Source organism: Anomaloglossus baeobatrachus, chromosome 4 (assembly GCF_048569485.1).
Source record: "Anomaloglossus baeobatrachus isolate aAnoBae1 chromosome 4, aAnoBae1.hap1, whole genome shotgun sequence".
NCBI lineage: Eukaryota > Metazoa > Chordata > Amphibia > Anura > Aromobatidae > Anomaloglossus > Anomaloglossus baeobatrachus.
In genome coordinates, this window is record NC_134356.1 from 704,091,505 (window position 1) to 704,163,593 (window position 72,089).

Below are 72,089 nucleotides of genomic sequence, written 5' to 3' on the forward strand. Positions count from 1 at the left end.
TGTATTGTTCTGTATATATACACTGCACATTACCACTTCTCCTGTCCTGTATACTGGGTGTAATCCTCAGTATCTGTATTATTCTGTATATATACACTGCACAGTGCCACTTCTCCTGTCCTGTATACTGGGTGTAATCCTCAGTATCTGTATTATTCTGTATATATACACTGCACAGTACCACTCCTCCTGTCCTGTATACTGGGTGTAATCCTCAGTATCTGTATTATTCTGTATATATACACTGCACAGTAGCCACTTCTCCTGTCCTGTATACGGGTGTAATCCTCAGTATCTGTATTATTCTGTATATATACACTGCACAGTACCACTCCTCCTGTCCTGTATACTGGGTGTAGTCCTCGGTATCTGTATATATACGCTGCACAGTACCGCTTGTGCGGTGTAGTAACGGTTTCTCCTGTGACAGTTGCCCCATATGATTGCTGTTACACTTTGTTTTCCTTCTTGGTATTTCCACACACACGTAATTTCCTGTTGCGTTGCACAGTGCCCTCAGGAGCAGCACAGGAAGGGTCGGAATAGAAGTGTCTGGTAGTGATAGTGCAGTGTTGTCTGTGTGTCGTGCTTCGGCTGTTGGCACTGTGATATGTGAAGCTGACGTTTGTCTCTGATCTCAGATTATTATGGCCGGAGTCGCTGTTTTTCCTCCCGGACTGCAGGATCTGATCCTGGTGAGTGTGTGAAGAGATTGGGATAAAGACGGTGTAAGAGGTGAAGACGATGATGATGGTACTATCTGCGTTACACGTGTGAGAGGGGGTCATGGGTGTAGTGTGGAGGATACAGGTGTAGGAGGTGGTCATGGTTGTAGTGTGGGGGGATACAGGTGTAGGAGGAGGTGATGGTTGTAGTGTGGGGGATACAGGTGTAGGAGGTGGTCATGGGTGTAGTGTGGAGGATACAGGTGTAGGTGGAGGTCATGGTTGTAGTGTGGGGAATACAGGTGTAGGAGGAGGTCATGGTTGTAGTGTTGGGGATACAGGTGTAGGAGGTGGTCATGGGTGTAGTGTGGGGATACAGGTGTAGGAGGGAGGTGATGGTTGTAGTGTGGGGGATACAGGTGTAGGTGGAGGTCATGGGTGTAGTGTGGAGGATACAGGTGTAGGAGGAGGTCATGGTTGTAGTGTGGGGGATACAGGTGTAGGAGGAGGTCATGGTTGTAGTGTGGGGGATACAGATGTAGGAGGAGGTCATGGTTGTAGTGTGTGGGATACAGGTGTAGGAGGAGGTGATGGGTGTAGTGTGGGGGATACAGGTGTAGGAGGAGGTCATGGTTGTAGTGTGGGGGATACAGGTGTAGGAGGAGGTCATGGTTGTAGTGTTGGGAATACAGGTGTAGGAGGAGGTCATGGGTGTAGTGTGGAGGATACAGGTGTAGGAGGAGGTCATGGTTGTAGTGTGGAGGATACAGGTGTAGGTGGAGGTCATGGTTGTAGTGTGGAGGATACAGGTGTAGGAGGAGGTCATGGTTGTAGTGTGGAGGATACAGGTGTAGGTGGAGGTCATGGGTGTAGTGTGGGGGGATACAGGTGTAGGAGGAGGTCATGGGTGTAGTGTGGGGGATACAGGTGTAGGTGGAGGTCACGGTTGTAGTGTGGGGAATACAGGTGTAGGAGGAGGTCATGGGTGTAGTGTGGAGGATACAGGTGTAGGAGGAGGTCATGGTTGTAGTGTGGGGGATACAGGTGTAGGAGGAGGTCATGGTTGTAGTGTGGGGGATACAGGTGTAGGTGGAGGTCATAGTTGTAGTGTGGAGGATACAGGTATAGGAGGAGGTGATGGGTGTAGTGTGGGGGATACAGGTGTAGGTGGAGGTCATGGTTGTAGTGTGTGGGATACAGGTGTAGGAGGAGGTGATGGGTGTAGTGTGGGGGATACAGGTGTAGGTGGAGGTCATGGTTGTAGTGTGTGGGATACAGGTGTAGGAGGAGGTGATGGGTGTAGTGTGGGGGATACAGGTGTAGGAGGAGGTCATGGTTGTAGTGTGGGGGATACCGGTGTAGGAGGAGGTGATGGTTGTAGTGTGGGGGATACAGGTGTAGGAGGTGGTCATGGGTGTAGTGTGGGGATACAGGTGTAGGAGGAGGTGATGGTTGTAGTGTGGGGGATACAGGTGTAGGAGGAGGTCATGGTTGTAGTGTGTGGGATACAGGTGTAGGAGGAGGTGATGGGTGTAGTGTGGGGGATACAGGTGTAGGAGGAGGTCATGGTTGTAGTGTGGGGGATACAGGTGTAGGAGGAGGTCATGGTTGTAGTGTTGGGAATACAGGTGTAGGAGGAGGTCATGGGTGTAGTGTGGAGGATACAGGTGTAGGAGGAGGTCATGGTTGTAGTGTGGGGGATACAGGTGTAGGAGGAGGTCATGGTTGTAGTGTGGAGGATACAGGTGTAGGTGGAGGTCATGGTTGTAGTGTGGAGGATACAGGTGTAGGAGGAGGTCATGGTTGTAGTGTGGAGGATACAGGTGTAGGTGGAGGTCATGGGTGTAGTGTGGGGGATACAGGTGTAGGAGGAGGTCATGGGTGTAGTGTGGGGGATACAGGTGTAGGTGGAGGTCATGGTTGTAGTGTGGGGAATACAGGTGTAGGAGGAGGTCATGGGTGTAGTGTGGGGGATACAAGTGTAGGTGGAGGTCATGGTTGTAGTGTGGGGAATACAGGTGTAGGAGGAGGTCATGGGTGTAGTGTGGAGGATACAGGTGTAGGAGGAGGTCATGGTTGTAGTGTGGGGGATACAGGTGTAGGAGGAGGTCATGGTTGTAGTGTGGGGGATACAGGTGTAGGTGGAGGTCATAGTTGTAGTGTGGAGGATACAGGTATAGGAGGAGGTGATGGGTGTAGTGTGGGGGATACAGGTGTAGGTGGAGGTCATGGTTGTAGTGTGTGGGATACAGGTGTAGGAGGAGGTGATGGGTGTAGTGTGGGGGATACAGGTGTAGGAGGAGGTCATGGTTGTATTGTGGGGGATACCGGTGTAGGAGGAGGTCATGGTTGTAGTGTGGGGAATACAGGTGTAGGATGAGGTCATGGGTGTAGTGTGGAGGATACAGGTGTAGGAGGAGGTCATGGTTGTAGTGTGGGGGATACAGGTGTAGGAGGAGGCCATGGTTGTAGTGTGGGGGATACAGGTGTAGGAGGAGGTCATGGTTGTAGTGTGGAGGATATAGGTGTAGGAGGTGGTCATTGTTGTAGTGTGGAGGATACAGGTGTAGGAGAAGGTGATGGTTGTAGTGTGGGGGATACAGGTGTAGGAGGTGGTCATGGTTGTAGTGTGGAGGATACAGATGTAGGAGAAGGTGATGGTTGTAGTGTTGGGGATACAGGTGTGGGAGGAGGTCATGGTTGTAGTGTGGGGGATACAGGTGTGGGAGGAGGTCATGGTTGTAGTGTGGGGGATACAGGTGTAGGAGGAGGTCATGGTTATAGTGTGGGGGATACAGGTGTAGGAGGTGGTCATGGTTGTAGTGTGGGGGATACAGGTGTAGGAGGAAGTCATGGTTGTAGTGTGGAGGATACAGGTGTAGGAGGTGGTCATGGTTGTAGTGTGGAGGATACAGGTGTAGGAGAAGGTGATGGTTGTAGTGTTGGGGATACAGGTGTAGGAGGAGGTCATGGTTGTAGTGTGGGGGATACAGGTGTAGGAGGTGGTCATGGTTGTAGTGTGGAGGATACAGGTGTAGGAGGAGGTCATGGTTATAGTGTGGGGGATACAGGTGTAGGAGGAGGTCATGGTTGTAGTGTGGAGGATACAGGTATAGGAGGAGGTCATGGTTGTAGTGGGGGGGATACAGGTGTCGGAGGTCATTGTTGTACTGTAGGGGATACAGGTGTAGGAGGTGGTTATGGGTGTAGTGTGGGGGATACAGGTGTAGGAGGAGGTGATGGTTGTAGTTTGGGGGATACAGGTGTAGGAGAAGGTGATGGTTGTAGTGTGGGGGATACAGGTGTAGGAGGTTGTAGTGTGGGGGATACAGGTGTAGGAGGAGGTCATGGTTGTAGTGTGGAGGATACAGGTGTAGGAGGTGGTCATGGTTGTAGTGTGGGGGATACAGGTGTAGGAGGAGGTCATGGTTGTAGTGTGGGGGATACAGGTGTAGGTGGAGGTCATAGTTGTAGTGTGGAGGATACAGGTATAGGAGGAGGTGATGGGTGTAGTGTGGGGGATACAGGTGTAGGTGGAGGTCATGGTTGTAGTGTGTGGGATACAGGTGTAGGAGGAGGTGATGGGTGTAGTGTGGGGGATACAGGTGTAGGTGGAGGTCATGGTTGTAGTGTGTGGGATACAGGTGTAGGAGGAGGTGATGGGTGTAGTGTGGGGGATACAGGTGTAGGAGGAGGTCATGGTTGTAGTGTGGGGGATACCGGTGTAGGAGGAGGTGATGGTTGTAGTGTGGGGGATACAGGTGTAGGAGGTGGTCATGGGTGTAGTGTGGGGATACAGGTGTAGGAGGAGGTGATGGTTGTAGTGTGGGGGATACAGGTGTAGGAGGAGGTCATGGTTGTAGTGTGTGGGATACAGGTGTAGGAGGAGGTGATGGGTGTAGTGTGGGGGATACAGGTGTAGGAGGAGGTCATGGTTGTAGTGTGGGGGATACAGGTGTAGGAGGAGGTCATGGTTGTAGTGTTGGGAATACAGGTGTAGGAGGAGGTCATGGGTGTAGTGTGGAGGATACAGGTGTAGGAGGAGGTCATGGTTGTAGTGTGGGGGATACAGGTGTAGGAGGAGGTCATGGTTGTAGTGTGGAGGATACAGGTGTAGGTGGAGGTCATGGTTGTAGTGTGGAGGATACAGGTGTAGGAGGAGGTCATGGTTGTAGTGTGGAGGATACAGGTATAGGAGGAGGTGATGGGTGTAGTGTGGGGGATACAGGTGTAGGTGGAGGTCATGGTTGTAGTGTGGGGGATACAAGTGTAGGTGGAGGTCATGGTTGTAGTGTGGGGAATACAGGTGTAGGAGGAGGTCATGGGTGTAGTGTGGAGGATACAGGTGTAGGAGGAGGTCATGGTTGTAGTGTGGGGGATACAGGTGTAGGAGGAGGTCATGGTTGTAGTGTGGGGGATACAGGTGTAGGTGGAGGTCATAGTTGTAGTGTGGAGGATACAGGTATAGGAGGAGGTGATGGGTGTAGTGTGGGGGATACAGGTGTAGGTGGAGGTCATGGTTGTAGTGTGTGGGATACAGGTGTAGGAGGAGGTGATGGGTGTAGTGTGGGGGATACAGGTGTAGGAGGAGGTCATGGTTGTATTGTGGGGGATACCGGTGTAGGAGGAGGTCATGGTTGTAGTGTGGGGAATACAGGTGTAGGATGAGGTCATGGGTGTAGTGTGGAGGATACAGGTGTAGGAGGAGGTCATGGTTGTAGTGTGGGGGATACAGGTGTAGGAGGAGGCCATGGTTGTAGTGTGGGGGATACAGGTGTAGGAGGAGGTCATGGTTGTAGTGTGGAGGATATAGGTGTAGGAGGTGGTCATTGTTGTAGTGTGGAGGATACAGGTGTAGGAGAAGGTGATGGTTGTAGTGTGGGGGATACAGGTGTAGGAGGAAGTCATGGTTGTAGTGTGGAGGATACAAGTGTAGGAGGTGGTCATGGTTGTAGTGTGGAGGATACAGATGTAGGAGAAGGTGATGGTTGTAGTGTTGGGGATACAGGTGTGGGAGGAGGTCATGGTTGTAGTGTGGGGGATACAGGTGTGGGAGGAGGTCATGGTTGTAGTGTGGGGGATACAGGTGTAGGAGGAGGTCATGGTTATAGTGTGGGGGATACAGGTGTAGGAGGTGGTCATGGTTGTAGTGTGGGGGATACAGGTGTAGGAGGAAGTCATGGTTGTAGTGTGGAGGATACAGGTGTAGGAGGTGGTCATGGTTGTAGTGTGGAGGATACAGGTGTAGGAGAAGGTGATGGTTGTAGTGTTGGGGATACAGGTGTAGGAGGAGGTCATGGTTGTAGTGTGGGGGATACAGGTGTAGGAGGTGGTCATGGTTGTAGTGTGGAGGATACAGGTGTAGGAGGAGGTCATGGTTATAGTGTGGGGGATACAGGTGTAGGAGGAGGTCATGGTTGTAGTGTGGAGGATACAGGTATAGGAGGAGGTCATGGTTGTAGTGGGGGGGATACAGGTGTCGGAGGTCATTGTTGTACTGTAGGGGATACAGGTGTAGGAGGTGGTTATGGGTGTAGTGTGGGGGATACAGGTGTAGGAGGAGGTGATGGTTGTAGTTTGGGGGATACAGGTGTAGGAGAAGGTGATGGTTGTAGTGTGGGGGATACAGGTGTAGGAGGTTGTAGTGTGGGGGATACAGGTGTAGGAGGAGGTCATGGTTGTAGTGTGGAGGATACAGGTGTAGGAGGTGGTCATGGTTGTAGTGTGGAGGATACAGGTGTAGGAGGAGGTCATGGTTGTAGTGGGGGGGATACAGGTGTCGGAGGTGGTCATGGTTGTAGTGGGGGGGATACATGTGTCGGAGGTGGTCATGGTTGTAGTGTGGGGGATACAGGTGTAGGAGGTGGTTATGGGTGTAGTGTGGGGGATACAGGTGTAGGAGGAGGTGATGGTTGTAGTGTGGGGGATACAGGTGTAGGAGGTTGTAGTGTGGGGGATACAGGTGTAGGAGGAGGTCATGGTTGTAGTGTGGAGGATATAAGTGTAGGAGGAGGTCATGGTTGTAGTGTGGAGGATACAGGTGTAGGAGGAAGTCATGGTTGTAGTGTGGAGGATACAGGTGTAGGAGGAAGTCATGGTTGTAGTGTGGGGGATACTGGTGTAGGAGGTGGTCATGGTTGTAGTGTGGGAGTATACAGGTGTAGGAGGTGATGGTTGTAGTGTGGGGGATACAGGTGTAGGAGGAGGTCATGGGTGTAGTGTGGGGGATACAGGTGTAGGAGGAGGCCATGGTTGTAGTGTGGGGGATACAGGTGTAGGAGGTGGTCATGGTTGTAGTGTGGGGGATACAGGTGTAGGAGGTGGTCATGGTTGTAGTGTGGGGGATACAGGTGTAGGAGGTGGTCATGGTTGTAGTGTGGGGGATACAGGTGTAGGAGGAGGTCATGGTTGTAGTGTGGGGGATACAGGTGTAGGAGGAGGTCATGGTTGTAGTGTGGAGGATACAGGTGTAGGAGGTGGTCATGGTTGTAGTGTGGGGGATACAGGTGTAGGAGGTGGTTATGGTTGTAGTGTGGAGGATACAGGTGTAGGAGGAGGTCATGGTTGTAGTGTGGAGGATACAGGTGTAGGAGGTGGTCATGGTTGTAGTGTGGGGGATACAGGTGTAGGAGGAGGTCATGGTTGTAGTGTGGAGGATACTGGTGTAGGAGGAGGTGATGGTTGTAGTGTGGAGGATATAGGTGTAGGAGTGGGGGATACAGGTATAGGAGGAAGTCATGGTTGTAGTTTGGAGGATACAGGTGTAGGAGGAGGTCATGTTATAGTGTGGGGGATACAGGTGTAGGAGGAGGTGATGGTTGTAGTGTGGAGGATATAGGTGTAGGAGGAGGTCATGTTATAGTGTGGGGGATACAGGTGTAGGAGGAGGTGATGGTTGTAGTGTGGGGGATACAGGTATAGGAGGAAGTCATGTTTGTAGTGTGGGGGATACAGGTGTAGGAGGTGGTCATGGTTGTAGTGTGGGGGATACAGGTGTAGGAGGAAGTCATGGTTGTAGTGTGGAGGATACAGGTGTAGGAGGAGGTCATGTTATAGTGTGGGGGATACAGGTGTAGGAGGAGGTCATGGTTGTAGTGTGGGGATACAGGTGTAGGAGGTGGTCATGGTTGTAGTGTGGAGGATACAGGTGTAGGAGGAGGTCATGTTATAGTGTGGGGGATACAGGTGTAGGAGGAAGTCATGGTTGTAGTGTGGAGGATACAGGTGTAGGAGGAGGTCATGTTATAGTGTGGGGGATACAGGTGTAGGAGGAGGTGATGGTTGTAGTGTGGGGATACAGGTATAGGAGGAAGTCATGTTTGTAGTGTGGGGGATTGTGACGGGAGTGTACAACAGAGCAAAGGATGGACGAGGCCGAGGGACGATCCAACAGGTTTATTCACAAGAACACTGGAACAGCACACGATAAGTCCACGTAAAACAGATTCGGGGGCCCTTCCCGACAATCCTCGGACCGGATTACAAAGCAATCGTCCTTACAGTAGCCCAAAGAGTTCCACACAATCCCACGGGCCACTGATCTCCAGTCTGTAACTGTCCATACACCGGCTCTAGGATCCAGCCTCAGCTATTCCCTCCCAGAGGATCAATCTTCCTTCTTCAAGTTTCACACAGACTGACTGAATCTCCCAGGTAAGCAGAGTTTACACTAGTTGGACTCTAGGCCCACCTCCCCCTACTCCCAGGGATGGAAGTGCCTCAAGAGGATATAACCTTGCATTTTAGAGGGTGATTACCTACAACAATAGAAATGTACACAGAAGTAGTTCAAATAAGACAATGAACCCAGCTTGAAATAGGAATCTGTACAGCATATACAGTGAGAGGGTAAATTACATCTTCACAATCCCTCCCCCTCCCAACTTGTGTACGTACTAGGGACCTCTACAGGTCACTGGTTAAGTACACACTGGCAGAGCGTTACTTACATGTGGCTTCATGCAGCCACGAATTGGCATCGTAGCTCTCCCACATCATTGCCCAGGAGAACAGCTGCAGGCAGACCATCCATCACCCCAACCACACATCGCCTGACCCCAAAACCAAAGTTCAGATCCACAGTGGCTGTGGGAATAGTCCTCCATTGTCCACCAGCCAGTTCAATAACAATCCCAGGTCCTCTATGGATTGCCTCAGGCCGAACCACTCGGGGATCAGCCAGTGTGAGGAAAGCACCCGAGTCACAAAATCCAACAAGTCTCTGTCCATCCAGCACAACCTTCTGCAAGTGCTTACCTTGATGAGCAGAAGTCGTCATAACTGCGGGTCGCACCCAGTAAACTCCTGGTGGTGCAACATGGGGGGCTGAGTCACTAGGCCAGTCCTCACATAACGGTGCCACATCTTCCTCCATGGCACTGGGCTGTAAATAATTAACAATCCGATTGGGTGCAGGATCAGTCCTCATTTGAACAGCTGGGCAGGAGACTTGCCGATGCCCTGGTTGTCCACATTGATAGCATCTGAGCTGGGTCTCCCTCCATCCAAGGCGTCCTCTTGGGTAAGGGGTAGGGGAACTTGGAGGCCGGCTCCCACCTGAAGGTGCTGTAGGGGTTTGAGGATGATTCCTCCATGGCCTGGCTGGGCATGAGGCCTGCAAATGCCCGGGATGCCTACAAACATAACACCTGCGCTCTGTTACTTCCTCTCCCCGGCGTATTCCAGAAAGTGCAGTAGAAGCAACTGGAGGCACATTAACACGGGTATCAACATGTGGTGGCTTAGAGGAACGGGGAACAATGGGGACAGAATAACTGGGGGCATCCGGTGTTGTGGAGCTGTTAGGCGTCTCTCCATCCTCCAACAGAACCCTCCACTGAGGCTTGATGGTGAGAGCCTCATCAGCGAGAGCAGCAGCTTCCTCCACTGTCGCTGGTTTTCTCTCACGCACCCATTCCCGGATCTCAGCGGGGCACTGGGCAAAGAATTGTTCTTTTAGGATGACCTGCAGGAAGGTCTCCCAAGATAAGGCCTCCTCTGCCTCCAGCCAGCGATTACATATTTGTTTGAGTCTATGAGCATATATCTTAAAAGACACTTCCCCATCACAGGCTAAAGCACGGAACTGAGTCCTGTAAGTGTCTGGGGTCACAGCATAATGTTCTAGAATAGTCTGTTTAATATCCGCATACTCACAGTTCCACCGAGGGTCCATAGCTCTATAGGCTTCAGCAGCTCCCCCCTCTAGGAGCCCAACCAGATGCCGGACACGCTCCCTGTCCGGGACTTCCATTAATCGACACTGATGCTCAAAGTCCTGGAAGAAGCCCTCAATGTCGCCTGCAGCCTCATTAAACGGCTTAAAGTCTTTGCGGGACACCCTGGGAAGTTCCCTCATGATGGGTGCTGGGGTTACAGTCTGTCTGGAACCTCTCGCGGCTTCCACAGCGAGCTCCTTATCCAGCAGTGCCATCTCCTCCATCCTGCGCTCCTTCTCTTTAGCTCCACGCATGGCCTCCCTCTTATCTTCTATGGTGGCCTCATCTCCAAGCAGTGCCATCTCCTCCTTGTACCACACAACCCATTGACTTTTTTGGGTATTCACCTCCGGCTGCCGTCTTTCTTCCGTTTGCTGTGAGGATCCTTCCTCCACGTCATTTTGCGAACAGACTCCTTCTAGCGCCTCAATCAGCTGCTCCTTGGAGAGTCCTTTGAAACGAACTCCTACTTCACGGGCCTTTGATTGCAGGCTCCCCAAAGTCCAGGTCTTGTACTCTGCAGTGCTGGTTCCTGATGTTGAGCCATTGTCCTCCATTCCTTCTGCTCTGATCCCAGCGCTGCCAACCAGTTTGTGACGGGAGTGTACAACAGAGCAAAGGATGGACGAGGCCGAGGGACGATCCAACAGGTTTATTCACAAGAACACTGGAACAGCACACGATAAGTCCACGTAAAACAGATTCGGGGGCCCTTCCCGACAATCCTCGGACCGGATAACAAAGTAATCGTCCTTACAGTAGCCCAAAGAGTTCCACACAATCCCACGGGCCACTGATCTCCAGTCTGTAACTGTCCATACACCGGCTCTAGGATCCAGCCTCAGCTATTCCCTCCCAGAGGATCAATCTTCCTTCTTCAAGTTTCAGCTCACTCTGCCTGAATCTCCCAGGTAAGCAGAGTTTACACTAGTTGGACTCTAGGCCCACCTCCCCCTACTCCCAGGGATGGAAGTGCCTCAAGAGGATATAACCTTGCATTTTAGGGGGTGATTACCTACAACAATAGAAATATACACAGAAGTAGTTCAAATAAGACAATGAACCCAGCTTGAAATAGGAATCTGTACAGCATATACAGTGAGAGGGTAAATTACATCTTCACAGGGATACAGGTGTAGGAGGTGGTCATGGTTGTAGTGTGGGGGATACAGGTGTAGGAGGAAGTCATGGTTATAGTGTGGAGGATACAGGTGTAGGAGGAGGTGATGGTTGTAGTGTGGAGGATATAGGTGTAGGAGTGGGGGATACAGGTGTAGGTGTAGGAGGTCATGTTATAGTGTGGGGGATACAGGTGTAGGAGGAGGTCATGGTTGTAGTGTGGGGGATACAGGTGTAGGAGGAGGTCATGGTTGTAGTGTGGGGGATACAGGTGTAGGAGGAGGTGATGGTTGTAGTGTGGGGGATACAGGTATAGGAGGAAGTCATGTTTGTAGTGTGGGGGATACAGGTGTAGGAGGAGGTCATGGTTGTAGTGTGGGGGATACAGGTGTAGGAGGAGGTCATGGTTGTAGTGTGGGGGATACAGGTGTAGGAGGTGGTCATGTTTGTAGTGTGGGGGATACAGGTGTAGGAGGTGGTCATGGTTGTAGTGTGGAGGATACAGGTGTAGGAGGAGGTGATGGTTGTAGTATGGAGGATATAGGTGTAGGAGTGGGGGATACAGGTGTAGGAGGTGGTCATGGGTGTAGTGTGGAGGATACAGGTGTAGGAGGAGGTCATGGTTGTAGTGTGGAGGATACAGGTGTAGAAGGAGGTCATGGTTGTAGTGTGGAGGATACAGGTGTAGAAGGAGGTCATGGTTGTAGTTGGGGAGATACACGTGTGGGAGGAGGTCATGGTTGTAGTGTGGGGGATACAGGTGTAGGAGGAGGTCATGGTTGTAGTGTAAGGAATACAGGTGTATGAGGATGTCATGAGTGTAGTATGGGGGATACAGGTGTAGGAGGAGGCCATGGGTGTAGTGTGGGCGATACAGGTGTAGGAGGAGGTTGTGGGGGATACAGGTGTAGGAGGAGGCCATGGTTGTAGTGTGGGGGATACAGGTGTAGGAGGAGGCCATTGTTGTAGTGTGGGGGATACAGGTGTAGGAGGAGGTCATGGTTGTAGTGTGGGGGATACAGGTGTAGGAGGTGGTCATGGGTGTAGTGTGGGGATACAGGTGTAGGAGGTGGTCATGGTTGTAGTGTGGGGGATACAGGTGTAGGAGGTGGTCATGGTTGTAGTGTGGGGGATACAGATGTAGGAGGTGGTCATGGTTGTAGTGTGGGGGATACAGGTGTAGGAGGTGGTCATGTTTGTAGTGTGGGGGATACAGGTGTAGGAGGTGGTCATGGTTGTAGTGTGGGGGATACAGGTGTAGGAGGTGGTCATGGTTGTAGTGTGGGGGATACAGATGTAGGAGGTGGTCATGGTTGTAGTGTGGGGGATACAGGTGTAGGAGGTGGTCATGGTTGTAGTGTGGGGGATACAGGTGTAGGAGGTGGTCATGGTTGTAGTGTGGGGGATACAGGTGTAGGAGGTGGTCATGGTTGTAGTGTGGGGGATACAGATGTAGGAGGTGGTCATGGTTGTAGTGTGGGGGATACAGGTGTAGGAGGTGGTCATGGTTGTAGTGTGGGGGATACAGGTGTAGGAGGTGGTCATGGTTGTAGTGTGGGGGATACAGGTGTAGGAGGTGGTCATGGTTGTAGTGTGGGGGATACAGATGTAGGAGGTGGTCATGGTTGTAGTGTGGGGGATACAGATGTAGGAGGTGGTCATGGTTGTAGTGTGGGGGATACAGGTGTAGGAGGAGGTCATGGTTGTAGTGTGGGGGATACAGGTGTAGGAGGAGGTCATGGTTGTAGTGTAAGGAATACAGGTGTATGAGGATGTCATGAGTGTAGTATGGGGGATACAGGTGTAGGAGGAGGCCATGGGTGTAGTGTGGGCGATACAGGTGTAGGAGGAGGTTGTTGGGGATACAGGTGTAGGAGGAGGCCATGGTTGTAGTGTGGGGGATACAGGTGTAGGAGGAGGCCATGTTTGTAGTATGGGGGATACAGGTGTAGGAGGAGGCCATGGTTGTAGTGTGGGGGATACAGGTGTAGGAGGAGGTCATGGTTGTAGTGTGGGGGATACAGGTGTAGGAGGAGGTCATGGTTGTAGTGTGGGGGATACAGGTATAGGAGGAGGTGATGGGTGTAGTGTGGAGGATACAGGTATAGGAGGAGGTCATGGTTGTAGTGTGGGGGATACAGGTATAGGAGGTGGTCATGGTTGTAGTGTGGATGATACAGGTGTAGAAGGAGGTCATGGTTGTAGTGTGGGGGATACAGGTGTAGGAGGAGGTGATGGGTGTAGTGTGGGGGATACAGGTGTAGGAGGAGGTCATGGTTGTAGTGTGGAGGATACAGGTGTAGAAGGAGGTCATGGTTGTAGTGTGGAGGATACAGGTGTAGAAGGAGGTCATGGTTGTAGTGTGGAGGATACAGGTGTAGAAGGAGGTCATGGTTGTAGTTGGGGAGATACACGTGTGGGAGGAGGTCATGGTTGTAGTGTGGGGGATACAGGTGTAGGAGGAGGTCATGGTTGTAGTGTGGGGGATACAGGTATAGGAGGAGGTCATGGTTGTAGTGTGGAGGATACAGGTGTAGAAGGAGGTCATGGTTGTAGAGTGGAGGATACAGGTGTAGAAGGAGGTCATGGTTGTAGTGTGGAGGATACAGGTGTAGAAGGAGGTCATGGTTGTAGTGTGGAGGATACAGGTGTAGAAGGAGGTCATGGTTGTAGTTGGGGAGATACACGTGTGGGAGGAGGTCATGGTTGTAGTGTGGGGGATACAGGTGTAGGAGGAGGTCATGGTTGTAGTTTGGGGGATACAGATATAGGAGGAGGTCATGGTTGCAGTGTGGGGGATACAGGTGTAGGAGGAGGTCATGGTTGTAGTGTGGGGGATACAGGTGTAGGAGGAGGTCATGGTTGTAGTGTGGGGGATACAGGTGTAGAAGGAGGTCATGGTTGTAGTTGGGGAGATACACGTGTGGGAGGAGGTCATGGTTGTAGTGTGGGGGATACAGGTGTAGGTCATGGTTGTAGTGTGGGGAATACAGGTGTATGAGGATGTCATGAGTGTAGTATGGGGGATACAGGTGTAGGAGGAGGCCATGGGTGTAGTGTGGGCGATACAGGTGTAGGAGGAGGTTGTTGGGGATACAGGTGTAGGAGGAGGCCATGGTTGTAGTGTGGGGGATACAGGTGTAGGAGGAGGCCATGGTTGTAGTATGGGGGATACAGGTGTAGGAGGAGGCCATGGTTGTAGTGTGGGGGATACATGTGTAGGAGGAGGTCATGGTTGTAGTGTGGGGGATACAGGTGTAGGAGGAGGTCATGGTTGTAGTGTGGGGGATACATGTGTAGGAGGAGGTCATGGTTGTAGTGTGGGGGATACAGGTATAGGAGGAGGTGATGGGTGTAGTGTGGAGGATACAGGTGTAGGAGGAGGTCATGGTTGTAGTGTGGAGGATACAGGTATAGGAGGAGGTCATGGTTGTAGTGTGGGGGATACAGGTATAGGAGGAGGTCATGGTTGTAGTGTGGGGGATACAGGTATAGGAGGAAGTCATAATTGTAGTGTGGGGGATACAGGTGTTGGAGGAGGTCATGGTTGTAGTGTGGGGGATACAGGTGTTGGAGGAGGTCATGGTTGTAGTGTGGGGGATACAGGTGTAGGAGGAAATCATAATTGTAGTGTGGGGGATACAGGTATAGGAGGAGGTCATGGTTGTAGTGTGGGGGATACAGGTATAGGAGGAAGTCATAATTGTAGTGTGCAGGATACAGGTGTAGGAGGAAGTCATAATTGTAGTGTGGAGGATACAGGTGTAGGAGGAGGTCATGGTTGTAGTATGGGGGATACAGGTGTAGGAGGAGGCCATGGGTGTAGTGTGGGCGATACAGGTGTAGGAGGAGGTTGTTGGGGATACAGGTGTAGGAGGAGGCCATGGTTGTAGTGTGGGGGATACAGGTGTAGGAGGAGGCCATGGTTGTAGTATGGGGGATACAGGTGTAGGAGGAGGCCATGGTTGTAGTGTGGGGGATACAGGTGTAGGAGGAGGTCATGGTTGTAGTGTGGGGGATACATGTGTAGGAGGAGGTCATGGTTGTAGTGTGGGGGATACAGGTATAGGAGGAGGTGATGGGTGTAGTGTGGAGGATACAGGTGTAGGAGGAGGTCATGGTTGTAGTGTGGAGGATACAGGTATAGGAGGAGGTCATGGTTGTAGTGTGGGGGATACAGGTATAGGAGGAGGTCATGGTTGTAGTGTGGGGGATACAGGTATAGGAGGAAGTCATAATTGTAGTGTGGGGGATACAGGTGTTGGAGGAGGTCATGGTTGTAGTGTGGGGGATACAGGTGTAGGAGGAAATCATAATTGTAGTGTGGGGGATACAGGTATAGGAGGAGGTCATGGTTGTAGTGTGGGGGATACAGGTATAGGAGGAAGTCATAATTGTAGTGTGGAGGATACAGGTGTAGGAGGAGGTCATGGTTGTAGTGTGGGGGATACAGGTATAGGAGGAAGTCATAATTGTAGTGTGCAGGATACAGGTGTAGGAGGAGGTGATGGGTGTAGTGTGGGGATACAGGTGTAGGAGGAGGTGATGGGTGTAGTGTGGGGATACAGGTGTAGGAGGAAGTCATGGTTGTAGTGTGGGGGATACAGGTGTAGGAGGTGGTCATGGTTGTAGTGTGGGGGATACAGGTGTAGGAGGAGGTCATGGGTGTAGTGTGGGGGATACAGGTGTAGGAGGAGGTGATGGGTGTAGTGTGGAGGATACAGGTGTAGGAGGAGGTGATGGGTGTAGTGTGGGGGATACAGGTGTAGGAAGAGGTGATGGGTGTAGTGTGGGGATACAGGTGTAGGAGGAGGTGATGGGTGTAGTGTGGGGATACAGGTGTAGGAGGAGGTCATGGTTGTAGTGTGGAGGATACAGGTGTAGGAGGAGGTGATGGGTGTAGTGTGGAGGATACAGGTGTAGGAGGAGGTGATGGGTGTAGTGTGGGGATACAGGTGTAGGAGGAGGTCATGGTTGTAGTGTGGAGGATACAGGTGTAGGAGGAGGTCATGGTTGTAGTGTGGAGGATACAGGTGTAGGAGGAGGTGATGGGTGTAGTGTGGAGGATACAGGTGTAGGAGGAGGTGATGGGTGTAGTGTGGAGGATATATGTGTAGGAGGAGGTCATGGTTGTAGTGTGGGGATACAGGTGTAGGAGGAGGTGATGGGTGTAGTGTGGAGGATATATGTGTAGGAGGAGGTCATGGTTGTAGTGTGGAGGATACAGGTATAGGAGGAGGTCATGGTTGTAGTGTGGAGGATACAGGTGTACGAGGAGGTCATGGTTTTAGTGATAATGGTGATGTTTGTATTAATGTGATTTTAGTGGTGATATTGGTATTGGAGCAGGTGATGGTGGTGATAGGTGTAGGAGGTGGTGATGGTTTTGGTGGTGGTGATATTGGTATTGGAGGAGGTGATGGTGGTGGTGAAAGGTGTAGGAGGATCTCATGGTGGTGGAGGAGGTGATGGCGATAGTTGTAGGAGGCGATTTTGGTGGTGGTGATAGGTGTAGGAGGATCTCATGGTGGTGGAGGAGGTGATGGCGATAGTTGTAGGAGGTGATTTTGGTGGTGTTGATAGGTGTAGGAGGATCTCATGGTGGTGGAGGAGGTGATGGTAGTTATAGGTGAAGGAGGTGCTGATGGTTTTCGTGGTGGTGATAGGTGTAGGAGGATCTCATGGTGGTGGAGGAGGTGATGTTGGTGATAGGTGTAGGAGGTGGTGATGGTTTTGGTGGTGGTGATAGGTGTAGGAGGATCTCATGGTGGTGGAGGAAGTGATGGTGTTGATAGGTGTAGGAGGTGGTGATGGTTTTGGTGGTGGTGATAGGTGTAGGAGGATCTCATGGTGGTGGAGGAGGTGATGGTGGTGATAGGTGTAGGAGGTGGTGATGGTTTGGTGGTGGTGATAGGTGTAGGAGGTGGTGATGGTTTGGTGGTGGTGATAGGTGTTGGAGGATCTCATGGGGGTGGAGGAGGTGATGGTGGTGATAGGTGTAGGAGGTGGTGATGGTTTGGTGGTGGTGATAGGTGTAGGAGCATCTCATGGTGGTGGAGGAGGTGATGGTGGTGATAGGTGTAGGAGGTGGTGATGGTTTGGTGGTGGTGATAGGTGTAGGAGGATCTCATGGTGGTGGAGGAGGTGATGGTGGTGATAGGTGGAGGAGGTGCTGATGGTTTTGGTGGTGGTGATAGGTGTAGGAGGATCTCATGGGGCTGGAGGAGGTGATGGTGGTGATAGGTGTAGGAGGTGGTGATGGTTTGGTGGTGGTGATAGGTGTAGGAGGATCTCATGGTGGTGGAGGAGGTGATGGTGGTGATAGGTGTAGGAGGTGGTGATGGTTTGGTGGTGGTGATAGGTGTAGGAGGATCTCATGGTGGTGGAGGAGGTGATGGTCGTGATAGGTGTAGGAGGTGGTGATGGTTTGGTGGTGGTGATAGGTGTAGGAGGATCTCATGGTGGTGGAGGAGGTGATGGTGGTGATAGGTGGAGGAGGTGGTAATGGTTTGGTGGTGGTGATAGGTGTAGGAGGTGATGGTGTTGGTGGTACTAGCAGTAACGTCTTCCTTTTTCTCTTTTTCACAGCTCACTCATGTCTATGTCAACCAGAAGTGTGAGTTCCCACCATACATACATGAATCTCGTGCCATGGATATGAAGGTGTCATGGCTGCCATGTGGTCTCTTTGGTGTTATATCTGATATGATGTCTCTCCAGACAGATATTCCCATATACTCGAGATGTAACTGATCATCAGGGGTTATGGCGACCACTGGTCATAAGGGATCGGATAATGCAGAGAAGGTCTGAGAATGGACAAGAACTATCCGCAGCTTCCAGACTAATTAGAGCATGCTGGGAGTTGTAGTTTTTCCACCTAGTACCATTACTTGACCGCCTGGTCCCATAGTGAATGTTTTCTACCTGTAGATCACCTGAGGCCATCATGTCTGCATTGTAGGCCTATACCTCAGATAGATCCCAGACCCTGCCGGCCATGCTCGTGTCAGGACTTACTATGAATGTGCTAGGAAGCCATATACACTTAGGCAGGGTGCACTTACTTCTGGACTGTCATTGCAGACAACAGCCTGTTCCAGACTTACTGCAGCTATGACGTGTGTGGAGCCGATGGTGTCCTCCTATACCGGGCCATGGAGCAGCAGGAGTGCTGTGGGCCTCGGATTGATGTCAGGATCCAGAACATACAGGGACAACAAGTCCTCAGCCTCCACATGCCGGCCAACTTCTGCAGCTGGGAGACTACAGTAAGTGCCGAAACTACAACCCTCAGCCTCCGAGTAACAGTGAGACGGGATATCATAGTATCATAGTATCATAGTATCATAGTATCATAGTATCATAGTTGTTAAGGTTGAAGGGAGACTCTAAGTCCATCTAGTTCACCCCGTAGCCTAACATGTTGATCCAGAGGAAGGCAAAAAAAACCCCAATGTGGCAAACAAGCTCCAATGGGGGAAAAATGTCCTTCCTTCGTCCACATCCGGCAATCAGACTAGTTCCCTGGATCAATACCCTGTCATAACATCTAATATACATAACTGGTAATATTACATTTTCCAGGAAAGGCGTCCAGGCTCTGCTTAATGTTAGTAGTGAATCCCTCATTACAACATCATGCGGCAGAGAGTTCCATAGTCTCACTGCTCGTACAGTAAAGAATCCTCGTCTGTGATTATGATTAAACCTTCTTTCCTCAAGACGTAGCGGATGCCCCCGTGTTCCAGTCGCAGGCCTAGGTGTAAAGAGATTTTTGGAAAGGTCTCTGTACTGTCCCCTCATATATTTATACATTGTGATTAGATCCCCCCTAAGCCTTCGTTTTTCCTGTCTTGGTGTTGCAGCCCCCCCATTCCTCTAATAATCTTGGTGGTCTTCTCTGCACCCTCTCCAGTTCAGCTATGTCCTTCTTATATATCGGTGACCAGAATTGTACACAGTATATAAGTGCGGTCGCACTAGTGACTTGTACAGAGGTAGAACTATATTTTTTTCATGAACACTTCTACCTCTTTTAATACATCCCATTATTTTATTAGCCCTGGCAGCAGCTGCCTGACACTGGCCACTAAAGTGAAGTTTACCATCCACCCATACACCCAAGTCTTTTTCTGTGTCTGTTTTACCCAGTGTTCTACAATTAAGTACATAATCATAAATGTTATTTCCTCTACCCAAGTGCATGACCTTACATTTATCTACATTAAACTTCAATTGCCACTTCTCAGCCCAATCCTCCAATTTACATAAATCTCCTTGTAATATAAAATTATCCTCCTCTGTATTGATTACTCTGCAGAGTTTAGTATCATCTGCAAATATTGAAATTCTACTCCGCATGCCCCCAACAAGGTCATTTATAAATATGTTGAAAAGAAGCGGGCCCAATACTGACCCCTGTGGTACCCCACTATGAACTGAGACCCAGTCCGAGTACGCACCATTAATAACCACCCTTTGTTTCCTATCACTGAGCCAGTTTTTAACCCAGTTACACACATTTTCACCTATCCCCATTATTCTCATTTTATGTACCAACCTTTTGTGTGGCACCGTATCAAAAGCTTTTGAAAAGTCCATATACACAACATCCACTGCATTTCCCTGGTCCAGACTTGAACTTACCTCTTCATAGAAGCTGATCAGTTTGACAGGATCGATCCCTCATAAACCCATGTTGATCTCTGTCATAAGGTAATTTTTCTTGAGATACTCCAGTATAGCATCTCTCAAGAAACCCTCAAGGATTTTACCAACCGTAGAGGTTAAACTTACCGGCCTATAATTTCCCGGCTCAGTTTTTGTCCCCTTTTTGAATATTGGCACCACATTTGCTATGCGCCAGTCCTGCGGTACCGACCCTGTTATTAAGGAATCTGAGAAGATTAAAAATAATGGTCTATCACAGAACTCAATTCCTGTAGTACTCTGGGGTGTAGCCATCCGGGCCCGGAGATTTGTCACCCTTAGTGATTTCGAGGCGGCGGCGTACTTCCTGCTGGGTTAAGCAGGTAATATTCAAGGGTGAATTTATGGTATCACTGGTCATGTCATCTGCCATGGCATTTTCTTGTATAAAAACCGTAGAAAAAAAGTCATTCAGCAGGTTGGCTTTACCCTCATCCCCTTCCACCATTTCACCAAGACTATTTTTAAGGGGGCCAACACTATCGCTTTTCAGTTTTTTACTGTTTATGTAGTTAAAGAATATTTTAGGATTATTTTTACTTTCTCTCGCAATGAGTCTCTCTGTCTCAAACTTAGCTAACTTAATTTGCTTTTTACATATTTTATTTAATTTTCTATAATTATATAATGCCTCATCACTACCTACCTCTTTAATTCTTTTAAGGCTTTCTGTTTTTCTTTTATTGCTTCCCTTACAGCTCTATTTAGCCATAGGGGTTTCCTCCTATTTCTAGCATGTTTGTTCCCATAGGGTATATTTTCTGCACAAGCCCTATTCAGGATGCCCATAAAAGTCTCCCATTTGCTTTGTGTACTTTTATTACTTAGTACTTCATCCCAGTTTATTCCACTAAGATCATCTCTCAACAGTTTAAAATTTGCTTTCCTGAAGTTTAGTGTCCTTGTAGCCCCTCTACTAGACATCTTACTAAAGAATACATGAAAACTTATTATTTTGTGATCACTATTCCCCAAGTAACCCCCAACTTGTATATTTGATATGCGGTCTGGCCTATTGGTTAGTACAAGGTCTAGTAGTGCTCCCCCTCTTGTGGGTTCCTGGACCATTTGTGAAAGGTAATTATCTTTCATTGTTATCAGAAATCTATTTCCTTTGCTGGAACTGCAAGTTTCTGTTCCCCAATTTATATCAGGATAGTTAAAGTCCCCCATAATAATTACCTCTCCGAGACTCGCTGCTTTATCAATTTGCTTTATGAGGAGATTCTCTACCTCTTCCATAATATTCGGCGTCTTATAACACACCCCTATCAGTATTTTATTATTCATTCTCCCCCCCCTTATCTCCACCCATAGGGACTCTACATTCTCAGTACCCTCACATATGTTGTCACGCAGGATGGGTTGTAAGGATGATGTTACATATAGACACACACCTCCCCCTCGCTTATTTGTACGGTCATTCCTGAATAGGCTATAACGCTGTAAATTAACAGCCCAGTCATAGCTCTCATCCAGCCATGTCTCTGATATCCCCACTATAGCATCATTTTCCTCCAACAATATTAATTCTAATTCCTCCACCTTATTTGTGAGGCTTCGGGCATTAGTGTACATGCACGTTACGTATGACTCTGTACCTGTATTCCTGCTCACTGTATTAACTGTCCTAACCCTTCCCCCCGTACCACCCCCAATTTCATTACTTGTGCCCTGGTCACTATCTGCACTACATTCCCCTTCTATAAAGTGAATACCCTCGCCCCCCATTCCTAGTTTAAACACTCCTCCAACCTTCTAGCCATTTTCTGCCCCAGCAGAGCTGCACCTTCCCCATTAAGATGCAGCCCATCCCTAGCATAGAATCTGTAGCCAACTGAAAAGTCGGCCCAATTCTCCAGGAACCCAAAACCCTCTTTCCTACACCAATTCCTGAGCCACCTGTTACCCTCCCTGATCTCTCTTTGCCTCTCTGGTGTGGCTCGTGGCACAGGTAGTATTTCCGAAAATACCACCTTTGAGGTCCATGCTTTAAGCTTACAACCTAATTCCCTGAAATCATCTTTAAGGACCTTCCACCTACCTCTATCTTTGTCATTTGTGCCAATGTGTACAATGACCGCTGGGTCCTCCCCAGCCCCTCCCAGTAATCTGTCAACCCGATCAGCGATGTGCCGAACTCGAGCGCCAGGAAGACAACACACTGTTCGGCGATCCCTGTCTTTGTGACAGATTGCCCTATCTGTCCCCCTAATATTTGAGTCCCCCACTACCAGTACCTGTCTTGCCTGCCCTGCACTTTTATTCCCCCCCTTACTGGAGCAGACACTCCTCTGGCGTTCAGAGGTCATGCCTTGCTGCAGCAATGCTACCCCTGTAATGACATCCCCCTCATCTGCCAAGTTTGCAAACCTATTGGGGTGTGTCAGTTCAGGACTAGCCTTCCTAGCACTTTTCCCTTTACCCCCCTTTCTAACTGTCACCCAGCTACCTACCTCCCCGTCCTGCCGCTCCCTACTACGATCCTCCCCCACATCTGACCCAGCAAGCTGCTGCTCAGTGAGCAGCAGACTCCTTTCCATATTGCTAATGCATCTCAGAGTTGCCAGCTGCTCATTTACATCCAGTATCTGGGCTTCCAAATGTGCAACTTGCGCACATCTCCAACAACAGTATGCACCCTCCAACAGCAGTATACACCCTCCAACAACAGTATGCACCCTCCAACAACAGTATGCACCCTCCAACAACAGTATTCACCCTCCAACAACAGTAAGCACCCTCCAACAGCAGTATGCACCCTCCAACAGCAGTATGCACCCTCCAACAACAGTATGCACTCTCCAACAACAGTATGCACCCTCCAACAACAGTATGCACCCTCCAACAACAGTATGCACCCTCCAACAGCAGCATGCACCCTCCAACAACAGTATGCACCCTCCAACAGCAGTATGCACCCTCCAACAGCAGCATGCACCCTCCAACAACAGTATGCACCCTCCAACAACAGTATTCACCCTCCAACAACAGTCTGCACCCTCCAACAGCAGTATGCACCCTCCAACAGCAGTATGCACCCTCCAACAACAGTATGCACCCTCCAACAACAGTATGCACCCTCCAACAACAGTATGCACTCTCCAACAGCAGTATGCACCCTCCAACAACAGTATGCACCCTCCAACAACAGTATGCACCCTCCAACAACAGTATGCACCCTCCAACAGCAGCATGCACCCTCCAACAACAGTATGCACCCTCCAACAGCAGTATGCACCCTCCAACAACAGTATGCACCCTCCAACAGCAGCATGCACCCTCCAACAACAGTATGCACCCTCCAACAGCAGTATGCACCCTCCAACAACAGTATGCACCCTCCAACAGCAGCATGCACCCTCCAACAGCAGCATGCACCCTCCAACAGCAGCATGCACCCTCCAACAACAGTATGCACCCTCCAACAGCAGTATGCACCCTCCAACAACAGTATGCACCCTCCAACAGCAGCATGCACCCTCCAACAGCAGCATGCACCCTCCAACAGCAGCATGCACCCTCCAACAGCAGCATGCACCCTCCAACAACAGTATGCACCCTCCAACAGCAGCATGCACCCTCCAACAACAGTATGCACCCTCCAACAACAGTATGCACCCTCCAACAACAGTATGCACCCTCCAACAGCAGTATGCACCCTCCAACAACAGTATGCACCCTCCAACAGCAGTATGCACCCTCCAACAACAGTATGCACCCTCCAACAACAGTATGCACCCTCCAACAGCAGTATGCACCCTCCAACAGCAGTATGCACCCTCCAACAACAGTATGCACCCTCCAACAGCAGTATGCACCCTCCAACAGCAGTATGCACCCTCCAACAGCAGTATGCACCCTCCAACAACAGTATGCACCCTCCAACAACAGTATGCACCCTCCAACAACAGTATGCACCCTCCAACAGCAGTATGCACCCTCCAACAGCAGTATGCACCCTCCAACAACAGTATGCACCCTCCAACAACAGTATGCACCCTCCAACAGCAGTATGCACCATCCAACAGCAGTATGCAACCTCCAACAGCAGTATGCACCCTCCAACAACAGTATGCACCCTCCAACAACAGTATGCACCCTCCAGCAGCAGTATGCACCCTCCAACAGCAGTATGCACCCTCCAACAGCAGTATGCACCCTCCAACAACAGTATGCACCCTCCAACAACAGTATGCACCCTCCAACAACAGTATGCACCCTCCAACAACAGTATACACCCTCCAACAGCAGTATGCACCCTCCAACAACAGTATGCACCCTCGAACGGCTTTTCAAGGACTGCATACATGAGACAAGATGTACACTGGATCGCATTAGCAATAGTGGAGCAATATCACCCCCCCCCCCCCCCAATATGACCCGAACCCAGTACATGGAAATCTAGGGAGGATCAGAAGAAGACTGGGCTCACACAACCATATACAGTGCCTTGCGAAAGTATTCACCCCCCTTGGCTTTTAACCTATTTTGTTACATTACAACCTGTGTTTAAATATTTTTGTAATCTGCTCTGTGTGTGATGCATCAGCAGTAAATAGTCTAAGTTGGGGAAAAATATAGGCAAAAATTACATTTATAGGATAAAATAAATAAAAATTACCATGTGCAAATGTATTCACCCCTTTTGCAGCCCCTAAAAATTTTTAGCGTAAGTAATTACCTTCATAACTCATATGCTTAGTGACAGGGAGTTCATCTGTGCAATCTAAGTGTCCCGGGGTCTGTCAGTATTTACACAGCTTTTCTGAAAGATTACAGAGGCTACAACACCGTTAGCAACAGGCACCACTGACCAAACAACACCATGAAGACCAAGGAGATCTCCAAACATGACCAAGAACACCAAGGAGATCTCCAAACATCGCCATGAAGACCAAGGAGATCTCCAAACATCGCCAGGAAGACCAAGGAGATCTCCAAACATCGCCATGAAGACCAAGGAGATCTCCAAACATCGCCATGAAGACCAAGGAGATCTCCAAACATCGCCAGGAAGACCAAGGAGATCTCCAAACATCGCCATGAAGACCAAGGAGATCTCCAAACATCGCCAGGAAGACCAAGGAGATCTCCTAACATCGCCACGAAGACCAAGGAGATCTCCAAACATCGCCACGAAGACCAAGGAGATCTCCAAACATCACCACGAAGACCAAGGAGATCTCCAAACATCGCCACGAAGACCGAGGAGATCTCCAAACATCGCCACGAAGACCGAGGAGATCTCCAAACATCGCCACGAAGACCGAGGAGATCTCCAAACATCGCCACGAAGACCAAGGAGATCTCCAAACATCGCCACGAAGACCAAGGAGATCTCCAAACATCGCCACGAAGGCCAAGGAGATCTCCAAACATCGCCACGAAGACCAGGGAGATCTCCAAACATCGCCTCGAAGACCAAGGAGATCTCCAAACATCGCCACGAAGACCAAGGAGATCTCCAAACATCGCCACGAAGACCAAGGAGATCTCCAAACATCGCCACGAAGACCAGGGAGATCTCCAAACATCGCCACGAAGACCAGGGAGATCTCCAAACAACGCCATGAAGACCAGGGAGCTATCCAAACAACGCCATGAAGACCAGGGAGCTATCCAAACAACGCCATGAAGACCAGGGAGATCTCCAAACAACGCCACGAAGACCAGGAAGCTCTCCAAACAACGCCATGAAGACCAGGGAGCTATCCAAACAAGTCAGAGACAAAGTGATGAGAAGCACAAGTCAGGGTTGGGCTACAGAAAATATCCTAATTTCAAATCCATTATCAACAAATGGAAAGAACATGGTCCCACAACAAATCTGCCAAGAGAGGGCCGCCCGCCAAACCTCTCAGCCTGGGTAAGGAGGGCATTAATCAAAGAGGCAGCACAGAGCCCAAAGGTAACACTGAAGAAGTTGCAGGGTTCCCAAGCAGACACTGGAGTGTCTGTCCGTACTACCACAATAAGCCATACACTACATAGAGATGGCCTTTATGGAAGAGTGACCAGAAAAAAGCCTTTACTTACAGCCAAAAATTGGAAGGGTCATTTTGAGTTGCCAAAAGATGTGGGAGACTCCCCAAAGGTATGGAGGAGGGTGCTGTGGTCACATGAGAACAAAACGGAACTTTTTGGCTACCAAAGTAAATGCTAGCTCTGGCGTCAAACCAATACAGCTTATCACCTCAAGAACACCATCCCCACAGTGAAACATGGTGGTGGCAGCATCATGCTGGTGGGAAGTATTTCAGCAGCAGAGACAGGGAAAATTGTCTGAGCCAATGGGAAGATGGATGGTGCGAAATACAGGGATATTCTTGAGCAAACCTACTATTGTCCTCTAAGATAAATGGTCCCTAAATAAACATAGTGAAGACAAGAGATCCCAGCACTCGTCTGTGCAGCTAATTGTCTGGATGTTTTAGTCTCTCACAGGCTTTCCACCCCATGATATGGCCCTGTGGTGTGTGGTACCTCATGATCTGGCCCTGTGCTGTGTTATACCTCATGATATGGCCCTGTGGTGTGTGGTACCTCATGATATGGCCCTGTGACGTGTGATATGTCATGATACTAGCCTTTTTCATGGATATGGGTGCGAGAGAAATATCATACAGCACTCGCATGACACCGGAGTGCAGTGTAATAAACACATCAGCTGACAATGTAGGAGATGGGGAGATTAGTCCCTCTCTCTCCTCCGCAGCGCTCGCCTTCTCCTCCGCAGCTGTGATCCGATCGCCGGATTACACCACAGTGGCATGACACTTGGCTTACACTCCAGCAGAGTGGGAGTCGAGTGTCATGTGATGCACTCGCAGTAGTACTCGTATGGCCCCAGCCTTATGGAGAATCTATGGTCAGACGTGAAGGTCACTGGTCACCAGTGGAAACCTCTCACTGGAAGGAGCTGGAGGAGATTTACCTGGAGGAATGGGGGAAGATCCCAGTGATAAGATGTGGAAATCTAATAGAGACTTATCCAAAGTGTGTGACAGCTGTAACTGCAGCAATAGAGGCTCCACAAAGTACTGACTACAGGGGTGAATACTTTCGCAAGGTACTGAATCCTTCTCCATCTGACAAAAACGGTCCAATCAGACTCTGCTGAGACTCTTATCTGAATGGAATCAGTTTTTCTTGGAGGCTGAGAGAAGAATAAAAGTTTCTCCATTCTGTGACTTTATGAAAATTGCGCTGCACTCAGGTGTCCTACGAGTTCAGGCCAATTCTTTCCATGGACCCATAGACCTGAACAGCCAAGTGGGATCCGATTCTCGGAGACAAATCATGCATGCTCACTCACTCCAAGGACAAAAATCAGATATGTGCGCTGCTGCCTCACTGAGTGAAATGTTTGGGGGGTTTTTTATGGATCGCACTTGGGCCAAAAAACAAAAATACAATTTTCTGCCCTGGCCTAATACAGTATGTGGTCTGGGTCTTGGCAATGTGTGATGTGAGGTCCAGATCTTATGGTCAGTGTAATGTGAGGTTCGGATCTTGTGGTTGGTGTGATGTCAGGTCCAGGTCTTCTGTTCAGTGTGATGTGAGGTCCAGGTCTTCTGGTTGGTGTGATGTGAGGTCCAAGTCTTCTGGTTGGTGTGGTGTGAGGTCCAGGTCTTTTGGTTGGTGTGGTGTGAGGTCCAAGTCTTTTGGTTGGTGTGGTGTGAGGTCCAGGTCTTCTGTTCAGTGTGATGTGAGGTCCAAGTCTTCTGGTTGGTGTGGTGTGAGGTCCAAGTCTTTTGGTTGGTGTGGTGTGAGGTCCAGGTCTTCTGTTCAGTGTGATGTGAGGTCCAAGTCTTCTGGTTGGTGTGGTGTGAGGTCCAGGTCTTTTGGTTGGTGTGGTGTGAGGTCCAGGTCTTCTGGTTGGTGTGATGTTAGGTCCAGGTCTTCTATTCTGTGTGATGTGAGGTCCAGTTCTTCTGTTCAGTGTGATGTGAGGTCCAAGTCTTTTGGTTGGTGTGATTCGAGGTCCAAAGGCCCCTTTACACACTGAGACTTTCTAGCGATCCCACCATTAAACTCGACCTGGCCGGGATCGCTGGAAAGTTGCTGGTGAGCTGTCAAACAGGCAGATCTGGCCAACGACGCAGCAGCGATATGGACATGCAGGATGACCTCACTGGTCGTTGGGGACGTGTCACACAGCAGGGGATGCTATAGCACGCTTGGTTCTAAGTCGCTAATGATGTCGTTGTAACAGTGTCAAACACACCGATGCATGCTGCGCAGTGGGAAACAAAGGACCAAAAAATGGTCTTGAAAGATTTGTAGTGTCACACAGCGGGGGCCAGGTCGCTGATGCATGTCACACACTGCAATGTCGCTGGGGAGGTCGCTATTACATCACAAAAATGGTGACGTTACAGCGATATCCCTAGCGTTGTTGCAGTATGTAAAGGGGCCTCAAGTCTTCTGGTTGGTGTGATGTGGGGTCCAGGTCTTCTGTTTGGTGTGATGTGAGGTCAAGGTCTTTGGGTTGGTGTGATGTGAGGTCAAGGTCTTTGGGTTGGTGTGATTTCAGGTACGGGTCTTTGCATCGGTGTCATGTGGGTCCGTTTCTTGGGGCTAATGTGATGTGAGGACCTAGTCTTTGGATGGGGGTGATATGAGGTCCAGTTCTTGGGGTTGATGTGATGTGAGATCTAGTTCTTGGGGCTGGTATGATATGAGGTCTGGGTCTTGCAGTTTGTCTGATGTGAGATCCAGGTCTTGGAATTGGTGTGATGTGAGATCTGTGTCTTGTAGTTGGTGTGATGTGAGGTCTGGGTCTTCTCATCGATGTGATGTGAGATCCAGGTGTTTTGGTTTGTGCTTTGTACGACCTAGATCTTGGGGTTGGTGTGATGTGAGGTCCGGTTGTTCTGGTTTGTGTGATGTAAGATGGGGTTTGTGAGATGTGAGGTTCGGATCTTGGGGTTGGTGTGATATAGGATCCGGTTTTTGGAGTCGTTATGATGTAGGGTCTAGGTTTCGGTCAGTTTGACGTTTTGTGATGTCCTTCAGTTACAGGTCATGGACGCTTCAGGTCACCTCCTTGGGTTGATCGATCAGAATTGGTCATTTTCTGCATTATCTTTCAACATCATTAACCCATTAAATCAGATCTGCCTAAAAGTGAAAGGTCCAGGCTGGGGAGAAGGATTCATGTCTGACCAAGTCTACCAGGTTTGTAGTCATCCGCCAGTAATGAACACCTGCTACTAGCATCTCAGTGATTCTCCAAGAGTGGGACATCCACTGCTTGGATCCCATAAGATCATGAGTCCTGAGACCACCGGGGAAGTTATTTTGGGTTCCGATGTCTGTTCAGTGTCACATGTTGCATCTTCTGCCCCAGATCCTGTCAGCTGACAAGTCCTTCCTGGTTGGCCAGATAACACGCGTGTGGCGAGGACTGGGCCAGGAAATGTTCTCTGGAGAAGATAAATTTGTGGTACAATTCACACCCGACCTGGAAGTTTCCATGAAAGCCGTGCTTGTGTCCTGCACCTTACTGATTGTAAGTGTGAAGGGGAAATATTGGGGCTGATGTCACCTCTGATCTCCAGTGATAGCGCCGGTGTTCTCTGTGATGGCTAGGCGGCATTCTCTGTGATGGATAGGCGGCATTCTCTGTGATGGATAGGCGGCATTCTCTGTGATGGATAGGCGGCATTCTCTGTGATGGCTAGGAGGCATTCTCTGTGATGGCTAGGCGGCATTCTCTGTGATGGCTAGGCGGTATTCTCTGTGATGGCTAGGCGGCATTCTCTGTGATGGCTAGGCGGCATTCTCTGTGATGGCTAGGCGGCATTCTCTGTGATGGCTAGGCGGTATTCTCTGTGATGGCTAGGCGGCATTCTCTGTGATGGATAGGCGGCATTCTCTGTGATGGCTAGGCGGCATTCTCTGTGATGGCTAGGAGGCATTCTCTGTGATGGCTAGGCGGCATTCTCTGTGATGGATAGGCGGCATTCTCTGTGATGGCTAGGCGGCATTCTCTGTGATGGCTAGGCGGTATTCTCTGTGATGGCTAGGCGGCATTCTCTGTGATGGATAGGCGGCATTCTCTGTGATGGCTAGGCGGCATTCTCTGTGATGGCTAGGCGGCATTCTCTGTGATGGCTAGGCGGCATTCTCTGTGATGGCTAGGCGGCATTCTCTGTGATGGCTAGGCGGCATTCTCTGTGATGGCTAGGCGGCATTCTCTGTGATGGATAGGCGGCATTCTCTGTGATGGCTAGGCGGCATTCTCTGTGATGGATAGGCGGCATTCTCTGTGATGGCTAGGCGGCATTCTCTGTGATGGCTAGGCGGCATTCTCTGTGATGGCTAGGCGGCATTCTCTGTGATGGCTAGGCGGCATTCTCTGTGATGGCTAGGCGGCATTCTCTGTGATGGCTAGGCGGCATTCTCTGTGATGGCTAGGCGGCATTCTCTGTGATGGCTAGGCGGCATTCTCTGTGATGGATAGGCGGCATTCTCTGTGATGGATAGGCGGCATTCTCTGTGATGTCCCCGCTAATCTCTAGTGATGGCTAGGCGTCATTCTCTGTGATGGATAGGCGGCATTCTCTGTGATGGCTAGGCGGCATTCTCTGTGATGGCTAGGCGGCATTCTCTGTGATGGATAGGCGGCATTCTCTGTGATGGATAGGTGGCATTCTCTGTGATGGATAGGCGGCATTCTCTGTAATGGCTAGGCGGCATTCTCTGTGATGGCTAGGCGGCATTCTCTGTGATGGATAGGCGGCATTCTCTGTGATGGCTAGGCGGCATTCTCTGTGATGGCTAGGCGGCATTCTCTGTGATGGATAGGCGGCATTCTCTGTGATGGCTAGGCGGCATTCTCTGTGATGGATAGGCGGCATTCTCTGTGATGGCTAGGCGGCATTCTCTGTGATGGATAGGCGGCATTCTCTGTGATGGATAGGCGGCATTCTCTGTGATGGCTAGGAGGCATTCTCTGTGATGGCTAGGCGGCATTCTCTGTGATGGCTAGGCGGCATTCTCTGTGATGGATAGGCGGCATTCTCTGTGATGGATAGGCGGCATTCTCTGTAATGGCTAGGCGGCATTCTCTGTGATGGATAGGCGGCATTCTCTGTGATGGATAGGCGGCATTCTCTGTAATGGCTAGGCGGCATTCTCTGTGATGGATAGGCGGCATTCTCTGTAATGGCTAGGCGGCATTCTCTGTGATGGATAGGCGGCATTCTCTGTGATGGATAGGTGGCATTCTCTGTGATGTCCCCGCTAATCTCTAGTGATGGCTAGGCGTCATTCTCTGTGATGGCTAGGTGGTGTTCTTGGTGATATCACTGCTGATCTCTGGTGATGGATAGGAGGTGTTCTCAGTGATGTCACTGCTGATCTCTGGTGATGGATAGGAGGTGTTCTCAGTGATGTCACCGCTGATCTCTGGTGATGGATAGGCGGTGTTCTCAGTGATGTCACTGCTGATCTCTGGTGATGGATAGGTGGTGTTCTCAGTGATGTCACTGCTGATCTCTGGTGATGGATAGGAGGTGTTCTCAGTGATGTCACCGCTGATCTCTCGTGATGGATAGGAGGTGTTCTCAGTGATGTCACCGCTGATCTCTGGTGATGGATAGGTGGTGTTCTCAGTGATGTCACTGCTGATCTCTGGTGATGGATAGGTGGTGTTCTCAGTGATGTCACCGCTGATCTCTCGTGATGGATAGGAGGTGTTCTCAGTGATGTCACTGCTGATCTCTGGTGATGGATAGGCGGTGTTCTCAGTGATGTCACCGCTGATCTCTGGTGATGGATAGGAGGTGTTCTCAGTGATGTCACCGCTGATCTCTGGTGATGGATAGGAGGTGTTCTCAGTGATATCACTGCTGATCTCTGGTGATGGATAGGAGGTGTTCTCGGTGAGGTCACCGCTGATCTCTGGTGATGGATAGGCGGTATTCTCAGTGATGTCACTGCTGATCTCTGGTGATGGATAGGAGGTGATCTCAGTGATGTCACTGCTGATCTCTGGTGATGGATAGGAAGTGTTCTCAGTGATGTCACTGCTGATCTCTTGTGATGGATAGGAGGTGTTCTCAGTGATGTCACCGCTGATCTCTGGTGATGGATAGGAGGTGTTCTCAGTGATGTCACCGCTGATCTCTGGTGATAGATAGGCGGTGTTCTCAGTGATGTCACCGCTGATCTCTGGTGATGGATAGGAGGTGTTCTCAGTGATGTCACTGCTGATCTCTGGTGATGGATAGGCGGTGTTCTCAGTGATGTCACTGCTGATCTCTGGTGATGGATAGGAGGTGTTCTCAGTGATGTCACCGCTGATCTCTGGTGATGGATAGGCGGTGTTCTCAGTGATGTCACCGCTGATCTCTGGTGATAGATAGGCGGTGTTCTCAGTGATGTCACCGCTGATCTCTGGTGATGGATAGGAGGTGTTCTCAGTGATGTCACTGCTGATCTATGGTGATGGATAGGCGGTGTTCTCAGTGATGTCACCGCTGATCTCTGGTGATGGATAGGAGGTGTTCTCAGTGATGTCACTGCTGATCTCTGGTGATGGATAGGAGGTGTTCTCAGTGATGTCACCGCTGATCTCTGGTGATGGATAGGTGGTGTTCTCAGTGATGTCACTGCTGATCTCTGGTGATGGATAGGAGGTGTTCTCAGTGATGTCACCGCTGATCTCTGGTGATGGATAGGAGGTGTTCTCAGTGATGTTACTGCTGATCTCTGGTGATGGATAGGCGGTGTTCTCAGTGATGTCACTGCTGATCTCTGGTGATGGATAGGCGGTGTTCTCAGTGATGTCACTGCTGATCTCTGGTGATGGATAGGAGGTGTTCTCAGTGATGTCACTGCTGATCTCTGGTGATGGATAGGAGGTGTTCTCAGTGATGTCACCGCTGATCTCTGGTGATGGATAGGAGGTGTTCTCAGTGATGTCACCGCTGATCTCTGGTGATGGATAGGAGGTGTTCTCAGTGATGTCACTGCTGATCTCTGGTGATGGATAGGAGGTGTTCTCAGTGATGTCACCGCTGATCTCTGGTGATGGATAGGAGGTGTTCTCAGTGATGTCACTGCTGATCTCTGGTGATGGATAGGAGGTGTTCTCAGTGATGTCACCGCTGATCTCTGTTGATGGATAGGAGGTGTTCTCAGTGATGTCACCACTGATCTCTGGTGATGGATAGGAGGTGTTCTCAGTGATGTCACTGCTGATCTCTGGTGATGGATAGGAGGTGTTCTCAGTGAGGTCACCGCTGATCTCTGGTGATGGATAGGTGGTGTTCTCAGTGATGTCGCTGCTGATCTCTGGTGATGGATAGGAGGTGTCCTCAGTGATGTCACCGCTGATCTCTGGTGATGGATAGGAGGTGTTCTCAGTGATGTTACTGCTGATCTCTGGTGATGGATAGGCGGTGTTCTCAGTGATGTCAACGCTGATCTCTGGTGATGATAGGAGGTGTTCTCGGTGATGTCACCGCTGATCTCTGGTGATGGATAGGCGGTGTTCTCAGTGATGTCACTGCTGATCTCTGGTGATGGATAGGCGGTGTTCTCAGTGATGTCACCGCTGATCTCTAGTGATGGATAGGTGGTGTTCTCAGTGATGTCACTGCTGATCTCTGGTGATGGATAGGAGGTGTTCTTAGTGATGTCACCGCTGATCTCTGGTGATGGATAGGAAGTGTTCTCAGTGATGTCACCGCTGATCTCTGGTGATGATAGGAGGTGTTCTCAGTGATGTCACTGCTGATCTCTGGTGATGGATAGGCGGTGTTCTCAGTGATGTCACCGCTGATCTCTGGTGATGGATAGGAGGTGTTCTCAGTGATGTCACCGCTGATCTCTGGTGATGGATAGGAGGTGTTCTTAGTGATGTCACTGCTGATCTCTGGTGATGGATAGGAGGTGTTCTTAGTGATGTCACTGCTGATCACTGGTGATGGATAGGAGGTGTTCTTAGTGATGTCACCGCTGATCTCTGGTGATGGATAGGAGGTTTTCTCAGTGATGTCACCGCTGATCTCTGGTGATGGATAGGAGGTGTTCTCAGTGATGTCACTGCTGATCTCTGGTGATGGATAGGAGGTGTTCTCAGTGATATCACCGCTGATCTCTGGTGATGGATAGGCGGTGTTCTCAGTGATGTCACCGCTGATCTCTGGTGATGGATAGGTGGTGTTCTCGGTGATGTCACCGCTGATCTCTGGTGATGGATAGGAGGTGTTCTCAGTGATGTCACCGCTGATCTCTGGTGATGGATAGGAGGTGTTCTCAGTGATGTCACTGCTGATCTCTGGTGATGGATAGGAGATGTTCTCAGTGATGTCACCGCTGATCTCTGGTGATGGATAGGAGGTGTTCTCAGTGATGTCACTGCTGATCTCTGGTGATGGATAGGAGGTGTTCTCAGTGATGTCACTGCTGATCTCTGGTGATGGATAGGCGGTGTTCTCAGTGATGTCACTGCTGATCTCTGGTGATGGATAGGAGGTGTTCTCAGTGATGTCACTGCTGATCTCTGGTGATGGATAGGAGGTGTTCTCAGTGATGTCACCGCTGATCTCTGGTGATGGATAGGAGGTGTTCTCAGTGATGTCACCGCTGATCTCTGGTGATGGATAGGAGGTGTTCTCAGTGATGTCACTGCTGATCTCTGGTGATGGATAGGAGGTGTTCTCAGTGATGTCACCGCTGATCTCTGGTGATGGATAGGAGGTGTTCTCAGTGATGTCACTGCTGATCTCTGGTGATGGATAGGAGGTGTTCTCAGTGATGTCACCGCTGATCTCTGTTGATGGATAGGAGGTGTTCTCAGTGATGTCACCACTGATCTCTGGTGATGGATAGGAGGTGTTCTCAGTGATGTCACTGCTGATCTCTGGTGATGGATAGGAGGTGTTCTCAGTGAGGTCACCGCTGATCTCTGGTGATGGATAGGTGGTGTTCTCAGTGATGTCGCTGCTGATCTCTGGTGATGGATAGGAGGTGTCCTCAGTGATGTCACCGCTGATCTCTGGTGATGGATAGGAGGTGTTCTCAGTGATGTTACTGCTGATCTCTGGTGATGGATAGGCGGTGTTCTCAGTGATGTCAACGCTGATCTCTGGTGATGATAGGAGGTGTTCTCGGTGATGTCACCGCTGATCTCTGGTGATGGATAGGCGGTGTTCTCAGTGATGTCACTGCTGATCTCTGGTGATGGATAGGCGGTGTTCTCAGTGATGTCACCGCTGATCTCTAGTGATGGATAGGTGGTGTTCTCAGTGATGTCACTGCTGATCTCTGGTGATGGATAGGAGGTGTTCTTAGTGATGTCACCGCTGATCTCTGGTGATGGATAGGAAGTGTTCTCAGTGATGTCACCGCTGATCTCTGGTGATGATAGGAGGTGTTCTCAGTGATGTCACTGCTGATCTCTGGTGATGGATAGGCGGTGTTCTCAGTGATGTCACCGCTGATCTCTGGTGATGGATAGGAGGTGTTCTCAGTGATGTCACCGCTGATCTCTGGTGATGGATAGGAGGTGTTCTTAGTGATGTCACTGCTGATCTCTGGTGATGGATAGGAGGTGTTCTTAGTGATGTCACCGCTGATCTCTGGTGATGGATAGGAGGTGTTCTCAGTGATGTCACCGCTGATCTCTGGTGATGGATAGGAGGTGTTCTCAGTGATGTCACTGCTGATCTCTGGTGATGGATAGGAGGTGTTCTCAGTGATATCACCGCTGATCTCTGGTGATGGATAGGCGGTGTTCTCAGTGATGTCACCGCTGATCTCTGGTGATGGATAGGTGGTGTTCTCGGTGATGTCACCGCTGATCTCTGGTGATGGATAGGAGGTGTTCTCAGTGATGTCACCGCTGATCTCTGGTGATGGATAGGAGGTGTTCTCAGTGATGTCACTGCTGATCTCTGGTGATGGATAGGAGATGTTCTCAGTGATGTCACCGCTGATCTCTGGTGATGGATAGGAGGTGTTCTCAGTGATGTCACTGCTGATCTCTGGTGATGGATAGGAGGTGTTCTCAGTGATGTCACTGCTGATCTCTGGTGATGGATAGGCGGTGTTCTCGGTGATGTCACCGCTGATCTCTGGTGATGGATAGGAGGTGTTTTCGGTGATGTCACCGCTGATCTCTGGTGATGGATAGGAGGTGTTCTCGGTGATGTCACCGCTGATCTCTGGTGATGGATAGGAGGTGTTCTCGGTGATGTCACCGCTGATCTCTGGTGATGGATAGGCGGTGTTCTCGGTGAGGTCACCGCTGATCTCTGGTGATGGATGGGAGGTGTTCTCGGTGATGTCACCGCTGATCTCTGGTGATGGATAGGTGGTGTTCTCGGTGATGTCACCGCTGATCTCTGGTGATGGATAGGCGGTGTTCTCAGTGATGTCACTGCTGATCTCTGGTGATGGATAGGCGGTGTTCTCAGTGATGTCACTGCTGATCTCTGGTGATGGATAGGAGGTGTTCTCAGTGATGTCACTGCTGATCTCTGGTGATGGATAGGAGGTGTCCTCAGTGATGTCACCGCTGATCTCTGGTGATGGATAGGAGGTGTTCTCAGTGATGTCACTGCTGATCTCTGGTGATGGATAGGAGGTGTTCTCAGTGATGTCACCGCTGATCTCTGGTGATGGATAGGAGGTGTTCTCAGTGATGTCACCGCTGATCTCTGGTGATGGATAGGCGGTGTTCTCAGTGATGTCACTGCTGATCTCTGGTGATGGATAGGAGGTGTTCTCAGTGATGTCACCGCTGATCTCTGGTGATGGATAGGAGGTGTTCTCAGTGATGTCACTGCTGATCTCTGGTGATGGATAGGAGGTGTTCTCAGTGATGTCACTGCTGATCTCTGGTGATGGATAGGAGGTGTTCTCAGTGATGTCACCGCTGATCTCTGGTGATGGATAGGAGGTGTTCTCAGTGATGTCACCGCTGATCTCTGGTGATGGATAGGTGGTGTTCTCAGTGATGTCACTGCTGATCTCTGGTGATGGATAGGCGGTGTTCTCAGTGATATCACTGCTCATCTCTGATGATGGATAGGCGGCGTTCTCAGTGATGTCACCGCTGATCACTGGTGATGGATAGGAGGTGTTCTCAGTGATGTCACCGCTCATCTCTGATGATGGATAGGCGGCATTCTCAGTGATGTCACCACTGGTTCTAACACTGTGCTTCTTCCTTTGCAGGATCTCCTGGAGCACCACAGGCGCAGACGGTCACAGTGATGGTCCACTGGGGGATCTTTATTTGTATATTGTACAGACACTGCTCACATCATCCTGCTCCACTTATGGGACTCGTCTGCTTCTCACCCACCTTCCTGTAGTACAAGCTGCGTCCACCAGGTGGCAGCCTCCTATCCCTGTATATACCAGGCCTTACTTCACCCAAATAGATCTCCTGGCTGCCAGCCACTGTTCTCTGTTATCTGCCTTTTAGGCTTTCTCCTCTGATTTTCGTTGAAGGATCCCTGGCGATGCCTGTAATGTCCATTGTATGGTGAAGTCTCCTATTTGTGGGATGCAGTTCGGGGGGCCCAGGCCCCCATTCCCCTGATAGAGGTCACATTTCCAGAAATTCAGTCCTTGAGAATTCCAATGTGTGATTCAAATTGTGTCCTGCAACTATCACATCACATGGTCCAGTGCAGCCAATCAGAAGGGCCTGTGACAGCCAGTACCGCCTGCCTGTCCATGTGAAGGCATCTACGTCACATCACATCACGTCACCCATACTGGACTGCGCTGCCCGGCAACTCCATCTCTGTCCATCCACAGGCGACTACTCCCTGTCCATCACGTCACCCATACCCGTACTGCACTGCGCTGCCCGGCATCTCCATCTCTGCCCATGCTACATCTCCACTGTTATGGGGAATATTTTATATCTTGTATTGATTCATTTTACACAATTTTTATACACTTGAGAATGTTGTGTTTTTCATATTCTTCTGTGGATGTAGTAAGTATGTGTGCCTTGTCCAGTGACGTCAGACAGGACTGGTGTGCTGACACTGGCTGTGTGTTCTTATCTCCGATGCATCGCTATTGGCAGATCTGGAGATCCCTTGTATCTCACTCCAATTTACCTCTCCCAGGAAAGAGGTTTCCATGGCAGAACATGGTGCCGAAACCCGGGATGGTTTCTGGACCGCTCTGCTACCTGACTATAAGGCCCTTGCCAGGAACCACTGAACAAAATCCGCGGTGAGTAACCCTTTGTCTTACAAAGGGATTCAGTCTTTTCTGGTGGTCCAAGACGGGAACGTAGTGGTCCTACACAACTATTCTTATCAAACCTTTGCCAATGTTTGGATTTTGTGTGTATGATTGAAATAATAGCGTTATAAGATAATTTGTCATATGTTATATGTCTCAATGTGTCTTTAGATGTATAACTGATAATTGAATGACAATTGAATGAAAATGGAATCAAGTGACAAGTAATCAACCTCGCCCAATGTATCAGGAGAGGCGCTTGCATTTCTGCCTGTGTAATCAGGAGTCAGAGGACTGGTCTATGTTGTCTCCATTGTCTAGATGACTGTTATGTCTGGAATGATATGGTTGTAAACTATAAGGATTCTTGAATGTGGGACTGAATGATCTTTGAGTGACCAATAAGGGACTACGGACGGTCTCTGATTGATAAGGATCCTGTTAGGTGTGATTCTTCACATGTGGGGAAGAAAAAAATAGGTCCTAATCAGGATCAGGGACATGTGATTGCCCATAACAGAGGAACTCATCACGGTAAGATAGTACTCCGAGGACATTATACTCTCCGGTAAATGGATAGGGATGCCCTCTGAGAAAGAGGCGCTGACTGCGGCTTTAATCTAAATACAGCAGGAGTATTAATACCAGCGATTGTGGAGTGTGGACTGGATGACCGACGTATTGTAATATTGTGTGGAGGAATCTGAATACAGCAGGAGTATTAACAACAGCGATTGTGGAGTGTGGACTGGATGACCGACGTATTGTAATATTGTGTGGAGGAATCCGAATACAGCAGGAGTATTAATAACAGCGATTGTGGAGTGTGGACTGGATGACCGACGTATTGTAATATTGTGTGGAGGAATCCGAATACAGCAGGAGTATTAATACCAGCGATTGTGGAGTGTGAACTGGATGACCGACGTATTGTAATATTGTGTGGAGGAATCTGAATACAGCAGGAGTATTAATACCAGCGATTGTGGAGTGTGGACTGAATGACCGACGTATTGTAACATTGTCTGGAGGAATCTGAATACAGCAGGAGTATTAATACCAGCATATGTGGAGTGTGGACTGGATGACCGACGTATTATAATGTTGTGTGGAGGAATCTGAATACAGCAGGAGTATTAATACCAGCGATTGTGGAGTGTGGACTGGATGACCGACGTATTGTAATATTGTGTCGAGGAATCTGAATACAGCAGGAGTATTAATACCAGCGATTGTGGAGTGTGGACTGGATGACCGACGTATTGTAATATTGTGTGGATGAATCTGAATACAGCAGGAGTATTAACACCAGCGATTGTGGAGTGTGGACTGGATGACCGACATATTGTAACGTTGTGTGGAGGAATCTAAATACAGCAGGAGTATTAACACCATCGATTGTGGAGTGTGGACTGGATGACCGACGTATTGTAATGTTGTGTGGAGGAATCCGAATACAGCAGGAGTATTAATACCAGCGATTGTGGAGTGTGGACTGGATGACCGACGTATTGTAATGTTGTGTGGAGGAATCCGAATACAGCAGGAGTATTAATACCAGCGATTGTGGAGTGTGGACTGGATGACCGACGTATTGTAATGTTGTGTGGAGGAATCTGAATACAGCAGGAGTATTAATACCAGCGATTGTGGCGTGTGGACTGGATGACCGACGTATTGTAATATTGTGTGGATGAATCTGAATACAGCAGGAGTATTAATACCAGCGATTGTGGAGTGTGGACTGGATGACCGACATATTGTAATATTGTGTGGAGGAATCCGAATATAGCAGGAGTATTAATACCAGCGATTGTGGAGTGTGGACTGGATGACCGACGTATTGTAACGTTGTGTGGAGGAATCTGAACACAGCAGGAGTATTAACACCAGCGATTGTGGAGTGTGGACTGGATGACCGACGTATTGTAACGTTGTGTGGAGGAATCTGAATACAGCAGGAGTATTAATACCAGCGATTGTGGAGTGTGGACTGGATGACCGTCGTATTGTAATATTGTGTGGAGGAATCTGAATACAGCAGGAGTATTAATACCAGCGATTGTGGAGTGTGCACTGGATGACCGACGTATTGTAATATTGTGTGGAGGAATCTGAATACAGCAGGAGTATTCAGACCAGCGATTGTGGAGTGTGGACTGGATAACCGACGTATTGTAACGTTGTGTGGAGGAATCTGAATACAGCAGGAGTATTAATACCAGCGATTGTGGAGTGTGGACTGGATGACCGACGTATTATAACGTTGTGTGGAGGAATCCGAATATAGCAGGAGTATTAATACCAGCGATTGTGGAGTGTGGACTGGATGACCGTCGTATTGTAATATTGTGTGGAGGAATCTTAATACAGCAGGAGTATTAACACCATCGATTGTGGAGTGTAAACTGGATGACCGACGTATTGTAATGTTGTGTGGATGAATCTGAATACAGCAGGAGTATTAATACCAGCGATTGTGGAGTGTAGACTGGATGACCGACATATTGTAATATTGTGTGGAGGAATCTGAATACAGCAGGAGTATTAATACCAGCGATTGTGAAGTGTGGACTGGATGACCGACGTATTGTAATATTGTGTGGAGGAATCCGAATATAGCAGGAGTATTAATACCAGCGATTGTGGAATGTGGACTGGATGACCGTCGTATTGTAATATTGTGTGGAGGAATCTTAATACAGCAGGAGTATTAACACCATCGATTGTGGAGTGTAAACTGGATGACCGACGTATTGTAATGTTGTGTGGATGAATCTGAATACAGCAGGAGTATTAATACCAGCGATTGTGGAGTGTAGACTGGATGACCGACGTATTGTAATATTGTGTGGAGGAATCTGAATACAGCAGGAGTATTAATACCAGCGATTGTGAAGTGTGGACTGGATGACCGACGTATTGTAATATTGTGTGGAGGAATCCGAATATAGCAGGAGTATTAATACCAGCGATTGTGGAGTGTGGACTGGATGACCGTCGTATTGTAATATTGTGTGGAGAAATCCGAATATAGCAGGAGTATTAATACCAGCGATTGTGGAGTGTGGACTGGATGACCGTCGTATTGTAATATTGTGTGGAGGAAACTGAATACAGCAGGAGTATTAATAACAGCGATTGTGGAGTGTGCACTGGATGACCGACGTATTGTAATATTGTGTGGAGGAATCTGAATACAGCAGGAGTATTAACAGCAGCGATTGTGGAGTGTGGACTGGATGACCGTCATATTGTAATATTGTGTGGATGAATCTGAATACAGCAGGAGTATTAATACCAGCGATTGTGGACTGGATGACCGACGTATTGTAATATTGTGTGGAGGAATCCGAATACAGCAGGAGTATTAATACCAGTGATTGTGGAGTGTGGACTGGATGACCGACGTATTGTAATATTGTGTGGAGGAATCTGAATACAGCAGGAGTATTAATACCAGCGATTGTGGAGTGTGGACTGGATGACCGACGTACTGTAATATTGTGTGGAGGAATCTGAATACAGCAGAAGTATTAATACCAGCGATTGTGGAGTGTGGACTGGATGACCGACGTATTGTAATATTGTGTGGAGGAATCCGAATACAGCAGGAGTATTAACAACAGCGATTGTGGAGTGTGGACTGGATGACCGACGTATTGTAATATTGTGTGGATGAATCTGAATACAGCAGGAGTATTAATACCAGCGATTGTGGAGTGTGGACTGGATGACCGACGTATTGTAACGTTGTGTGGAGGAATCTGAATACAGCAGGAGTATTAATACCAGCGATTGTGGAGTGTGGACTGGATGACCGACGTATTGTAATATTGTGTGGATGAATCTGAATACAGCAGGAGTATTAATACCAGCGATTGTGGAGTGTGGACTGGATGACCGACGTATTGTAATATTGTGTGGATGAATCTGAATACAGCAGGAGTATTAATACCAGCAATTGTGGAGTGTGGACTGGATGACCGACGTATTGTAATATTGTGTGGAGGAATCCGAATACAGCAGGAGTATTAACAACAGCGATTGTGGAGTGTGGACTGGATGACCGACGTATTGTAATGTTGTGTGGAGGAATCTGAATACAGCAGAAGTATTAATACCAGCGATTGTGGAGTGTGGACTGGATGACCGTCGTATTGTAATATTGTGTGGAGGAATCTGAATACAGCAGGAGTATTAATACCAGCGATTGTGGAGTGTGGAATGGATGACCGACGTATTGTAATATTGTGTGGAGGCATCCGAATACAGCAGGAGTATTAATACCAGCGATTGTGGAGTGTGGACTGGATGACTGACGTATTGTAATTTTGTGTGGAGGAATCCGAATACAGCAGGAGTATTAATACCAGCGATTGTGGAGTGTGGACTGGATGACCGACGTATTGTAACGTTGTGTGGAGGAATCTGAATACAGCAGGAGTATTAATACCAGCGATTGTGGAGTGTGGACTGGATGACCGACGTATTGTAATATTGTGTGGATGAATCTGAATACAGCAGGAGTATTAATACCAGCGATTGTGGAGTGTGGACTGGATGACCGACGTATTGTAATATTGTGTGGATGAATCTGAATACAGCAGGAGTATTAATACCAGCAATTGTGGAGTGTGGACTGGATGACCGACGTATTGTAATATTGTGTGGAGGAATCCGAATACAGCAGGAGTATTAACAACAGCGATTGTGGAGTGTGGACTGGATGACCGACGTATTGTAATGTTGTGTGGAGGAATCTGAATACAGCAGAAGTATTAATACCAGCGATTGTGGAGTGTGGACTGGATGACCGTCGTATTGTAATATTGTGTGGAGGAATCTGAATACAGCAGGAGTATTAATACCAGCGATTGTGGAGTGTGGAATGGATGACCGACGTATTGTAATATTGTGTGGAGGCATCCGAATACAGCAGGAGTATTAATACCAGCGATTGTGGAGTGTGGACTGGATGACTGACGTATTGTAATTTTGTGTGGAGGAATCCGAATACAGCAGGTGTATTAACAACAGCGATTGTGGAGTGTGGACTGGATGACCGACGTATTGTAATATTGTCTGGATGAATCTGAATACAGCAGGAGTATTAACACCAGCGATTGTGGAGTGTGGACTGGATGACCGACGTATTGTAACGTTGTGTGGATGAATCTGAATACAGCAGGAGTATTAATACCAGCGATTGTGGAGTGTGGACTGGATGACCGTCGTATTGTAATATTGTGTGGAGGAATCCGAATACAGCAGGAGTATTAATACCAGCGATTGTGGAGTATGGACTGGATGACCGACGTATTGTAACGTTGTGTGGAGGAATCTGAATACAGCAGGAGTATTATTACCAGCGATTGTGGAGTGTGGACTGGATGACCGACTTGTAATATTGTGTGGAGGAATCTGAATACAGCAGGAGTATTAATACCAGCGATTGTGGAGTGTGGACTGGATGACCGACGTATTGTAACGTTGTGTGGATGAATCTGAATACAGCAGGAGTATTAACACCAGCGATTGTGGAGTGTGGACTGGATGACCGACGTATTGTAATATTGTGTGGAGGAATCTGAATACAGCAGGAGTATTAATACCAGCGATTGTGGAGTGTGGACTGGATGACCGACGTATTGTAACGTTGTGTGGAGGAATCTGAATACAGCAGGAGTATTAATACCAGCGATTGTGGAGTGTGGACTGGATGACTGACGTATTGTAATATTGTGTGGAGGAATCTGAATACAGCAGGAGTATTAACAACAGCGATTGTGGAGTGTGGACTGGATGACCGACGTATTGTAATATTGTGTGGAGGAATCTGAATACAACAGGAGTATTAACACCAGCGATTGTGGAGTGTGGACTGGATGACCGACGTATTGTAATATTGTGTGGATGAATCCGAATATAGCAGGAGTATTAATACCAGCGATTGTGGACTGGATGACCGTCGTATTGTAATATTGTGTGGAGGAATCTGAATACAGCAGGAGTATTAATACCAGCGATTGTGGAGTGTGGACTGGATGACCGTCGTATTGTAACGTTGTGTGGATGAATCCGAATATAGCAGGAGTATTAATACCAGCGATTGTGGAGTGTGGACAGGATGACCAACGTATTGTAACGTTGTGTGGATGAATCCGAATATAGCAGGAGTATTAATACCAGCGATTGTGGACTGGATGACCGTCGTATTGTAATATTGTGTGGAGGAATCTGAATACAGCAGGAGTATTAATACCAGCGATTGTGGAGTGTGGACTGGATGACCGTCGTATTGTAATATTGTGTGGAGGAATCTGAATACAGCAGGAGTATTAATACCAGCGATTGTGGAGTGTGCACTGGATGACCGTCGTATTGTAACGTTGTGTGGAGGAATCTAAATATAGCAGGAGTATTAATACCAGCGATTGTGGAGTGTAGACTGGATGACCGACGTATTGTAATATTCTGTGGAGGAATCTGAATACAGCAGGAGTAATAATACCAGCGATTGTGGAGTGTGCACTGGATGACAGACGTATTGTAATATTGTGTGGAGGAATCTGAATACAGCAGGAGTATTAATACCAGCGATTGTGGAGTGTGCACTGGATGACCGACGTATTGTAATATTGTGTGGAGAAATCCGAATATAGCAGGAGTATTAATACCAGCGATTGTGGAGTGTAGACTGGATGACCGACGTATTGTAATATTGTGTGGAGGAATCTGAATACAGCAGGAGTATTAATACCAGCGATTGTGGAGTGTGCACTGGATGACCGACGTATTGTAATATTGTGTGGAGGAATCTGAATACAGCAGGAGTATTAATACCAGCGATTGTGGAGTGTGCACTGGATGACCGACGTATTGTAATATTGTGTGGAGGAATCCGAATATAGCAGGAGTATTAATACCAGCGATTGTGGAGTGTGGACTGGATGACCGTCGTATTGTAATATTGTGTGGAGAAATCCGAATATAGCAGGAGTATTAATACCAGCGATTGTGGAGTGTGGACTGGATGACCGTCGTATTGTAATATTGTGTGGAGGAATCTGAATACAGCAGGAGTATTAATAACAGCGATTGTGGAGTGTGCACTGGATGACCGACGTATTGTAATATTGTGTGGAGGAATCTGAATACAGCAGGAGTATTAACAGCAGCGATTGTGGAGTGTGGACTGGATGACCGTCATATTGTAATATTGTGTGGATGAATCTGAATACAGCAGGAGTATTAATACCAGCGATTGTGGACTGGATGACCGACGTATTGTAATATTGTGTGGAGGAATCCGAATACAGCAGGAGTATTAATACCAGTGATTGTGGAGTGTGGACTGGATGACCGACGTATTGTAATATTGTGTGGAGGAATCTGAATACAGCAGGAGTATTAATACCAGCGATTGTGGAGTGTGGACTGGATGACCGACGTATTGTAATATTGTGTGGAGGAATCCGAATACAGCAGGAGTATTAACAACAGCGATTGTGGAGTGTGGACTGGATGACCGACGTATTGTAATATTGTGTGGATGAATCTGAATACAGCAGGAGTATTAATACCAGCGATTGTGGAGTGTGGACTGGATGACCGACGTATTGTAACGTTGTGTGGAGGAATCTGAATACAGCAGGAGTATTAATACCAGCGATTGTGGAGTGTGGACTGGATGACCGACGTATTGTAATATTGTGTGGATGAATCTGAATACAGCAGGAGTATTAATACCAGCGATTGTGGAGTGTGGACTGGATAACCGACGTATTGTAATATTGTGTGGAGGAATCCGAATATAGCAGGAGTATTAATACCAGCGATTGTGGAGTGTGGACTGGATGACCGACGTATTGTAATATTGTGTGGATGAATCTGAATACAGCAGGAGTATTAATACCAGCAATTGTGGAGTGTGGACTGGATGACCGACGTATTGTAATATTGTGTGGAGGAATCCGAATACAGCAGGAGTATTAACAACAGCGATTGTGGAGTGTGGACTGGATGACCGACGTATTGTAATGTTGTGTGGAGGAATCTGAATACAGCAGAAGTATTAATACCAGCGATTGTGGAGTGTGGACTGGATGACCGACGTATTGTAATATTGTGTGGAGGCATCCGAATACAGCAGGAGTATTAATACCAGCGATTGTGGAGTGTGGACTGGATGACTGACGTATTGTAATTTTGTGTGGAGGAATCCGAATACAGCAGGAGTATTAACAACAGCGATTGTGGAGTGTGGACTGGATGACCGACGTATTGTAATGTTGTGTGGAGGAATCTGAATACAGCAGGAGTATTAATACCAGCGATTGTGGACTGGAAGACCGACGTATTGTAATATTGTGTGGATGAATCTGAATACAGCAGGAGTATTAACACCAGCGATTGTGGAGTGTGGACTGGATGACCGACGTATTGTAACGTTGTGTGGATGAATCTGAATACAGCAGGAGTATTAATACCAGCGATTGTGGAGTGTGGACTGGATGACCGTCGTATTGTAATATTGTGTGGAGGAATCCGAATACAGCAGGAGTATTAATACCAGCGATTGTGGAGTGTGGACTGGATGACCGACGTATTGTAACGTTGTGTGGAGGAATCTGAATACAGCAGGAGTATTATTACCAGCGATTGTGGAGTGTGGACTGGATGACCGACTTATTGTAATATTGTGTGGAGGAATCTGAATACAGCAGGAGTATTAATACCAGCGATTGTGGAGTGTGCACTGGATGACCGACGTATTGTAACGTTGTGTGGAGGAATCTGAATACAGCAGGAGTATTAATACCAGCGATTGTGGAGTGTGGACTGGATGACCGACGTATTGTAACGTTGTGTGGATGAATCTGAATACAGCAGGAGTATTAACAACAGCGATTGTGGAGTGTGGACTGGATGACCGACGTATTGTAATATTGTGTGGAGGAATCTGAATACAACAGGAGTATTAACACCAGCGATTGTGGAGTGTGGACTGGATGACCGACGTATTGTAATATTATGTGGAGGAATCTGAATACAGCAGGAGTATTAACACCAGCGATTGTGGAGTGTGGACTGGATGACCGACGTATTGTAACGTAGTGTGGATGAATCCGAATATAGCAGGAGTATTAATACCAGCGATTGTGGACTGGATGACCGACGTATTGTAACGTTGTGTGGAGGAATCTGAATACAGCAGGAGTATTAATACCAGCGATTGTGGAGTGTGGACTGGATGACCGTCGTATTGTAACGTTGTGTGGAGGAATCTAAATATAGCAGGAGTATTAATACCAGCGATTGTGGAGTGTAGACTGGATGACCGTCGTATTGTAATATTGTGTGGAGGAATCCGAATATAGCAGGAGTATTAATACCAGCGATTGTGGAGTGTGGACTGGATGACCGACGTATTGTAATATTGTGTGGAGGAATCCGAATATAGCAGGAGTATTAATACCAGCGATTGTGGAGTGTGGACTGGATGACCGTCGTATTGTAATATTGTGTGGAGGAATCTGAATACAGCAGGAGTATTAACAGCAGCGATTGTGGAGTGTGGACTGGATGACCGACGTATTGTAATATTGTGTGGAGGAATCTGAATACAACAGGAGTATTAATACCAGCGATTGTGGAGTGTGGACTGGATGACCGACGTATTGTAATATTGTGTGGAGGAATCTGAATACAGCAGGAGTATTAATACCAGCGATTGTGGAGTGTGGACTGGATGACCGACGTATTGTCATATTGTGTGGTGGAATCTGAATACAGCAGGAGTATTAATACCAGCGATTGTGGAGTGTGGACTGGATGACCGACGTATTGTAATATTGTCTGGATGAATCTGAATACAGCAGGAGTATTAACACCAGCGATTGTGGAGTGTGGACTGGATGACCGACGTATTGTAACGTTGTGTGGATGAATCTGAATACAGCAGGAGTATTAATACCAGCGATTGTGGAGTGTGGACTGGATGACCGTCGTATTGTAATATTGTGTGGAGGAATCCGAATACAGCAGGAGTATTAATACCAGCGATTGTGGAGTATGGACTGGATGACCGACGTATTGTAACGTTGTGTGGAGGAATCTGAATACAGCAGGAGTATTATTACCAGCGATTGTGGAGTGTGGACTGGATGACCGACTTGTAATATTGTGTGGAGGAATCTGAATACAGCAGGAGTATTAATACCAGCGATTGTGGAGTGTGGACTGGATGACCGACGTATTGTAACGTTGTGTGGATGAATCTGAATACAGCAGGAGTATTAACACCAGCGATTGTGGAGTGTGGACTGGATGACCGACGTATTGTAATATTGTGTGGAGGAATCTGAATACAGCAGGAGTATTAATACCAGCGATTGTGGAGTGTGGACTGGATGACCGACGTATTGTAACGTTGTGTGGAGGAATCTGAATACAGCAGGAGTATTAATACCAGCGATTGTGGAGTGTGGACTGGATGACTGACGTATTGTAATATTGTGTGGAGGAATCTGAATACAGCAGGAGTATTAACAACAGCGATTGTGGAGTGTGGACTGGATGACCGACGTATTGTAATATTGTGTGGAGGAATCTGAATACAACAGGAGTATTAACACCAGCGATTGTGGAGTGTGGACTGGATGACCGACGTATTGTAATATTGTGTGGATGAATCCGAATATAGCAGGAGTATTAATACCAGCGATTGTGGACTGGATGACCGTCGTATTGTAATATTGTGTGGAGGAATCTGAATACAGCAGGAGTATTAATACCAGCGATTGTGGAGTGTGGACTGGATGACCGTCGTATTGTAACGTTGTGTGGATGAATCCGAATATAGCAGGAGTATTAATACCAGCGATTGTGGAGTGTGGACAGGATGACCAACGTATTGTAACGTTGTGTGGATGAATCCGAATATAGCAGGAGTATTAATACCAGCGATTGTGGACTGGATGACCGTCGTATTGTAATATTGTGTGGAGGAATCTGAATACAGCAGGAGTATTAATACCAGCGATTGTGGAGTGTGGACTGGATGACCGTCGTATTGTAATATTGTGTGGAGGAATCTGAATACAGCAGGAGTATTAATACCAGCGATTGTGGAGTGTGCACTGGATGACCGTCGTATTGTAACGTTGTGTGGAGGAATCTAAATATAGCAGGAGTATTAATACCAGCGATTGTGGAGTGTAGACTGGATGACCGACGTATTGTAATATTCTGTGGAGGAATCTGAATACAGCAGGAGTAATAATACCAGCGATTGTGGAGTGTGCACTGGATGACAGACGTATTGTAATATTGTGTGGAGGAATCTGAATACAGCAGGAGTATTAATACCAGCGATTGTGGAGTGTGCACTGGATGACCGACGTATTGTAATATTGTGTGGAGAAATCCGAATATAGCAGGAGTATTAATACCAGCGATTGTGGAGTGTAGACTGGATGACCGACGTATTGTAATATTGTGTGGAGGAATCTGAATACAGCAGGAGTATTAATACCAGCGATTGTGGAGTGTGCACTGGATGACCGACGTATTGTAATATTGTGTGGAGGAATCTGAATACAGCAGGAGTATTAATACCAGCGATTGTGGAGTGTGCACTGGATGACCGACGTATTGTAATATTGTGTGGAGGAATCCGAATATAGCAGGAGTATTAATACCAGCGATTGTGGAGTGTGGACTGGATGACCGTCGTATTGTAATATTGTGTGGAGAAATCCGAATATAGCAGGAGTATTAATACCAGCGATTGTGGAGTGTGGACTGGATGACCGTCGTATTGTAATATTGTGTGGAGGAATCTGAATACAGCAGGAGTATTAATAACAGCGATTGTGGAGTGTGCACTGGATGACCGACGTATTGTAATATTGTGTGGAGGAATCTGAATACAGCAGGAGTATTAACAGCAGCGATTGTGGAGTGTGGACTGGATGACCGTCATATTGTAATATTGTGTGGATGAATCTGAATACAGCAGGAGTATTAATACCAGCGATTGTGGACTGGATGACCGACGTATTGTAATATTGTGTGGAGGAATCCGAATACAGCAGGAGTATTAATACCAGTGATTGTGGAGTGTGGACTGGATGACCGACGTATTGTAATATTGTGTGGAGGAATCTGAATACAGCAGGAGTATTAATACCAGCGATTGTGGAGTGTGGACTGGATGACCGACGTATTGTAATATTGTGTGGAGGAATCCGAATACAGCAGGAGTATTAACAACAGCGATTGTGGAGTGTGGACTGGATGACCGACGTATTGTAATATTGTGTGGATGAATCTGAATACAGCAGGAGTATTAATACCAGCGATTGTGGAGTGTGGACTGGATGACCGACGTATTGTAACGTTGTGTGGAGGAATCTGAATACAGCAGGAGTATTAATACCAGCGATTGTGGAGTGTGGACTGGATGACCGACGTATTGTAATATTGTGTGGATGAATCTGAATACAGCAGGAGTATTAATACCAGCGATTGTGGAGTGTGGACTGGATAACCGACGTATTGTAATATTGTGTGGAGGAATCCGAATATAGCAGGAGTATTAATACCAGCGATTGTGGAGTGTGGACTGGATGACCGACGTATTGTAATATTGTGTGGATGAATCTGAATACAGCAGGAGTATTAATACCAGCAATTGTGGAGTGTGGACTGGATGACCGACGTATTGTAATATTGTGTGGAGGAATCCGAATACAGCAGGAGTATTAACAACAGCGATTGTGGAGTGTGGACTGGATGACCGACGTATTGTAATGTTGTGTGGAGGAATCTGAATACAGCAGAAGTATTAATACCAGCGATTGTGGAGTGTGGACTGGATGACCGACGTATTGTAATATTGTGTGGAGGCATCCGAATACAGCAGGAGTATTAATACCAGCGATTGTGGAGTGTGGACTGGATGACTGACGTATTGTAATTTTGTGTGGAGGAATCCGAATACAGCAGGAGTATTAACAACAGCGATTGTGGAGTGTGGACTGGATGACCGACGTATTGTAATGTTGTGTGGAGGAATCTGAATACAGCAGGAGTATTAATACCAGCGATTGTGGACTGGAAGACCGACGTATTGTAATATTGTGTGGATGAATCTGAATACAGCAGGAGTATTAACACCAGCGATTGTGGAGTGTGGACTGGATGACCGACGTATTGTAACGTTGTGTGGATGAATCTGAATACAGCAGGAGTATTAATACCAGCGATTGTGGAGTGTGGACTGGATGACCGTCGTATTGTAATATTGTGTGGAGGAATCCGAATACAGCAGGAGTATTAATACCAGCGATTGTGGAGTGTGGACTGGATGACCGACGTATTGTAACGTTGTGTGGAGGAATCTGAATACAGCAGGAGTATTATTACCAGCGATTGTGGAGTGTGGACTGGATGACCGACTTATTGTAATATTGTGTGGAGGAATCTGAATACAGCAGGAGTATTAATACCAGCGATTGTGGAGTGTGCACTGGATGACCGACGTATTGTAACGTTGTGTGGAGGAATCTGAATACAGCAGGAGTATTAATACCAGCGATTGTGGAGTGTGGACTGGATGACCGACGTATTGTAACGTTGTGTGGATGAATCTGAATACAGCAGGAGTATTAACAACAGCGATTGTGGAGTGTGGACTGGATGACCGACGTATTGTAATATTGTGTGGAGGAATCTGAATACAACAGGAGTATTAACACCAGCGATTGTGGAGTGTGGACTGGATGACCGACGTATTGTAATATTATGTGGAGGAATCTGAATACAGCAGGAGTATTAACACCAGCGATTGTGGAGTGTGGACTGGATGACCGACGTATTGTAACGTAGTGTGGATGAATCCGAATATAGCAGGAGTATTAATACCAGCGATTGTGGACTGGATGACCGACGTATTGTAACGTTGTGTGGAGGAATCTGAATACAGCAGGAGTATTAATACCAGCGATTGTGGAGTGTGGACTGGATGACCGTCGTATTGTAACGTTGTGTGGAGGAATCTAAATATAGCAGGAGTATTAATACCAGCGATTGTGGAGTGTAGACTGGATGACCGTCGTATTGTAATATTGTGTGGAGGAATCCGAATATAGCAGGAGTATTAATACCAGCGATTGTGGAGTGTGGACTGGATGACCGACGTATTGTAATATTGTGTGGAGGAATCCGAATATAGCAGGAGTATTAATACCAGCGATTGTGGAGTGTGGACTGGATGACCGTCGTATTGTAATATTGTGTGGAGGAATCTGAATACAGCAGGAGTATTAACAGCAGCGATTGTGGAGTGTGGACTGGATGACCGACGTATTGTAATATTGTGTGGAGGAATCTGAATACAACAGGAGTATTAATACCAGCGATTGTGGAGTGTGGACTGGATGACCGACGTATTGTAATATTGTGTGGAGGAATCTGAATACAGCAGGAGTATTAATACCAGCGATTGTGGAGTGTAGACTGGATGACCGACGTATTGTAATATTGTGTGGAGGAATCTGAATACAGCAGGAGTATTAATACCAGCGATTGTGGACTGGAAGACCGACGTATTGTAATATTGTGTGGAGGAATCTGAATACAGCAGGAGTATTAATACCAGCGATTGTGGAGTGTGCACTGGATGACCGACGTATTGTAATATTGTGTGGAGGAATCCGAATATAGCAGGAGTATTAATACTAGCGATTGTGCAGTGTGGACTGGATGACCGTCGTATTGTAATATTGTGTGGAGGAATCCGAATATAGCAGGAGTATTAATACCAGCGATTGTGGAGTGTGGACTGGATGACCGTCGTATTGTAATATTGTGTGGATGAATCTGAATACAGCAGGAGTGTTAATGTAGGGGGTGAGCCTACCCCTACAGGAGGGAGTTGAGATAACCCGGAATTGTAATTAATAAAAATGTTTTAAACTTTTGTTATATTGTGGTAGGGCACCCCTAGTGGCCGGGTGGGACGGCTGTTGCCACCGGGGAGGAGGAGCCGGCTTAATCACAGGGAAGTGTGTGTGTGTGTGAGAGGAGTTGGATCCGGGATGGAAGAGTGAAAACATCGAGGGGCAGAGTGTGTGAGCGGGACCAGCAGGGGGCACCGGAGAGTAAGGTGTGGAACGAAACCTCAGGGTGTGAAGCAACTGGTGTGGGTCCGGTGTGCGTGAAACCAAAGAGTGGGAGCCCGGCGAAGTGGAGTACCCCGGGCATATCCCCACCAGAGGGTGCGTTAGGGCAGGCTGCCCCCAGCTCCACCGAAAGTGCCTGATTTTACTGCCGGATCGTGTTGTACAAATAAAGGATGTCGTTTGTTACCAGCACCCTTTGTCTGAAGATCGTTTGTACATCGTCCGGCGAATGCACCATCACACTCTGCCCCACCAAGCCAGTCCCCGACCTTCAGGTAGTGATGGAGTCAGGGGAAAGCCTGGACGCAACAAAGGCCACGACTACAAGGCCGGAGGCTCCCCTGGCTCATCATTACATGTGGCGTAGTCGGCAGGATGCGATTCCCCTGCCAGGAACCCAAGAAGCCGGAGATCAAGTGGTGCCAAGTGCACCGTATCCGGGCTATGAGAGAAGATTTCCAGTCCCATGGTGGGAGGAAGAAGTGCCCCAGGCGTTGGACCGGGCACGAGATAGCGACAAGATGGCCGCCATCTGTGAAGTTGAGGAAAAAAGGGCGCGAAAAATTGGCGCCAAAAGAAGAGCCTGGGGCTGGCCGATGCTGAAGAAGAAGCACAGAGTACTCCGCCCAAAGAGGGGAGGCGTCAGCCCCAGGGCACGAAGAAGGAAACATGAAGTGGGCGGTATATTGAAGGAAAAAAAGAACCGCCGCGGAGGAGTCAAGATGATGTGTGAGGCTGGGGGTGGAGCTTGTCCAAGAGCGGGAAACATAGGCCCGCCTCCACTTCCTCCAGTCTCAGCATTGACTCCGCCGCCATTTCTAGCGACACAGCAAGAAAAAGTTATGGAGACTTCCGGCCAACAGCAGGATCTCGCCACCGTCATGGCCCTGACCAGCTTGGGCCGGGAGCGTCCCAAAACCGCTGCTGCAGCGGAAGCGTCTCAGCTTGACATTCCGACCGGGCCAGGAGGCCCAGCACGTCCTGAGAAGGTGACCTGGCTGACCACCTGGGACGCGACAACCGGAGGCACCACCACGGAGGTACGGGCGACCTATGCCACCCAGCTACTGGTGGGGAATCGGCCCCTGGGGATTACGTATGCCCCCTTGGAGACACCTCCGCCCGTCGCCACGGCTGCAGTACCATCTGTCCCCGTGCGGGAGTCGGCCGAGGAACTTGCTGAGCGGCTGGAGCAGGATCACCGGGGCTTCTTTTGGGACCCTGTGACCCCGTCTTCCACATCGCACCCAAGGGCCCCGTCTCCGGTACCAGACCCCGTCCGTGAGCGGCTGCTTGCGGAGACCGTCGTCCGGGAAATGATGTCCGGTCCCGGCGCTGAGGAGCTGGCCCTGCAATTCACCACTGGGATAGTGGTGAAATTCAACCAGCAGGCAGGCTACGGGTTTATTCGTGAAGCAAGTACCGGAGACGATTATTTTTATAATCGGGTCCACCTGGACGTAGAGGGACTGCCAAAACGGCTCCACACTCTTTATCCGGGAGAGAAGGTACAATTCTTACCCGAGGCGGGAAGTCGCGGCCTGTTCGCGGTTGGAGTGACCCGGACGCCGACCGCCCGGGAAGCGGCCCAGTGGCAACAGGAGCTGGAATGGGAGGAGCACCAGGAACGGCGCCGGAGCCAGCCAAAGCCGATGCCGACCGAGGCCTCTCATTCCAGGCGCACCTTGGCGGTCCCACCGGAGGTGCAGTCTGGCCCGACCGCTGACCCGGAAAAGGGTACCCCAGTGGTGGCGGTTAACCAAAACGTCACTAATCGCCCGGTCATCGTCCTGGACGTGCCGCAACCCGTGCCTCAACCACCCCGGGGAGCGACTCAATCACCCCCGCCGGGAGCCGAAGAAACCACGCCAGCGGAGCCCCCTTTCGCTCCTGTATCGTTCCGGATGATACGCCGCCAACCTGGGCAGTCCCTGGGTGCCTATATCCAGGCTCAGGCGGCTGAATGGAAGCAATCCTGGCCTCCGGAGTAGCTCACCACAGACAGCTTGTATGAAGACCGGTATGGTTGATTGACCGGCAGAAGTTTGGTTCCAGTTGTTAAAGCCCGGAGTGAGTTCGCTGGCAGACTGAGTCAGGAACTCCTCTGCAGGGCGAAAGTTTGCAGTTGTTATAAGTGTTGATCGCCATCTAAGACCGGGAGTGCTGTTGAGCCTCCGGGCGCCATCTAAGACCGAGAGCGCTGTTGAGCCTCCGGGCGCCATCTAAGACCGGGAGCGCTGTTGAGCCTCCGGGCGCCCTCTAAGACCGGGAGCGCTGTTGAGCCTCCGGGCGCCATTTAAGACCGGGAGCGCTGCTAAGCTGCCGGGCGGTGGACTGGACTGCAGGTTACCACCGTGATGTGGCTGTGTTTTTACAGTTTATATGTTTTTAGATAGAGCCTTGCTGGGAGGCTCGGGCTTTAAGAGGGGAGGCATGTAGGGGGTGAGCCTACCCCTACAGGAGGGAGTTGAGATAACCCGGAATTGTAATTAATAAAAATGTTTTAAACTTTTGTTATATTGTGGTAGGGCACCCCTAGTGGCCGGGTGGGACGGCTGTTGCCACCGGGGAGGAGGAGCCGGCTGAATCACAGGGGAGTGTGTGTGTGTGTGAGAGGAGTTGGATCCGGGATGGAAGAGTGAAAACATCGAGGGGCAGAGTGTGTGAGCGGGACCAGCAGGGGGCGCCGGAGAGTAAGGTGTGGAACGAAACCTCAGGGTGTGAAGCAACTGGTGTGGGTCCGGTGTGCGTGAAACCAAAGAGTGGGAGCCCGGCGAAGTGGAGTACCCCGGGCATATCCCCACCAGAGGGTGCGTTAGGGCAGGCTGCCCCCAGCTCCACCGAAAGTGCCTGATTTTACTGCCGGATCGTGTTGTACAAATAAAGGATGTCGTTTGCTACCAGCACCCTTTGTCTGAAGATCGTTTGTACATCGTCCGGCGAATGCACCATCACACTCTGCCCCACAAAGCCAGTCCCCGACCTTCAGGTAGTGATGGAGTCAGGGGAAAGCCTGGACGCAACAAAGGCCCCGACTACAAGGCCAGAGGCTCCCCTGGCTCATCATTACATTAATACCAGCGATTGTGGAGTGTGGACTGGATGACCGACGTATTGTAATGTTGTGTGGAGGAATCCGAATACAGCAGGAGTATTAATACCAGTGATTGTGGAGTGTGGACTGGATGACCGACGTATTGTAATATTGTGTGGATGAATCCGAATACAGCAGGAGTATTAATACCAGCGATTGTGGACTGGATGACTGTCGTATTGTAATATTGTGTGGAGGAATCTGAATACAGCAGGAGTATTAATACCAGCGATTGTGGAGTGTGGAATGGATGACCGACGTATTGTAACGTTGTGTGGAGGAATCTGAATACAGCAGGGGTATTAATACCAGCGATTGTGGAGTGTGGACTGGATGACTGACGTATTGTAATATTGTGTGGAGGAATCTGAATACAGCAGAAGTATTAATACCAGCGATTGTGGAGTGTGCACTGGATGACCGACGTATTGTAATATTGTGTGGATGAATCTGAATACAGCAGGAGTATTAACAACAGCGATTGTGGAGTGTGGACTGGATGACCGACGTATTGTAATATTGTGTGGAGGAATCTGAATACAGCAGGAGTATTAATACCAGCAATTGTGGAGTGTGGACTGGATGACCGACGTATTGTAATATTGTGTGGAGGAATCTGAATACAGCAGGAGTATTAATACCAGCGATTGTGGCGTGTGGACTGGATGACCGACGTATTGTAACGTTGTGTGTAGGAATCCGAATACAGCAGGAGTATTAATACCAGCGATTGTGGCGTGTGGACTGGATGACCGACGTATTGTAATATTGTGTGGAGGAATCTGAATACAGCAGGAGTATTAACACCAGCGATTGTGGAGTGTGGACTGGATGACTGACGTATTGTAATATTGTGTGGAGGAATCTGAATACAGCAGAAGTATTAATACTAGCGATTGTGGAGTGTGGACTGGATGACCGACGTATTGTAATATTGTGTGGATGAATCTGAATACAGCAGGAGTATTAACACCAGCGATTGTGGAGTGTGGACTGGATGACTGACGTATTGTAATATTGTGTGGAGGAATCTGAATACAGCTGGAGTATTAATACTAGCGATTGTGGAGTGTGGACTGGATGACCGATGTATTGTAATATTGTGTGGTGGATGAATCTGAATACAGCAGGAGTATTAACAACAGCGATTGTGGAGTGTGGACTGGATGACCGACGTATTGTAATGTTGTGTGGAGGAATCCGAATACAGCAGGAGTATTAATACCAGCGATTGTGGAGTGTGGACTGGATGACCGACGTATTGTAATATTGTGTGGTGGAATCTGAATACAGCAGGAGTATTAACAACAGCGATTGTGGAGTGTGGACTGGATGACCGACGTATTGTAATATTGTGTGGAGGAATCTGAATACAGCAGGAGTATTAATACCAGCGATTGTGGAGTGTGGACTGGATGACCGACGTATTGTAATATTGTGTGGAGGAATCTGAATACAGCAGGAGTATTAACACCAGCGATTGTGGAGTGTGGACAGGATGACCGACGTATTGTAATGTTGTGTGGAGGAATCTGAATACAGCAGGAGTATTAATACCAGCGATTGTGGAGTGTGGACTGGATGACCGTCGTATTGTAATATTGTGTGGAGGAATCTGAATACAGCAGGAGTATTAATACCAGCGATTGTGGAGTGTGGACTGGATGACCGACGTATTGTAATGTTGTGTGGAGGAATCTGAATACAACAGGAGTATTAATACCAGCGATTGTGGAGTGTGGACTGGATGACCGACGTATTGTAATGTTGTGTGGAGGAATCTAAATACAACAGGAGTATTAATACCAGCGATTGTGGAGTGTGGACTGGATGACCGACGTATTGTAATATTGTGTGGATGAATCTGAATACAGCAGGAGTATTAATACCAGCGATTGTGGAGTGTGGACTGGATGACCGACGTATTGTAATATTGTGTGGAGGAATCTGAATACAGCAGGAGTATTAATACCAGCGATTGTGGAGTGTGGACTGGATGACCGACGTATTGTAATATTGTGTGGAGGAATCTGAATACAACAGGAGTATTAACACCAGCGATTGTGGAGTGTGGACAGGATGACCGACGTATTGTAATATTGTGTGGATGAATCTGAATACAGCAGGAGTATTAATACCAGCGATTGTGGAGTGTGGACTGGATGACCGACGTATTGTAATATTGTGTGGTGGAATCCGAATACAGCAGGAGTATTAATACCAGCGATTGTGGAGTGTGGACTGGATGACCGACGTATTATAATATTGTGTGGAGGAATCTGAATACAGCAGGAGTATTAATACCAGCGATTGTGGAGTGTGGACTGGATGACCGATGTATTGTAACGTTGTGTGGAGGAATCTGAATACAGCAGGAGTATTAATACCAGCGATTGTGGAGTGTGGACTGGATGACTGAAGTATTGTAATATTGTGTAGAGGAATCTGAATACAGCAGAAGTATTAATACCAGCGATTGTGGAGTGTGGACTGGATGACCGACGTATTGTAATGTTGTGTGGAGGAATCCGAATACAGCAGGAGTATTAATACCAGTGATTGTGGAGTGTGGACTGGATGACTGAAGTATTGTAATATTGTCTGGATGAATCTGAATACAGCAGGAGTATTAATACCAGCGATTGTGGAGTGTGGACTGGATGACCGACGTATTGTAATGTTGTGTGGAGGAATCTGAATACAGCAGGAGTATTAATACCAGCGATTGTGGAGTGTGGACTGGATGACTGAAGTATTGTAATATTGTCTGGATGAATCTGAATACAGCAGGAGTATTAATACCAGCGATTGTGGAGTGTGGACTGGATGATCGACGTATTGTAATGTTGTGTGGAGGAATCCGAATACAGCAGGAGTATTAATACCAGTGATTGTGGAGTGTGGACTGGATGACCGACGTATTGTAATATTGTGTGGAGGAATCCGAATACAGCAGGAGTATTAATACCAGCGATTGTGGAGTGTGGACTGGATGACTGAAGTATTGTAATATTGTGTGGAGGAATCTGAATACAGCAGAAGTATTAATACCAGCGATTGTGGAGTGTGGACTGGATGACCGACATATTGTAATATTGTGTGGATGAATCTGAATACAGCAGGAGTATTATCAACAGCGATTGTGGAGTGTGGACTGTATGACCGACGTATTGTAATATTGTGTGGAGGAATCTGAATACAGCAGGAGTATTAATACCAGCGATTGTGGAGTGTGGACTGGATGACCGACGTATTGTAACGTTGTGTGGAGGAATCTGAATACAGCAGGAGTATTAATACCAGCGATTGTGGAGTGTGGACTGGATGACCGACTTTTTGTAATATTGTGTGGAGGAATCTGAATACAGCAGGAGTATTAATACCAGCAATTGTGGAGTGTGGACTGGATGACCGACGTATTGTAATATTGTGTGGAGGAATCTGAATACAGCAGGAGTATTAATACCAGCGATTGTGGAGTGTGGACTGGATGACCGACGTATTGTAATATTGTGTGGAGGAATCCGAATACAGCAGGAGTATTAATACCAGCGATTGTGGAGTGTGGACTGGATGACTGAAGTATTGTAATATTGTGTGGAGGAATCTGAATACAGCAGAAGTATTAATACCAGCGATTGTGGAGTGTGGACTGGATGACCGTCGTATTGTAATATTGTGTGGAGGAATCTGAATACAGCAGGAGTATTAATACCAGCGATTGTGGAGTGTGGACTGGATGACCGACGTATTGTAATGTTGTGTGGAGGAATCTGAATACAACAGGAGTATTAATACCAGCGATTGTGGAGTGTGGACTGGATGACCGACGTATTGTAATGTTGTGTGGAGGAATCTAAATACAACAGGAGTATTAATACCAGCGATTGTGGAGTGTGGACTGGATGACCGACGTATTGTAATATTGTGTGGATGAATCTGAATACAGCAGGAGTATTAATACCAGCGATTGTGGAGTGTGGACTGGATGACCGACGTATTGTAATATTGTGTGGAGGAATCTGAATACAGCAGGAGTATTAATACCAGCGATTGTGGAGTGTGGACTGGATGACCGACGTATTGTAATATTGTGTGGAGGAATCTGAATACAACAGGAGTATTAACACCAGCGATTGTGGAGTGTGGACAGGATGACCGACGTATTGTAATATTGTGTGGATGAATCTGAATACAGCAGGAGTATTAATACCAGCGATTGTGGAGTGTGGACTGGATGACCGACGTATTGTAATATTGTGTGGTGGAATCCGAATACAGCAGGAGTATTAATACCAGCGATTGTGGAGTGTGGACTGGATGACCGACGTATTATAATATTGTGTGGAGGAATCTGAATACAGCAGGAGTATTAATACCAGCGATTGTGGAGTGTGGACTGGATGACCGATGTATTGTAACGTTGTGTGGAGGAATCTGAATACAGCAGGAGTATTAATACCAGCGATTGTGGAGTGTGGACTGGATGACTGAAGTATTGTAATATTGTGTAGAGGAATCTGAATACAGCAGAAGTATTAATACCAGCGATTGTGGAGTGTGGACTGGATGACCGACGTATTGTAATGTTGTGTGGAGGAATCCGAATACAGCAGGAGTATTAATACCAGTGATTGTGGAGTGTGGACTGGATGACTGAAGTATTGTAATATTGTCTGGATGAATCTGAATACAGCAGGAGTATTAATACCAGCGATTGTGGAGTGTGGACTGGATGACCGACGTATTGTAATGTTGTGTGGAGGAATCTGAATACAGCAGGAGTATTAATACCAGCGATTGTGGAGTGTGGACTGGATGACTGAAGTATTGTAATATTGTCTGGATGAATCTGAATACAGCAGGAGTATTAATACCAGCGATTGTGGAGTGTGGACTGGATGATCGACGTATTGTAATGTTGTGTGGAGGAATCCGAATACAGCAGGAGTATTAATACCAGTGATTGTGGAGTGTGGACTGGATGACTGAAGTATTGTAATATTGTGTGGAGGAATCTGAATACAGCAGAAGTATTAATACCAGCGATTGTGGAGTGTGGACTGGATGACCGACATATTGTAATATTGTGTGGATGAATCTGAATACAGCAGGAGTATTATCAACAGCGATTGTGGAGTGTGGACTGTATGACCGACGTATTGTAATATTGTGTGGAGGAATCTGAATACAGCAGGAGTATTAATACCAGCGATTGTGGAGTGTGGACTGGATGACCGACGTATTGTAACGTTGTGTGGAGGAATCTGAATACAGCAGGAGTATTAATACCAGCGATTGTGGAGTGTGGACTGGATGACCGACTTTTTGTAATATTGTGTGGAGGAATCTGAATACAGCAGGAGTATTAATACCAGCAATTGTGGAGTGTGGACTGGATGACCGACGTATTGTAATATTGTGTGGAGGAATCTGAATACAGCAGGAGTATTAATACCAGCGATTGTGGAGTGTGGACTGGATGACCGACGTATTGTAATATTGTGTGGAGGAATCCGAATACAGCAGGAGTATTAATACCAGCGATTGTGGAGTGTGGACTGGATGACTGAAGTATTGTAATATTGTGTGGAGGAATCTGAATACAGCAGAAGTATTAATACCAGCGATTGTGGAGTGTGGACTGGATGACCGACGTATTGTAATATTGTGTGGATGAATCTGAATACAGCAGGAGTATTAATACCAGCTATTGTGGAGTGTGGACTGGATGACCGACGTATTGTAATGTTGTGTGGAGGAATCCGAATACAGCAGGAGTATTAATACCAGTGATTGTGGAGTGTGGACTGGATGACTGAAGTATTGTAATATTGTGTGGAGGAATCTGAATACAGCAGAAGTATTAATACCAGCGATTGTGGAGTGTGGACTGGATGACCGACATATTGTAATATTGTGTGGATGAATCTGAATACAGCAGGAGTATTATCAACAGGTATTGTGGAGTGTGGACTGTATGACCGACGTATTGTAATATTGTGTGGAGGAATCTGAATACAGCAGGAGTATTAATACCAGCGATTGTGGAGTGTGGACTGGATGACCGACGTATTGTAATATTATGTGGAGGAATCTGAATACAGCAGAAGTATTAATACCAGCGATTGTGGAGTGTGGACTGGATGACCGACGTATTGTAACGTTGTGTGGAGGAATCTGAATACAGCAGGAGTATTAATACCAGCGATTGTGGAGTGTGGACTGGATGACCGACGTATTGTAAGATTGTGTGGAGGAATCTGAATACAGCAGGAGTATTAATACCAGCGATTGTGGAGTGTGGACTGGATGACCGACGTATTGTAATATTGTGTGGAGGAATCTGAATACAGCAGGAGTATTAATACCAGCGATTGTGGAGTGTGGACTGGATGACCGACGTATTGTCATATTGTGTGGAGGAATCCGAATACAGCAGGAGTATTAATACCAGCGATTGTGGAGTGTGGACTGGATGACCGACGTATTGTAATATTGTGTGGATGAATCTGAATACAGCAGGAGTATTAATACCAGCGATTGTGGAGTGTGGACAGGATGACTGAAGTATTGTAATATTGTGTGGAGGAATCCGAATACAGCAGGAGTATTAATACCAGCGATTGTGGAGTGTGGACTGGATGACTGAAGTATTGTAATATTGTGTGGAGGAATCTGAATACAGCAGAAGTATTAATACCAGCGATTGTGGAGTGTGGACTGGATGACCGACGTATTATAATATTGTGTGGTGGAATCTGAATACAGCAGGAGTATTAATACCAGCGATTGTGGAGTGTGGACTGGATGACCGACGTATTGTAATATTGTGTGGAGGAATCTGAATACAGCAGGAGTATTAATACCAGTGATTGTGGAGTGTGGACTGGATGACCGACGTATTGTAATATTGTGTGCATGAATCTGAATACAGCAGGAGTATTAATACCAGCGATTGTGGAGTGTGGACTGGATGACCGACGTATTGTAATATTGTGTGGTGGAATCTGAATACAGCAGGAGTATTAATACCAGCGATTGTGGAGTGTGGACTGGATGACCGACGTATTGTAATATTGTGTGGAGGAATCTGAATACAGCAGGAGTATTAATACCAGCGATTGTGGAGTGTGGACTGGATGACCGACGTATTGTAATATTGTGTGGAGGAATCTGAATACAGCAAGAGTATTAATACCAGCGATTGTGGAGTGTGGACTGGATGACCGACGTATTGTAATATTGTGTGGTGGAATCTGAATACAGCAGGAGTATTAATACCAGCGATTGTGGAGTGTGGACTGGATGACCGACGTATTGTAATATTGTGTGGAGGAATCTGAATACAGCAGGAGTATTAATACCAGCGATTGTGGAGTGTGGACTGGATGACCGACGTATTGTAATATTGTGTGCATGAATCTGAATACAGCAGGAGTATTAATACCAGCGATTGTGGAGTGTGGACTGGATGACCGACGTATTGTAATATTGTGTGGAGGAATCTGAATACAGCAGAAGTATTAATACCAGCGATTGTGGAGTGTGGACTGGATGACCGACGTATTGTAATGTTGTGTGGAGGAATCTGAATACAGCAGGAGTATTAATACCAGCGATTGTGGAGTGTGGACTGGATGACCGACGTATTGTAATGTTGTGTGGAGGAATCTGAATACAGCAGGAGTATTAATACCAGCGATTGTGGAGTGTGAACTGGATAACCGACGTATTGTAATATTGTCTGGATGAATCTGAATACAGCAGGAGTATTAATACCAGCGATTGTGGAGTGTGGACTGGATGATCGACGTATTGTAATGTTGTGTGGAGGAATCCGAATACAGCAGGAGTATTAATACCAGTGATTGTGGAGTGTGGACTGGATGACTGAAGTATTGTAATATTGTGTGGAGGAATCTGAATACAGCAGAAGTATTAATACCAGCGATTGTGGAGTGTGGACTGGATGACCGACATATTGTAATATTGTGTGGATGAATCTGAATACAGCAGGAGTATTATCAACAGCGATTGTGGAGTGTGGACTGTATGACCGACGTATTGTAATATTGTGTGGAGGAATCTGAATACAGCAGGAGTATTAATACCAGCGATTGTGGAGTGTGGACTGGATGACCGACGTATTGTAACGTTGTGTGGAGGAATCTGAATACAGCAGGAGTATTAATACCAGCGATTGTGGAGTGTGGACTGGATGACCGACTTTTTGTAATATTGTGTGGAGGAATCTGAATACAGCAGGAGTATTAATACCAGCAATTGTGGAGTGTGGACTGGATGACCGACGTATTGTAATATTGTGTGGAGGAATCTGAATACAGCAGGAGTATTAATACCAGCGATTGTGGAGTGTGGACTGGATGACCGACGTATTGTAATATTGTGTGGAGGAATCCGAATACAGCAGGAGTATTAATACCAGCGATTGTGGAGTGTGGACTGGATGACTGAAGTATTGTAATATTGTGTGGAGGAATCTGAATACAGCAGAAGTATTAATACCAGCGATTGTGGAGTGTGGACTGGATGACCGACGTATTGTAATATTGTGTGGATGAATCTGAATACAGCAGGAGTATTAATACCAGCTATTGTGGAGTGTGGACTGGATGACCGACGTATTGTAATGTTGTGTGGAGGAATCCGAATACAGCAGGAGTATTAATACCAGTGATTGTGGAGTGTGGACTGGATGACTGAAGTATTGTAATATTGTGTGGAGGAATCTGAATACAGCAGAAGTATTAATACCAGCGATTGTGGAGTGTGGACTGGATGACCGACATATTGTAATATTGTGTGGATGAATCTGAATACAGCAGGAGTATTATCAACAGGTATTGTGGAGTGTGGACTGTATGACCGACGTATTGTAATATTGTGTGGAGGAATCTGAATACAGCAGGAGTATTAATACCAGCGATTGTGGAGTGTGGACTGGATGACCGACGTATTGTAATATTATGTGGAGGAATCTGAATACAGCAGAAGTATTAATACCAGCGATTGTGGAGTGTGGACTGGATGACCGACGTATTGTAACGTTGTGTGGAGGAATCTGAATACAGCAGGAGTATTAATACCAGCGATTGTGGAGTGTGGACTGGATGACCGACGTATTGTAAGATTGTGTGGAGGAATCTGAATACAGCAGGAGTATTAATACCAGCGATTGTGGAGTGTGGACTGGATGACCGACGTATTGTAATATTGTGTGGAGGAATCTGAATACAGCAGGAGTATTAATACCAGCGATTGTGGAGTGTGGACTGGATGACCGACGTATTGTCATATTGTGTGGAGGAATCCGAATACAGCAGGAGTATTAATACCAGCGATTGTGGAGTGTGGACTGGATGACCGACGTATTGTAATATTGTGTGGATGAATCTGAATACAGCAGGAGTATTAATACCAGCGATTGTGGAGTGTGGACAGGATGACTGAAGTATTGTAATATTGTGTGGAGGAATCCGAATACAGCAGGAGTATTAATACCAGCGATTGTGGAGTGTGGACTGGATGACTGAAGTATTGTAATATTGTGTGGAGGAATCTGAATACAGCAGAAGTATTAATACCAGCGATTGTGGAGTGTGGACTGGATGACCGACGTATTATAATATTGTGTGGTGGAATCTGAATACAGCAGGAGTATTAATACCAGCGATTGTGGAGTGTGGACTGGATGACCGACGTATTGTAATATTGTGTGGAGGAATCTGAATACAGCAGGAGTATTAATACCAGTGATTGTGGAGTGTGGACTGGATGACCGACGTATTGTAATATTGTGTGCATGAATCTGAATACAGCAGGAGTATTAATACCAGCGATTGTGGAGTGTGGACTGGATGACCGACGTATTGTAATATTGTGTGGTGGAATCTGAATACAGCAGGAGTATTAATACCAGCGATTGTGGAGTGTGGACTGGATGACCGACGTATTGTAATATTGTGTGGAGGAATCTGAATACAGCAGGAGTATTAATACCAGCGATTGTGGAGTGTGGACTGGATGACCGACGTATTGTAATATTGTGTGGAGGAATCTGAATACAGCAGGAGTATTAATACCAGCGATTGTGGAGTGTGGACTGGATGACCGACGTATTGTAATATTGTGTGGTGGAATCTGAATACAGCAGGAGTATTAATACCAGCGATTGTGGAGTGTGGACTGGATGACCGACGTATTGTAATATTGTGTGGAGGAATCTGAATACAGCAGGAGTATTAATACCAGCGATTGTGGAGTGTGGACTGGATGACCGACGTATTGTAATATTGTGTGCATGAATCTGAATACAGCAGGAGTATTAATACCAGCGATTGTGGAGTGTGGACTGGATGACCGACGTATTGTAATATTGTGTGGAGGAATCTGAATACAGCAGAAGTATTAATACCAGCGATTGTGGAGTGTGGACTGGATGACCGACGTATTGTAATGTTGTGTGGAGGAATCTGAATACAGCAGGAGTATTAATACCAGCGATTGTGGAGTGTGGACTGGATGACCGACGTATTGTAATGTTGTGTGGAGGAATCTGAATACAGCAGGAGTATTAATACCAGCGATTGTGGAGTGTGAACTGGATAACCGACGTATTGTAATATTGTGTGGAGGAATCTGAATACAGCAGAAGTATTAATACCAGCGATTGTGGAGTGTGGACTGGATGACCGACGTATTGTAACGTTGTGTGGAGGAATCTGAATACAGCAGGAGTATTAACACCAGCGATTGTGGAGTGTGGACTGGATGACCGACGTATTGTAATATTGTGTGGAGGAATCTGAATACAGCAGGAGTATTAATACCAGCGATTGTGGAGTGTGGACTGGATGACCGACGTATTGTAATGTTGTGTGGAGGAATCTGAATACAGCAGGAGTATTAATACCAGCGATTGTGGAGTGTGGACTGGATGACCGACGTATTGTAATATTGTGTGGAGGAATCTGAATACAGCAGGAGTATTAATACCAGCGATTGTGGAGTGTGGACTGGATGACCGACGTATTGTAATATTGTGTGGAGGAATCTGAATACAGCAGGAGTATTAATACCAGCGATTGTGGAGTGTGGACTGGATGACCGACGTATTGTAATGTTGTGTGGAGGAATCTGAATACAGCAGGAGTATTAATACCAGCGATTGTGGAGTGTGGACTGGATAACCGACGTATTGTAATATTGTGTGGAGGAATCTGAATACAGCAGGAGTATTAATACCAGCGATTGTGGAGTGTTGACTGGATGACCTAACCCTAACCCCTGTGGTTCTGTGCTGCACTTGTTCCTGATCTCTTGTGTGTGCTCTGCTGCCCCCTGTGGTTCTGTGCTGCACTCGCCCCTGACCTCCTGTGTGTGCTCTGCTGCCCCCCTGTGGTTCTGAGCTGCACTTGCTCCTGACCTCCTGTGTGTGCTCTGCTGCCCCCTGTGGTTCTGTGCTGCACTTGCTCCTGACCTCCTGTGTGTGCTCTGCTGCTCCCCTGTAGTTCTGTACTGCACTCGCTCCTGACCTCCTGTGTGTGCTCTGCTGCCCCCCTGTGGTTCTGAGCTGCACTTGCTCCTGACCTCCTGTGTGTGCTCTGCTGCCCCCTGTGGTTCTGTGCTGGACTTGCTCCTGACCTCCTGTGTGTGCTCTGCTGCCCCCTGTGGTTCTGTGCTGCACTTGCTCCTGACCTCCTGTGTGTGCTCTGCTGCTCCCCTGTAGTTCTGTACTGCACTCGCTCCTGACCTCCTGTGTGTGCTCTGCTGCTCCCCTGTAGTTCTGTACTGCACTCGCTCCTGACGTCCTGTGTGTGCTCTGCTGCTCCCCTGTGGTTCTGTGCTGCACTTGCTCCTGACCTCCTGTGTGTGCTCTGCTGCTCCACTGTAGTTCTGTACTGTACTTGCTCCTGACCTCCTGTGTGTGCTCTGCTGCACCCCTGTAGTTCTGTACTGCACTCACTCCTGACCTCCTGTGTGCTCTGCTGCCCCCTGTGGTTCTGTGCTGCACTCGCTCCTGATCTCCTGTGTGCTCTGCTGCCCCCTGTTGTTCTCTGCTGCACTTGCTCCTGACCTCCTGTGTGTGCTCTGCTGCCCCCTGTGGTTCTGTGCTGCACTTGCACCTGATCTCCTGTGTGTGCTCTCCTGCCCCCTGTGGTTCTCTGCTGCACTTGCTCCTGACCTCCTGTGTGTGCTCTGCTTCCCCCTGTGTTTCTGTGCTGCACTCGCTCCTGATCTCCTGTGTGTGCTCTGCTTCCCCCTGTGGTTCTGTGCTGCACTGGTTCCTGATCTCTTGTGTGTGCTCTGCTGCCCCCTGTGGTTCTGTGCTGCACTAGCTCCTGACCTCCTGTGTGTGCTCTGCTGCCCCCCTGTGGTTCTGTGCTGCACTTGCTCCTGAGCTCCTGTGTGTGCTCTGCTGCCCCTTGTGGTTCTGTGCTGCACTCGCTCCTGACCTCCTGTGTGTGCTCTCCTGTCACCTGTGGTTCTGTGCTGCACTTGCTCCTGATCTCCTGTGTGTGCTCTGCTGCCACCCTGTGGTTCTGTGCTGCACTCGCTCCTGATCTCCTGTGTGTGCTCTGCTGCCCCTGTGATTCTCTGCTGCACTTGCTCCTGACCACCTGTGTGTGCTCTGCTGCCCCCTGTGGTTCTGTGCTGCACTCGCTCCTGATCTCCTGTGTGTGTGTGCTCAACTGCCCCCTGTGGTTCTGTGCTGCACTCGCCCCTTACCTCCTGTGTGTGCTCTGCTGCCCCCTGTGGTTCTGTGCTGCTCTTGAGCTCCTGTGTGTGCTCTGCTGCCCCCTGTGGTTCTGTGCTGCACTCGCTCCTGATCTCCTGTGTGTGCTCTGCTGCCCCCTGTGGTTCTGTGCTGCACTCACTCCTGATCTCCTGTGTTTGTGCTCAACTGCCCCCTGTGGTTCTGTGCTGCACTTTCTCCTGACCTCCTGTGTGTGCTCTGCTGCCCCCTGTGGTTCTGTGCTGCACTTGCATCTGATCTCCTGTGTGTGCTCTGCTGCCCCCTGTGGTTCTGTGCTGCACTCGCTCCTGATCTCCTGTGTGTGCTCTGCTTCCCCCTGTAGTTCTGTGCTGCACTTGTTCCTGATCTCTTGTGTGTGCTCTGCTGCCCCCTGTGGTTCTGTGCTGCACTAGCTCCTGACCTCCTGTGTGTGCTCTGCTGCCCCTGTGGTTCTATGCTGCACTAGTTCCTGACCTCCTGTGTGTGCTCTGCTTCCCCCTGTGGTTCTTTGCTGCACTTGCTCCTGACCTCCTGTGTGTGCTCAGCTGCTCCCCTGTGGTTCTGTGCTGCACTCGCCCCTGACCTCCTGTGTGTGCTCTGCTGCCCCCCTGTGGTTCTGAGCTGCACTTGCTCCTGACCTCCTGTGTGTGCTCTGCTGCTCCCTGTGGTTTTGTGCTGCACTGGCTCCTGATCTCCTGTGTGTGCTCTGCTGCCCCCTGTAGTTCTGTGCTGCACTCGCTCCTGTTCTCCTGTGTGTGTGCTCAACTGCCCCGTCGTTCTGTGCTGCACTCGCTCCTGACCTCCTTTGTGTGCTCTGCTGCCCCCCTCTAGTTCTGTGCTGAACTCCCTCCTGATCTCCTGTGTGCTCTGCTGCCCCCTGTGGTTCTGTGCTGCACTTGCTCCTGATCTCCTGTGTGTGCTCTGCTGCCCCCTGTGGTTCTGTGCTGCACTCGCTGCTGATCTCCTGTGTGCTCTGCTTCCCTACTGTGGTTTTGTGCGGCACTGACTCCTGACCTCCTGTGTGTGCTCTGCTGTCTTCTGTGGTTCTTTTCTGCACTTGCTCCTGATCTCCTGTGTGTGCTCTGCTGCCCCCCTGTGGTTCTCTGCTGCACTCGCTCCTGATCTCCTGTGTGTGTGTGCTCTGCTGCCCCCTGTGGTTCTGTGCTGCACTCGCTCCTGATCTCCTGTGTGTGCTCTGCTGCCCCCTGTGGTTCTGTGCTGCACTCGCTCCTGGCCTTCTTTGTGTGCTCTGCTGCCCCCTGTGGTTCTGTGCTGCACTCGCTCCTGACCTCCTTTTTGTGCTCTGCTGCCCCCTGTGGTTCTGTGCTGCACTCGCTCCTGACCTCCTTTTTGTGCTCTGCTGCCCCCCTGTGGTTCTCTACTGCACTCGCTCCTGATCTCCTGTGTGTGTGCTCAACTGCCCCCTGTGGTTCTGTGCTGCACTCGCCCCTTACCTCCTGTGTGCTCTGCTGCCCCTCTGTGGTTCTGTGCTGCTCCTGAGCTCCTGTGTGTGCTCTGCTGCCCTCTGTGGTTCTGTGCTGCACTCGCTCCTGATCTCCTGTGTGTGTGCTCAACTGCCCCCTGTGGTTCTGTGCTGCACTCGCCTCTTACCTCCTGTGTGCTCTGCTGCCCCCCTGTGGTTCTGTGCTGCCCCCGCTCCGGACCTACTGTGTGTGCTGTGCTGCCCCCTGTGGTTCTGTGCTGCTCTTGAGCTCCTGTGTGTGCTCTGCTGCCCCCTGTGGTTCTGTTCTGCACTCGCTCCTGACCTCCTGTGTGTGCTGTGCTGCCCCCTGTGGTTCTGTGCTGCTCTTGAGCTCCTGTGTGTGCTCTGCTGCCCCCTGTGGTTCTGTTCTGCACTCGCTCCTGATCTCCTGTGTGTGCTCTGCTGCCCCCTGTGGTTCTGTTCTGCACTCGCTCCTGACCTCCTGTGTGTGCTCTCCTGCCCCCTGTGGTTCTGTTCTGCACTCGCTCCTGACCTCCTGTGTATGCTCTGCTGCCCCCTGTGGTTCTGTGCTGCACTCGTTTCTGACTTCCTTTTTGTGCTCCGCTGCCCCCCTGTGGTTCTGTGCTGCACTTGCTCCTGATCTCCTGTGTGTGCTCTGCTGCCCCCTGTGATTCTGTGCTGCACTTTCTCCTTATCTCCTGTGTGTGCTCTGCTGCCCCCTGTGGTTCTGTGCTGCACTTGCTCCTGATCTCCTGTGTGTGCTCTGCTGCCCCTTGTGGTTCTGTGCTGCACTTGCTCCTGATCTCCTGTGTGTGCTCTGCTGCCCCCTGTAGTTCTGTACTGCACTAGCTCCTGATCTCCTGTGTGTGCTCTGCTTCCCCCTGTGATTCTGTGCTGCACTTTCTCCTTATCTCCTGTGTGTGCTCTGCTGCCCCCTGTGGTTCTGTGCTGCACTTGCTCCTGATCTCGTGTGTGCTCTGCTGCCCCTTGTGGTTCTGTGCTGCACTCTCTCCTGATCTCCTGTTTGTGCTCTGCTGCCCCCTGTGGTTTGGTGCTTCGCTTACTCCTGACTTCCTGTGTGTGCTCTGCTGCCCCCTTTGGTTCTGTGCTGCACTCGCTTCTGACCTCTTGTGTGTGCTCTGCTGCCCCTTGTGGTTCTGTGCTGCACTTGCGCCTGATCTCCTGTGTGCTCTGCTGCCCCCTGTGGTTCTGTGCTGCATTCTTTCCTGATCTCCTGTTTGTGCTCTGCTGCCCCCTGTGGTTCTGTGCTGCACTTGCTCCTGACCTCCTGTGTGCTCTGCTGCCCCCCTGTGGTTCTGTACTGCACTTTCTCCTTATCTCCTGTGTGTGCTCTGCTTCCCCCTGTGATTCTGTGCTGCACTTTCTCCTTATCTCCTGTGTGTGCTCTGCTGCCCCCTGTGGTTCTGTGCTGCACTTTCTCCTTATCTCCTGTGTGTGCTCTGCTTCCCCCTGTGATTCTGTGCTGCACTTTCTCCTTATCTCCTGTGTGTGCTCTGCTGCCCCCTGTGGTTCTGTGCTGCACTTGCTCCTGATCTCCTGTTTGTGCTCTGCTGCCCCTTGTGGTTCTGTGCTGCACTCTCTCCTGACCTCCTGTATGTGCTCTCCTGCCCCCTGTGGTTCTCTGCTGCACTTGC

General features: G+C 48.5%; 1 protein-coding gene across 1 annotated transcript; it reads left to right on the forward strand.

Moving 5' to 3' along the window:
• The first annotated feature begins 508 nt into the window (after positions 1 to 508).
• On the forward strand, positions 509 to 37,656 carry LOC142302202 (phospholipid scramblase 2-like). Its single transcript, XM_075343294.1, has 7 exons — positions 509 to 555; positions 642 to 695; positions 17,591 to 17,618; positions 18,089 to 18,273; positions 28,736 to 28,897; positions 29,070 to 29,231; positions 36,914 to 37,656. Exons 2-7 carry the CDS (start codon positions 648 to 650, stop codon positions 36,950 to 36,952), a joined length of 624 nt encoding a protein of 207 aa, XP_075199409.1. The 5' UTR covers positions 509 to 555; positions 642 to 647; the 3' UTR covers positions 36,953 to 37,656.
• The last annotated feature ends 34,433 nt before the right edge of the window (positions 37,657 to 72,089 follow it).

Bases quoted from the DNA above. Each gene is read 5' to 3' on its own strand.
- LOC142302202 (XM_075343294.1), top strand. From the start codon at position 648: ATGGCCGGAGTCGCTGTTTTTCCTCCCGGACTGCAGGATCTGATCCTG. The intron at 18,274-28,735 runs GTAAGTGCCGAA...GATGTCCTTCAG, and splicing joins TCTGCAGCTGGGAGACTACA to TTACAGGTCATGGACGCTTC. The intron at 28,898-29,069 runs GTTTGTAGTCAT...CTTCTGCCCCAG, and splicing joins TGTCTGACCAAGTCTACCAG to ATCCTGTCAGCTGACAAGTC.